The sequence below is a fragment of the Schistocerca americana genome, chromosome X (assembly GCF_021461395.2).
Source record: "Schistocerca americana isolate TAMUIC-IGC-003095 chromosome X, iqSchAmer2.1, whole genome shotgun sequence".
In the NCBI taxonomy this organism is placed as follows: Eukaryota; Metazoa; Arthropoda; class Insecta; order Orthoptera; family Acrididae; genus Schistocerca; species Schistocerca americana.
In genome coordinates, this window is record NC_060130.1 from 160819642 (window position 1) to 160880589 (window position 60948).

At 44.6% G+C, this 60948-nt stretch overlaps 1 pseudogene; it reads right to left on the bottom strand.

Annotated features, from left to right (window-relative positions):
* Positions 1-45648: 45648 nt before the first annotated feature.
* Positions 45649-45766, bottom strand: LOC124557299 (annotated as a pseudogene).
* Positions 45767-60948: the final 15182 nt, after the last annotated feature.

A 60948-nucleotide genomic window follows, 5' to 3' on the forward strand; every position in this document is an offset into this window, starting at 1 on the left:
CCTCATTTCGATCTCTATTTGGCCGACTGGTCGAAGTGTTCAGTATCCAGATTTTGAGGCATTCTGATGTGACAGCGGGCCGATATTGAACTGCATGGAAACGAGTGGGCAGGCGTACTTGTCGTCAAGGTTCTGGTCGATTCACTTCCGACAACGACAAGGAGAAGCGCCGTATCGTGTACCGAGCACATCGTAACCCCTTCACCTCTGCACCTGCCATCCGAGAACAAGTAATGATGGACTCACTGCAATATTCTGTCTCATCCCAAACCATTCGTCAGGGACCAGCAGCAGACGATCTAGAGAATTATCATCCCATTCGCAGGCAGACGTTAACAGCACAACACGAACGACTTCATCCGAGGTGGTTTTGTGACCAGGAATCATCGGCTACTGATAATGACGTTTCATTGTGTTTAGCGTTGAACTGCGGTTCTGCACTACCCAGATAACCACCATATACATCTACAGGATTACTCTCCTATTCACAATAAAGTGCCTGGCAGAGTGTTCAATGAACCACCTCAAGCTGTCTCTCCACCACTCCATTCTCGAACGGCGCGCGGGAAAAACGAGCACTTAAATTTTTCTGCGCGAGCCCTTATTTCTCGTATTTTATCGTGATCATTTCTCCCTATGTAGGTGGTTGCCAACAGAATTTTTCGCAATCGGAGGAGAAAACTGGTGATTGAAATTTCTTGAGAAGATCCCATCGCAACGAAAAGCCTTTGTTTTAATGATTGCACTCCAATTCGCGTATCATGTCTGTGGCACTATCTCGGCTATTTGGCGATAATACAAAACGAGCCGCCCTTCTTTGTACTTTTTCGATGTCATCCATGAGTCCCACCTGATGCAGATCCCACACCACCCAGCGATACTACAGAATAGGGCGGACAAGTGTGGTGTAAGCAGTCTCTTTAGTAGACCTGAGTATCGGAAAAAAGAGATGTTCTGGGCCAGTCTGCATTGTTGGCATATGCATCCAGCATGGCGGCGATGACGTCATCAACGATGGCGTCGTGTCGACTTGGCAACAGCGCATGATGTCATCCAAGATGGTGGCGATGACGTCAGTCAAGATGGCGAATTTTGGCGGTAAGTTTGAATTTTGGCGGGAAGAAGGTCAATTGGACTACCTCCACTAACCTAACCCCTTCCCCTCCCCCAGAAAAATGGTGGGAAGTTCAAATTCCAACAGGGTAATGCATCACACCCCGCTTATATCCACTAAGCAAAGAAAATCACGAGAAGATAGCTCACTTGGTCTCCCTCCACTAACCTCAGTCACCCGACTGCCACTTCCTCCAAGATGGTGGGGGGAAATGGTGGGAAAACAACTCTGGTCAAAATTTTTTATTGTGCAGGCAGTGTCTCCACCACAAGATCTAGACTCCAACTGACCTATTGCACAATACTGCCATCAGAGGGTGCAATCATCCCTCTTGTGGCGTAATCCAAGATGGCGGTGGGGGGGGGGGGGGGAATGGCGGGAAAACGACTCTGGACACAAGTCTTTATATTGCAGCCAGTCTCTCCACCACAAAACCTAGAGTCCAACTGACCTAGTACACAGTACTGCCACCAGATGGTGCTGTCATCCCTCATGTGAAATAACCCAAGATGGTGGTCTCTAGAGGGAAAATGGCGCGAAAATGACTCAGCCTGTTCTGGGCTGCTGGGGAGAGTAAGGAAGGAGTGAATTCTCTTTATTTTGGAACAATTTATTTAGGGATGGAGTATATTTATCACATGGATACAAAACACACGCTCTGATATGCTTGGGGCCATCTCACACAGTCCACAGACCTGTAAACTACTTCTAAATAACGCTCTCGGGACAAGCAAACAACTCCTAAATTAACGAAATAATTTCAGTAGACACTTGCAGACTCCTCCTAAATAATGCACACATTCAGCACTTGTAAACTGTCCAAATAACGCATAGCACAGCCTACAGACCTCTTCGCAAATAATGCAATCAGTGCATGCAAGCACCCTCACCCACCCCTGTCCAGTAGAACGCACAGGAGGTTGCAGCAGCCCCCGCGAAGTGACATGTCCGGAAGAACAGATACCTTCTTTATATAGATAAGGCTTACCAGCCAATGATCTTGTTCAGTGCGGATGCATTCACATTGCTCAAACTCTTATGAGAATCGGGAGATTGACTGCCGCGAGTAATGAGTATAGTGGGCAGGTGCACTACAAATGTAGTGTGTGGACAGTAAGTTGGAAATATGGGTCTCACGGGGAGCGTGCCAGAGATAAGTCCCTGCAGTTGCATTATCCTCTGTGTCCTCGATGGCTCAGTCGGATAGAGCGTCTGCCATGCAAGCAGGAGATTCTGGGTTCCGGTCAAGGCACAAATTTTGAACTGTTACGTTGATATCTATCAACGCCTGTAAGTATCTAATGGTCCGGATTTTATTATGCAAGCTTAGCACTTACACTATCATTCTTCCTCGACGTACTGCTGCTGATTCTCGTAGCTGTGGGCTGCACCGCTGGCTGCAAGTACGCTGTTGTGGTGTGCTAAAGCTGGCACTCCAAACGCGCTGTGTAGTGTTAACTGTGCCGGCCGCTGTCTGCTGCCGCCGCACCTTTTGTCTGTGGCTATCTCACGCTCCTCTGCACAGCGCGCCACCTCGTAGCATGCAGAATCTTGAAGAGATGATTCTTAACGTAAGCCCATGGACCATGAACATAACGTTAACTTTTATTCTCATATCACTTGAGCGCTTCCTATTCCTCAATTACCGATACTACTTTTATTGTAACGGAAAATTTGATTTTGCGGCATCAGATATTATGTTCAACTCCACACTCCGTGGTCAGGCCACGAGTGGCCTACCGGTACCATCCGACCGCCGTGTCATCCTCAGAGGAGATGCGGATAGGAAGGGCGTGGGAGCAGCACACCGCTCTCCCAGTCGTTATGATGGTATTCTTGACCGAAGCCGCTACTATTCGGTCGAGTAGCTCCTCAATTGGCATCACGAGGCTGAGTGCACCTCGAAAAATGGCAACAGCGCATGGCGGTCTGCCGACCACGCCCGACAGAGCTTAACTGCGGTGATCTCACGGGAAACGGTGTATCCACTGCGACAAAGCCGCAGCCTATTATGTTCAACTACAGTTCAAAAATAGTTTGTGACGTTCGCCTGCTTTATTTCCTCATTGATGGTCCTCAGTGTCGATTATTTACGTTCACTGTTCACAACCTCCCCAATAACACACAGTTATATGGCCAGTGCACTATTGTTTTTCGATAAGCCTCATTAATAGTTTGCAGGCAAACCTCCACATACTGTAACAATAATTTACTGTTGAACATCTACGAGCAGTAACAACATAACCACACAGTTCACAGTCTTTCAAATAAATTTAACGGACACTGCCATTGCTTTAACACATGGCCTATTTTTGTTACATTTATTTCATGGTTAAGTTGATGCATTGTTGTTGTTCTAAGCAACACAGATTTCTTGTCTGAAACTCGGCCGTGGATTGACTATCTCGGCACCAAAAATTGGACCCTTATATATCCTAACAACAATAGGCACTGAAACTACACATTGTTTAACGTTTAGTTTACAGGAATTACAATTAAAACTTAACTCATTAAATTAACTGAATACATCGAAAAATTACGTCTTTTCAACAGTTTCTTCTACTACAATAGTTATGCCGAATTAGTTGTTTAAATGATGAAATTAACAGATATCGTTAAGCAAACAATACTTACGAAAAAACAGTTAATTACTTTGGAATTAATTAAGGGCTGGCTGGCATTGCTAACATGTTTTCGAATAGAGCTAAATAGATCCTTTAAGAATACTATTTGTTGTTCCTCCAAATGTTTACTATTAGTACAGAATTTATATTTGTTTATAAGTCAACAATAGAAGGTAAGTTACGAAACGATCACTGATTTCACCTTCTAACAAAAGTATTAACTAGCAATAGTCAAAATATATTAGGAAATTGGTGACATACAGAAAACTAAGCACAAAATTAGATCTCTTGCTATATTTTTTAAAACTGAGGGCCAACCTTTCTCTTTATGAAAATGCAGATTATACTCATGCATGTTAATGGTAATCAGTTAAAATTGAAAAAACGAATTTAAGGAGGAAGACGGCAAAACGAGAGGAGAAGTAAAAATATCCCAGCTTGCTTCGTCACAAGTTCAAACACAGTTCAAAGCCTACTTTCACAGTTCTCATGCAGTTCTCTGGTTATTCACAGTTCACACATACCACAGTCCTTACACAGCTCGCTGGTCGGTTACAGTTCACCTTTCTCGCTAATGAAATCTAGCCTCATAATTCCAAAGCACTTCGACTTCAACGATTATCCCCGCAAGGGTTGCCATGTACGGCAAGTTGAAAAAGAGAGAGAGGGTTGTGTTGTTTGGGGGAAGAAATGGTTCAAATGGCTCTGAGCACTATGGGACTTAACATCGATGGCCATCAGTCCCCTAGAACTTAGAACTACTTAAACCTAACTAACCTATGGACAGCACACAACACCCAGTCATCACGAGGATGGGAAAATCCCTGACCCCGCCGGGAATCGAACCCGCGAACCCGGGCGTGGGAAGCGAGAACGCTACCGCACGACCACGAGCTGCGGACGTTTGGGGGAAGAGATCAGACAGCGAGGTCATCGGTCTCATTGGATTAGGGAAGGACGGGGAAGGAAGTCGGCCGTGCCCTTTCAAAGGAACCATCCCGGCGTTTGCCTGGAGCGAATTAGGGAAACGAGTCGACCTCTGTGACCGAGCGGTTCTAGGCGCTTCAGTCCGGAACCGCGCTGCTTCTACGATGGCAGGTTCGAATCCTGCCTCGGGCATGAATGTGTGTGATGTCCTTAGGTTAGTTAGGTTTAAATAGTTATAAGTCTAGGGGACTGATGACCTCAGATGTTAAGTCCCATAGTGCTTAGAGCCATTTGAACCATTTTTAGGGAAATCACGGAAAACCTAAATCAGGATCGCCGGAGGCGGGATTGAACCATCGTCCTCCCGAATGTGAGTCCGGTGTGCTAACCACTGCGCCACCACGCTCGGTAGAGAGAGAGAGTGAGAGGATGATATACGGGGTGAGTCACCTAACGTTATCGCTGGATATATTTCGTAAACCACATCAAATACTGACGAACCGATTCCACAGACCGTACGTGAGGAGAGGGGCTAGTGTAATTGCTTAATACAAACCATACAAAAATGCACGGAAGTATGATTTTTAACACAAACCTACGTTTTTTTTAATGGAACCACGTTAGTTTTGTTAGCACATCTGAACATATAAACAAATACGTAATCATTGCCGTTTGTTGCATCCGGAGATATTGTAACTTAAAGTTGACGCTTGAAATCTCCGACGTTCAGTTTCGTGTTGTAACAAACAGGGGCCACGGTCGGCGAGCAGCATCTGCAGGGACATGTTTACGATGACGACCGTGTTCGAGTGTGGCTGTAGTGCACTGGTGTGGTTTGGTCTAGCTGTCGCAGTGTCCGCATGTAGCGCTTCCTGCTATTGTTATTCTGCATTCGTCTCCGCACGCAGACCAACTGTAGTACACCGTGTTACCAGACGTCTGTGATAGTGTAGTGTTGTAGGAACTGTGACCATGGTGGATTCGAACTCTGAAAAGGTGGAGATGATACTCATCTATGGCGAGTGTCGTCGAAATGCAGCTGAAGCCAGCAGGGTGTATGCAGAACGGTACCCGGACAGAGAGCATCCAACGTGCCGCACATTGCAAAACATCTACCGCCAACTGTATGCAACAGTTATGGTCGTAGCACGCAAACGGGTCCGTAACAGGCCCGTCACAGGAGAAGCGGGTGCAGTTCGTGTGTTAGCTGCTGTTGCCATGAACCCACACATGAGTACACGGGACATTGCGAGAGCCGGTGGACTGAGTCAAAGTAGTGTCATGCGCATACTGCATCGTCACCGCTTTCACCCGTTTCATGTGTCGCTACATCAGCAATTACATGGTGATGACTTTAATCATCGAGTGCAATTCTGTCAATGGGCATTAACAGAGAATGCGTTGCAGTTCTACCTGTTTACCGATGAAGCGGGTTTCACAAACCACGGGGCAGTGAATCTACGGAACATGCATTACTGGTCCGTGGACAATCCTCGCTGGCTCAGACAGGTAGAGCGACAGCGACCGTGGACTGTATATGTATGGTGCGGAATCATTGGCGACCACCTCATTGGCCCTCACTTCATTGCAGGGGCCCAAACAGCTGCAACATACATCGCGTTTCTACAGAATGATCTGCCAACGTTGCTCGAAAATGTCCCACTGGAAACGCGTCGACGTATGTAGTATCAGCATGATGGTGCACCTGCGCATTCCGCAATTAACACTAGGCTGACCCTTGACAGGATGTTCGACGGGCGTTTCATAGGACGTGGAGGATGCATAAATAGGCCAGCCCGTTCTCCTGATCTTACACCTCTGGACTTCTTTCTGTGGGGTACGTTGAAGGAGAATGTGTACCGTGATGTGCCTACAACCCCGGAGGGTATGAAACAACGTATTGTGGCAGCCTGCGGCGACATTACACCAGATGTACTGCGGCGTGTACGACATTCATTACGCCAGAGATTGCAATTGTGTGCAGCAAATGATGGCCACCACATTGAACATCTAATGGCCTGACATGTCGGGACACACTCTATTCCACTCCATAATTGAAAACGGAAACCACGTGTGTACGTGTACCTCACCCCTCATGGTAATGTACATGTGCGTCAGTGAAAAAGACCAATAAAAAGGTGTTAGCATGTGGACGTAATGTGCTGTTCCAGTCTCTTCTGTACCTAAGGTACATCACCGTTCCCTTTGGATCCCTACGTAATTCAGTGCTCTCCGATACACACGATCGAACAGCGGAGGAGTGGTACTCAAGCGTCAACTTTAGGTTACAATATCTCCGGACGTAATTAACATTTTACAATGCAACAAACGGCACTGATTACGTATTTGTTTATATGTTCAGATGTGCTAACAAAACTAACAGGGTTCCATTTAAAAAAACGTAGGTTTGTGTTAAAAAGCATACTTCCGTGCATTTTTTTAATGGTTTGTATTAACCAATTACACTAGCCCCTCTCCTCACGTTCGCTCTGAGGAATCGACTCGTTAGTATTTGATGTGGTTTACGAAATATATCCAGCGGTAATGTTAGGTGACTCACCCTGTATATGTGTATAATGCCCTTCCCTCTAAAATCTCTCTCCTTCAAACCGCATCTGTGTTACCACAGGTGACGTGTCACTGTCTCATTTGTACTAAGACTGCAGTACATTCGAGGTGCCCATTTGCTTCCACCGCCCTGAGTGGAGTGCATAAGATCTAATTAATGTTCCACCAACTTGGATTCTTCTGTAGTTGTTGTCTCCTGCGTAGAAAACAGCACGTAGGTCGTGAATCCGTTATCTTGAAGCTGTAATAAACTCTTAGCGAGGAACAAATATTTTACCAATAATTAAATTTCTTATTAGTTTGTTTATTTGGGATGCTACTCGCTTTTTATTAGTAAAACACGAGAAGCTGCACAGTTGCATTCCACTTTAGAGTCACAAATAATTTCCATTCTTCAACAAATTAATGAACTGCGTATTTCCCTAATTACTATCACACTTGTCTCAATAATATGCCCAAATAACCAAAGTTTGCTAATAAAGTCTTGACACCGTCTGTCCTCCCAGACTGCCAGTCCAGCTCCCACATTTATAAACCATAAATTGCTAATAAAGTCTTAACCGATACTGATTGCGGCAGACAACATGTCTCTCCTCCGACACTGCCGAACCAGCTATGATCTTACAGCCGAACCACTCCGCCCGCCATCCAAGTTAGGCACGATCCGTAGATCGCCGAAGTGCTTCGTTTGTCTTTTCGTTTAGCAGTTGTTTATTATTCTGCTGGTTGTTAACACTTGTGAAACAACGGAATGATAGTACGCTAATGAGAGATGTTTTAATATGAAATGCAAGTAAATAAGTTGTTTAATTTTGCTAATGTTAATAACAGAAGTTTATCATTTTGGGTCGGAACTTCCGAAAGCAGCAGCCAATCGCGGAGAAGGGTCACAATTTAGGCGGTGTTTATCATGATACCCGTACCCAACAAATCATCTGTCATCGGTACCTCACACCAAAATACGTCAGCTTTCTACTTCTGCCTGCTGAACTGCTCTAAGAAAAGCTTCTTGTAGCCGAGTACGATAGCTGTAAGGCCAGAAATATTACAATATGTTCTCATTTTACTCGAAATATGAGACAATCGTCTCACAATCAACGTCCAAAAGCTATTTTTGAACCATCTGTATAATACTTTTACATACAGACTGCAGATGACGTTACTGCTACGTACTTTGTGCGGTAGTGCTCGCTGATACACTGATATGTGCATATCCAAGCATGTAGTACATTTCATGTTAGTAGTCAGTTTGTTAACTGCCTTCATGGTGTTGCAATTTTAATGGCAATCATTGTCTTTTTGGTATTAATTAGATCTAAAAAATGAGTATGTGAAACATTTAAAAGGATCTAAAGCTGTCTAGTGTGGTGGCCTAAACTAATGAGACAATGATTTCGGCTAAGGCTGGCTGAATTTCTGGGCACTATTACGATCTCGAGATGCTAACTACGTTAAAACACACAAACAATTAAAAAGCATGACTCAACATGGTCAAATAAACAGTAACAGTTCACTTCAACATAGAATCATCTAATAAAACGACTGAACTAAACGTCCTGCATATTGCTCACACTGGCTACTGCTCATTAATCAATGACTCGAGCACTCTGCGTGCATGCACCACATACTAACAACGACCATGGATACTCACTATAAATTATAAAAAATGTATGCACAAAATTAATTGTTCTGCACTCTTCGTCCGTAGGTCGCGTATCAACAATGACCAAATCTAAAACGAATTGGAAAAATGAAGAAGATGTATATGTATACGCATACGCTGACGACATAGCCGTAGGTTCAACAGATATACAGAAGCTGCAGAAAATCATTGAGAAAATAGACAAATGATGCAGTGAAGACAAACTGCACATAAACATAAAAAAGACAGAAATAGTGATTTTCAGAAAAGGAAGCAAAACATCCAAGAATGCGGAAATCAACATCAGAGGACAAAAAATAAAAATCCCATCAGACTTTAAATACCTAGGGGTGACATGGCAACCAACAGCCAAATGCTTCACAAAACATACAACAGAACGTGCAGTCCAAGCAATAATAGCAATACAGTACATCAAAAACATCCGCCTACTCAGTCTAGAAACAGCCATGAAATTATTCAATTCAAAAATCTTGCCAATCCTGGCCTATGGGATGGAGGTTATATGGGACCACTTGACAGAAGAAAATCTAGAAACACTAGAAAAGGTGAAATCGACTTATCTAAAAAGAGCACTAGGTCTCTCAAAGACAACAAAATCTAGGCTAGTGTACCTGCTAGCGAGAGAGACATTCCTAATTGAAGACATCAAACTTCGATATATGATGCCACACACCAGGGCTTCCGGAAAGCAACTGAAGATCGTGGAGGACAAACGAGAAAAAGTATGGCCGGAGTTCTATGGTACCGAAGCAATGACGAGCCGCTCATGGACAGCACCAAACTTCGAGCTGCCACATGTCGTAACTAGACTTTCTAATCACGGCTTTCATCATTTAATTTTCAAAAACAAAACTTATCACGACCCAACCACAACATGTGTATGTGAACTGTGTAACGAAGCCTGTGAACGATATCACATAGAACTGTGCAGTAAAAGAGTGAAATCGATAAATGAATATGCAAAAATGTAAAATGTAAACGTAAATGTAAAATATTAAGCAAAGTAACTGTATATGGCTATTTGGCTGCAATTTTATTAAATAAAATAAAAAAACGAATACATTAAAAAATTATACAGCGTGACTCTTACTAACGTTTAAAAACCCCTGAAGCGACGTAGATGACGCCGTATAAGTAATTTAGTATAAGACACATGAAGTCGTAAATGTCGAGGTAAACCCCAAAAGTTGAAGTCAAACGTTGACGTCACCAGATGATGTACCTCGCCGCACGCACAGCAGTGGAGCCTGTCGTCTTTCGCACCTGATCATCCCAAGCTAAGCTAAGTGTTTTGGTCAGTGTGGCTCCAGGCCTACGTGCTTGTCTTTGGCGCATGGGGTTCGGGGTTCAAGTCTTACGTCTGGCAGGCAGTATTTTTTGCATTGCGTTAGACAATTATGTGTTTACATCGAGGCTGCGAGGTGCCGGGGTTAAGAAGTGTTTTGCGGACACTTTAATTCTAAAGAATCTGCATATGGCTTGATCACGCACTCACCCCCCCCCCTTTCTATCACGATAATTAACGCACCATGATAAATACATGCGGAAACAATTAGCGAAGTGATCCTGTAAATTATAATTACAGAGAGTTGCACACAGGCGATAATTAAATTAGATTATGAAGGAATTAGTTTCCTTAGTATTCACTAATCAATATGTGAGGAAATGGCAGCTATTAATTACTACTGAATGACAAACACTTTAAGTATAACAAAGTGAGGTATTGAGCTAAGAACATGGAAAAGTATACTATACATTACAATGAATCCTCCTAGTAAGGGCACAGCGATTGGAATATCGAACAAAGAGGTGGCTGCGTACTTGAAGGGGCTCCTACTCTCAAATAACTTGAACAGTGATCTAATCAACCACCCGAGTCCGCACATTAAAAGCTAGATCGTGACCCTCTAACAGTATGGCGATCGGTAGTGAGAACTCTAATTAGAACAGAATAGAAAATTTGGGTGGTATTGGTGACACCGAGAATATGTGCTGCTGAGGGCTTCAGTGCAAGAACTTGTACAAAGTTCCTATAATGGCAGAGTAGTCAAGATACTTTACCACAAACGTCTGCAACTGTAAGAAGTCGGAAAACAGCAAACAGGTGGTGCAGTCGCTGAGATCTGGGACATCGACACTTCTAATATGTCATCTTTGGTATTAATAACAGATTCAGCTGTAGTTAGGTCTTTATTATTGGATCACTACCGGTTCCGTGGCACTAAAAGCCTAATCTTCAGGTGACCATATGACTAAAACATACGTTCATCTGAAGATGTGGTTTTTAATACCACGAAACCGGTAGTGATCCGATAATAATGGACTAAATACAGGTGAAGCGGTTATTAATACCCAAGATGATTACTCATAACTGTCGCTGCCTACCTACATGGTTGTCTGCACTTCTAATATGCTCCGACGGTGAGGAAAAACCCGACACGAATTACTTCTGTCCGGGTGACAAAAACAGTGCACTTACTAGCTCGTGACAAAGTGTCTCCAGGAGGAGACACAGAGAGGAACGCCTAACACGAAACTGAACGATACCGAGGCTAGATCCAGAATGACCTCACTAACGAGCACCACGCCCACACATTCCAAGTCGAGCCCTCCGTGACCCTCACCACTCTCGAAAGTTCCCAGTAGACAGCGCCCGCAGGAGCATGCTGTAATTGTAAGATTCAAGGTGCAACTGGAAATTCCACTAAACTGGCGAGTAACATATACCCGTCCAATGGAGGCTTCTCCCACCAATTTCAGGACGAGGCTCTCTGACGTCATAGAGCGTCATCGCGAGCTGCCCAATCGATTTCCTACATCTGTGCTGGGACGGGAAAATATCCCGCCCACCGCTACACACGTAAGACCAAAAACTCATCGATCTGCCGGGCGTCCAAGAGTCGCACCCAGAGGGTCGTTTAGCGTCCGCTTCTGGGGAGATCGAAATACATTACTCGTTGTTAGCGTCGGCTAGAGTGTCGTACAACGATTACACCTGCGACAGGCCGTCACCTTCCCAGTCGTTTCACAGTGTGTACAATAGCGTGGACTGTTACTCTGGTGGCCGGCCGCGGTGGTCTCGCGGTTAAGGCGCTCAGTCCGGAACCGCGCGACTGCTACGGTCGCAGGTTCGAATCCTGCCTCGGGCATGGATGTGTGTGATGTCCTTAGGTTAGTTAGGTTTAAGTAGTTATAAGTTCTAGGGGACTGATGACCACAGAAGTTAAGTCCCATAGTGCTCAGAGCCATTTTGTTACTCTGGTCACACCCGCAGGGAGACGGGCCGGTTGCTATTGTCCGCGTACACTCAAGCCGGGTACATACACGCAACAAAAGTGTCGCCACGGCTAGTGGCATACTGCAGTTACACTGCAGTGGCATGTATGAACTCCCAGTTTTTAACCGCGCAACTTAAGAGACACGATTTTTGTCACGCCACAAAAAGTTCAGCTTGGTCGCGCTTTGTTGCGCCACGTTCCTACTACCACTGCTCCCTGGTGGCAGTATTTCGAAACACGAGCATTCTGTCGCAGTTACCGTGGTGTAATTGCTGCTGTATTCCATTCGATTTCAGTGTTTTTGTTTTCCTTTTTTTTAATTTTATTTCTGAAAAACGTGAAACCAATGGTGGGTAAGTACCCTTTCGAGCTTCTAGAACTACAACAATGGCAAGCCATGTTTGATTTTCTGCAGCTGTGTATGTGTGTGTGTGGGTGGGTGGGTGGGTGGGTGTGTGCAATATTTACAAACCAATGGTATGTGTCTTCCTCCAACATCCGTCTGATTTTTGCCCATAGTCGGCTCGTTCCATTAAGACGGCAGAATTGCCCTTGGCAGCTGGTAGAACGATGGTGAGAGCATCATTCCGGAGAGCACGGAGGCCACTGCGTTCAGCTCTAGTCATGTTTGAAGCTGGTGGTTTGGATTTTAAAAGAATTCGGCTCGTTTCTCTACGAATTTCCTCAGCCACATCACTTGGAAACTTACGAACCGCTTGTTCAACACCACTCAATATGTAAGCGAAGGGGATGCTTCGTGGCGAAGGTGCAGAGTTAAGTCCCTTCTTAAGTGCTGAGATGGCACCTGCGTCGATGTTTCTTGCTGTCATGTTGATCATAGCACGTTCCGTAACTTTATGTTCTGCTCCATGGTGTTGCAGCGAAAGCCTACTGAATTTCCATTTCTGCTTCACCGTTGCTCTCTGTCTCCATTATGTTTGTTGTGCAAGTGTTGCTGTACCGCACTTGAACCATACTATCAGCTCTTACCAACGAAAAACAGGACTCGTCGGATAAGGCCACAGTTTTCTTGTCGTCTAGGGTCTAACCGATACCACGAGCCCAGGAGAGGCACTGCAGGTGATGTCTGGGAAAGGCACCCGCGTCGGTCATCTGCTGCGATATCCCGTTAACGCCAAATTTGGTCCCGGGGAGAAACGAGCCTGTCTTTGCACATCAGTTCTGAGAGAGTGACTTCGGTTCGCTGATGTAAAGGGGATGATCTGGTATGGTGGGGGATATGAATTGCATGTTTACTAGATCGAGACAGCACTCGGTGATATATTCCCTGGCTGGAGATCGGGTTGACGCTCCAATATTATTGCTAGTATCGTATGTATTTGATGACCTGTAGACAACTTTGCGATGTTTAGTTGTCTGTGCAAAATGGTTATCAGTGTAAAACAGTTTATTACCACTGAGTGTAGCGTCTGTAGAAAGAAAGAACAGGTTGGGGGTGTATAGATTGAGGGACCTGTCGGAGCAATTTAGCAATCTTTGCAAATTAACGACAGAAAGCCCCAGAAAGAAAATGCTTGATTGATTGTGGTGGAATATAGGAGCGGTGAGAGCAGGAAGACTATTACGTTATGTCCGGGTAGGAAGACTGGATTCAGCGATATATTGGTAAACAGGTTCTGTTAGGGCAGGGATTTTGGCGCATACAAGCTGAGACAACAAGAAAGCGAGCGTTACCTATTTCTGGGGTGCTATATAATTTAGTAGAGTTAGACTTGGTTACTATTTTAGATAGCAATGTGACTTGAGTATAAGGTTGATAACGTTGCTAGATGCGTTTGCGATGGTATGTAGCTACGCGCGGTGAAGCGTGTGTCAAACGTGACGTAAGGTCCATTAGAATCGCTAAGGAGAAAGCAGGTTCTGCTATTGTGGAACGGAATTCTGCAGCGTCTTCGCCGGACCGAACGTAGAGTGAGGATAGCGAGGAATGCCGAATGCGCTCGGCTCTGCTTGGAGTGCGCGCTCTGTAAATAAACCCTCGGTCATTAACGGCGCCTACATACAACTTTGGCCTGTGTTCGGCTGCAGGTCGCGGTTGCACTCCCACCCGATCACGTCAGCACGTGTGTGTAGGTGAACACGTATTTGGATAGGAATTTCTCAGGTGTTACGTATGAATGGGGGTGCCGCCACCTCATGCTTGCGGGACCCTGGCGTGGGGCCTGTGCATGGATTGACAGCTGACAGCTGCACCACGTGGTTGGGCTGTGGACAGGGTGTGGTGGAGGGTGCTTGCGTGAGTTGATTGCATTATTTTGCGAGCGGCTCTGTAGGCCATGCTATGAGTTATTTGAACAGTTTACGAGTACTGAGCATGTCTACACACCAGTGTGAAGAATTATTTAGGAGCAGTTTGCTATTGTGTAATGAAATTACGAGTTGGTTGCGTATCCGTGGGCTGTGCAACATGGCCCCAGGCACATCAGGGTGGATCTTTTGTATCAGTGTGATAGATATACTCTATCGTTAAATAAGTTGTTTCAAAATAAATGGAGTGTAGTCAATCCTTACTCTCCCCAGCAACCCAGAGTAGGCTGAGTGGTTTTGCCTCCATTTTCCCTAACGATCTTGGCTCACATCAGGAAACAGGCGACAGCGTCCTCTGCTGGTGGTACTGAGTACTAGACCTCATGGAGAACACACTGTTTGCCGCCATCATGAATAACTGTACTTGCATCATCAGTTGATGTCACGGTGGCATCCTCTGGCAGCGACGAAATGTACTACACCAGTTGGGGTCTGGAGTTCATGGTGAACCCACTAGGTGGCGCCATCTTAGATTACGGTACTTGCGTCATCACCTGACGTCACTGCAGTGTCCTCTAGTGGCATCGATATGAACTAAGTCAGTTGGGCTATGGACTCAGTGGCGAATACCCTTGGTGGTGGTGCTGCCTCTAATTGTTTAAATAAAGACTGATGTATGATTTCGACAGTTGACGATTAGCAAGCAGAGTCTTTTAGATGGGTTATTATTTTGACAATTTAGGAGTTGTTTGGCTGTCTGGACGTAAATGTATTGCATTATTTATGAGTGGTTCACATGTCTGTAGGTTGTGAAATGAGTTATTTTTGATGGTTTACAATTAGCAAGAGTGTGTGTAGAGCCTTATATATGGGTTTGTAGGAGTAGTTTGGAGGTATGTATGCTGTGGGGCATGCCACAGCTTGTGTTCTGTGATACATATACTCCATCCCTATATGAATTGCTCCCAAATAAAGTACACTCCTTCCTCTCATCATCAGCCTAGTGTGGGCTGAGTCCTTTTACCAGCAACCCCTAGGAAGAGGTTGCGCCCTGGAGGCTTAGGTTAGTGGTGGTGAGCTTCGTTTGCAACAGTTTTCTTAGGTTGGTAGTGAAAGCCCAAGTGACCTTTCTTTACTGCCAGAATTCAAATTCGGCGGCGGTTTCTAGGAAGAGGTGGTGGTCTGGACCTCAAAAAGTAGTTGAAACTAGGTAGTTGAAAGTATAGTGAACACCTTTTCCTACCTATATGAAGTCGAATCACGTGACTAATGCAGTAGCCATGAATTCGAATCACGTGACTAATGCAGTAGCCATGAAGTCGAATCACGTGACTAATGCAATAGCCAATAGGAGTGCAGCATTCTAGGGGTGGGGATGGTAGGTCATGAATGAACACCGCACTGATAGTGGGAAAGTGTAGAGCTCCTCATTTGATCATTGTATACTGAAATTTAAATTCAGTTATTGAATATGATTAAAATTGAAATGGAATTAATTACTTAGGTAATTGATAGGTTAGATGTACAATGTGGGTGTTACTTTAGTTAGCATATTTACAGAAGACTATGTCAGTGCATGTATGGATATGGCGGCCGAGGGTGTGTGACGTAAACGGTCGGACGCCCACGGGCCTGTGGCGCAGTGCATGTCCGGTTATAACACGCACGCTCGAGAGAGAGCAGACGATCTTGTGTCATCACGCGACTTCACAGTAGCGCCCTCTGGTGGGCATGATATGAACTAAGTCAGTTGGGCTATGGATCTCGAGGTGAACACAGTGTATGCCGTCATATTGAATACCCGTACCTGTATCATGATCTGACGTCAGGAAAGCGCCCTCTGGTGGCACCGATATGAACTAAGCCAGTTGGGCTCTGGAGCTCGCGGTGAACACACTGAGTACAGCCATCTTGAATGACAGTACTTGTGTCATCAGCTGACATCAGGAGAGCGCCCTCTGGTGGCACCGATATGAACTAAGCCAGTTGGTATCAAGACCCAGGAGAGATAACTGGGGTGTGATGCATTATCATGTTGGAATTTGAAATTCGCGCTATTTTTCTGGGCTAGGGGGGCGTGGCAATTTCCTGCCAAAATTCAAACTTCTCACCAAAATCCGCCATCTTGATTTACGTCATCGCCGCCATCTTGGATTACGGTACTTTGCGCTAGAATTGCCTTGTTCCAATACTAGCATACGTTAGACAAACATGCAGACTGTGCTGTTGTATCTGACCACAACCTGCATCTATGCAATGTCCTCAACACGTTGGAACTGTCAGCTGTTATCAGAACAGTGTTTTGTGTAGTTGTGAATGCATTATATCGAAGGTAAGTGAATTAACAAGTGGGAAAATTGTTGGAGCTCGTATGGTGGGTGCTTCCATGACCAACGTAGCCAAAGTGTTCGGTGTTTCGAGATGCAACGTGTCGAAGATTTATACTGTATACAAGGAAAGAGGTAGAACGTCATCCGCTAAGTCACAACGCAGAAGAAAGTATGCGTTGAGTCATAGAGAAAGACAGTCATTCAAATGGACAATGGTGAAGAGTAAAAGGATGAAAGTACAAAAGTCACTTTCGAACTGAATGTCGCACTCGCCAACCCTGTCAGCACCGAAACAACACGAAGGGAAGTCCCTCCATACGCAGGGAATTGCAGGGCTAGCTGGAATTTCAGAACTACTCATCAGTGATGCAAATGCTCGTAATAGAAAAACATGATGCCGAGGCTATAAAAACTGAACTATGTAGCAATGGAAGGAAGTCATTTCGTCGGACAAGTCTTGTTTCCCATTGTTTCTAACTTCGGGCAGAGTGTATGTTCCGAAAGTGTAATAAGAGTGGTCGTGCGGTAGCGTTCTCGCTTCCCGCGCCCGGGTTCCCGGGTTCGATTCCCGGCGGGGTCAGGGATTTTCTCTGCCTCGTGATGACTGGGTGTTGTGTGATGTCCTTAGGTTAGTTAGGTTTAAGTAGTTCTAAGTTCTAGGGGACTGATGACCATAGATGTTAAGTCCCATAGTGCTCAGAACCATTTTTTTGTAATAAGAGTGGGGTTCACTTATGAATTTGGGCAGCTATAATATGGGTATTCCATGGATTCCACGGTTACTCTGCAATATCGCGTTACTGCCGAAGCTTATATTACCATTTTGGATAATCAGGTCCATCCCATGATACAACGTTTGTTCCCCAGAGGTTATGCTGTGTTCCAAGACGACAAAAGTCCCTGTTAACACAGCTCGCCCAGTCCAGTGTGAGGCACAATAATAAACTGTCACATCTCCCCTGCCCACCATAGTCACCAGACCTCAATATTACTGACACTACACTATGTGATCAAAAGTATCCGGACACCCCCAAAAACATACTTCTTTCATATTAGGTGCATTGCGCTGCCACATACTGTCAGGTACTCCATATCAGCAACCTCAGTAGTCATTAGACATCGTGAGCGAGCAGAATCGGGCGCTCCGAGGAACTCACGAACTTCGAATGTGGTCAGGTGATTGGGTGCCATTTGTGTCATACGTCTATACTGGACATTTCCACACTCCTAAACATCCCTAGGTCCACTGTTGCCTATGTGATAGTGAAGTGGAAACGTGAAGGGACACGTAAAGCACAAAAGCGTACAGACCGACCTGGTCTGTTGACTGACAGAGACCGCCGACTGTTAAAGAGGGTCGTAATGTGTAATAGGCAGACGTCTATCCAGACCATCACACAGGAATTCCAAGCTGCAACAGGGTCCACTGCAAATACTATGACTGTTAGGCGAGAGGTGAGAAAACTTGGATTTCATGGTCGAGCGGCAGCTCAAAAGCCACACATCACGCCGGTAAATTGCCAAACGACTCCTCGATTGGTGTAAGGAGCGTACACACTGGAAGACTGAACAGGGGAAACACGTTGTGTAGAGTGACGAATCACGGTACACAATGTGGCAATCCGATGGCAGGGTGTGGATATGGCGAATGCCCGGTGAACACAGCGTGTGTACAGGCCATTACATCCCTGTAATGGACTGGCCTGCACAGGATCCTGACCTGAATCCTATAGAACACCTTTGGGACGTTTTGGAACGCCGAATTTGTGCCAGGCCTCACCGACCGACATCGATACCTCTCCTCAGAGCAGAACTCCGCGAAGAAGGGGCTGCCATTCCCCAAGAAACCTTCCAGCACCTAATTGAACGTATTGCTGCGAGAGTGGAAACTGTCATCAAAGCTAAGGGTGGGCCAACACCATATTGAATTGCAGCATTACCGATTGAACACGCCACGAACTTGTAAGTCATTTTCAGCGAGGTGTCCGGATACTTTTGATCACATAGTGTATGTGGTCTACTTTGGAGAGAAGGTTGCTTGATCACTATCCATCTCCATCATCTTTATGTTATTGTGCCACTGTTTTGCGGGAATAATAGCACAAAATTACGTCGAAAACCATACAGAACCTGTATTTATCCATTGCGAGACGACTGGAAGCTTTTTCGAACGCCAACGCTTTACCTAAACCGTATTAGGCACGATAATATGTTGGGTTGGTGGTGTTGCCATATTTTCGTCCACTGCATTTATGCAGATGTAAAAAAAGTGTTAGCAGAAAATTCTGAAGCAGCATACAAAGCCACTAAGTGCAAACATATTTCGATTAATTACGATGTCGAATATTTTAATGAATATTGGATGATTTGTAAGATTTCTATCTTACTGCATTATGACTGCAACATCTAAATCGTCACAGGAGGTACAAGTCACATTTACGGTACGACAAATTGGAGAAATTTGGAACTAGTTGACGTCACCTAACGGCCGTTGACATGTTTGCTTCCGAAAATAACGGAACCAAAATGTAGGTTTCCTGCTAAGCAATGCAGCTGATATACTGTGAACACGTTGCATAACTCACAGGAAAGCTCTTGACACAATATTTCAGTCTAAGCTGACATCAGGCCGGAAATGCCCAGTGAAAGTAGTTATCAGCTAAAAACTTACCTCTGGAAGGAACGATATTTAAATATCTTTCGAGACAATGGGACTAGAGTATATGCTAAAGCTGCACAATGTTTCTGATTGCAGCCCACTCGTAGTAGTATATCGTCCTTTTCAACAGAAGTGAAGGAAATTTTAATTTATCTTCATCCTTCTGTAGCCAACAGTACCGTCAGCGAATATCCTCACAGAACCTACAGCGTTATCCACTAGATCACCTTTCCTCAACCTTTTTGAATATGCTACCCCTTAATCGGGCAGGTAGGTTAGAAAATTTAAAAAGGGAAATGGATAGGTTAAAGTTAGATATAATGGGAATTAGTGAAGTCCGGTGGCAGGAGGAACAAGACTTTTGGTCGGGTGAATACAGGGTTACAAATACAAAATCAAATAGGGGTAATGCAGGAGTAGTTTTAAAAATGAATAAAAAAAATAGGAGTGCGGGTAAGCTACTACAAACAGCATAGTGAACGCATTATTGTGGCCAAGATAGACACGAAGCTCATGCCTACTACAGTAGTACAAGTCTGTATGCCAACTAGCTCTGCAGATGATGAAAAAATTGATGAAATGTATGATGAGATAAAAGAAATTATTCAGGTAGTGAAGGGAGATGAAAATTTAATAGTCGTGGGAGACTGGAATTCGAGAGTAGGAAAAGGGAGAGAAGGAAACATAGTAGGTGAATATGAATTGGGGGAAAGAAATGAAAGAGGAAGCCGTCTGGTAGAATTTTGCACAGAGTATAACTTAATCATAGCTAACACATGGTTCAAGAATCATGATAGAAGGTTGTATACATGGAAGAATCCTGGAGATACTAGAAGATATCAGATGGATTATATAATGGTAAGACAGAGATTTAGGAACCAGGTTTTAAATTGTAAGACATTTCCAGGGGCAGATGTGGACTCTGACCACAATCTATTGGTTATGAACTGTAGATTAAAACTGAAGAAACTGCAAAAAGGTGGGAATTTAAGGAGATGGGACCTGGATAAACTGAAAGAAACAGAGGTTGTACGGAGTTTCAAGGATTGACAGGCAAAACGGAATACAAACGTCTCAAAAATGAGATCGACAGGAAGTGCAAAATGGCTAAGCAGGGATGGCTAGCGGACAGATGTAAGGATGTAGAGGCTTATCTCACTAGGAGTAAGATAGATACTGCCTACAGGATAATTGAAGAAACCCTTGGAGAAAAGACAGCCACTTGTATGAATATCAAGAGCTCAGACGGAATCCCAGTTCTAAGCAAAGAAGGGAAAGCAGAAAGGTGGAAGGAGTATATAGAGGGTCTATACAAGGGCGATGTACTTGAGGACAATATTATGGAAATGGAAGAGGAGGTAGATGAAGATGAAATGGGAGATACGATACTGCATGAAGAGTTTGACAGAGCACTGAAAGACATGAGCCGAAACAAGGCCCCGGGAGTAGACAACATTCCATTGGAACTACTGACGGTCTTGGGAGAGCCAGTCCTGACAAAACTCTACCATCTGGTGAGCAAGATGTATGAGACAGGCGAAATACCCTCAGACTTCAAGAAGAATATAATAATTCCAATCCCAAAGAAAGCAGCTGTTGACAGATGTGAAAATTACCGAACTATCAGTTTAATAAGTCACAGCTGCAAAACACTAACGCGAATTCTTTACAGACGAATGGAAAAACTGGTAGAAGCCGATCTCGGGGAAGATCAGTTTGGATTCCGAAGATTGTTGGAACACGTGAGGCAATACTGACCTTACGACTTATCTTAGAAGAAAGATTAAGGAAAGGCAAACCTACATTCCTAGCATTTGTAGACTTAGAGAAAGCTTTTGACAGTGTTGACTGGAATATTGTCTTTCAGATTCCGAAGGTGGCAGGGGTAAGATACAGGGAGCGAAAGGCTATTTACAATTCGTTCAGAAACCAGATGGCAGTTATAAGAGTCGACGGGCACGAAAGGGAAGCAGTGGTTGGAAAGGGAGTGAGACAGGGTTGTAGCCTCTCCCCGACGTTATTCAATCTGTATATTGAGCAAGCAGTGAAGGAAACAAAAGAAAAATTCGGAGTAGATATTAAAATCCACGGAGAAGAAATAAAAACTTTGAGGTTCGCGGATGACATTGTAATTCTGTCAGAGACAGCAAAGGACTTGGAAGAGCAGTTGAATGGAATGGACAGTGTCTTGAAAGGAGGATATAAGATGAACATCAACAAAAGCAAAACGAGGATAATGGAATGTAATCGAATTAAGTCGGGTGATGCTGAGCGAATTAGATTAGGAACTGAGACACTTAAAGAAGTAAAGGAGTTTTGCTATTTGGGGAGCAAAATAACTGACGATGGCCGAAGTAGAGAGGATATAAAATGTAGACTGACAATGGCAAGGGAAGCGTTTCTGAAGAAGAGAAATTTGTTAACATCGAGTGTATATTTAAGTGTCAGGAAGTCATTTCTGAAAGTATTTGTATGGAGTGTAGCCATGTATGGAAGTGAAACATGGACGATAAATAGTTTGGACAAGAAGAGAATTTCGAAATGTAACGCTACAGAAGAATGCTGAAGATTAGATGGGTAGATCACAGAACTAATGAGGAGGTATTGAATAGAATTGGGGAGAAGAGGAGTTTGTGGCACAACTTGACTAGAAGAAGGGATCGGTTGGTAGGACATGTTCTGAGGCATCAGGGGATCACAAATTTAGCATTGGAGGGCAGCATGGAGGGTAAAAATGGTAGATGGAGACCAAGAGATGAATACACTAAGCAAATTCAGAAGGATGTAGATTGCAGTAGGTACTGGGAGATGAAGAAGCTAGCACAGGATAGAGTAGCATGGACAGCTGCATCAAACCAGTCTCAGAACTGAAGACCACAACAACAACCCCTTTCCCAGTAAAAAAACTTCTGGCAACCAGCCAGAGCCGTAATAAAACTATGCCAGTGATTCCAAAGGTAACGTATTTCATGTTCTTTCTATTTATACTAAACAGATCGAGAGATCAAGTGCACTGTGCAAGATAGGCACAGCGCTCTTCGTGCATATATATATATATATATATATATATATATATATATATATATATATATATATATATATATCGTGATTATTGTCTCTTTACGTCTGCTCCGAGCGAGCATAAAATGGAGAAGTTTCTCAAATGACCTGCGCAGCCCTTCGCTTTTCGTACGAGTGGCAGTGGCGGTAGGGAATCAAAATCGAAAAAACAGGCTTTTTAATTACAGTTATTTAAAGTATTGTTTTACTGCCGTGAATAATAAACCTCGATGTGTAATCTGCGACGAAGTATTGTCACGTGACAGTATGAAACTATCAAACTTGATGCGTCACCTCTCAATCAAACATTCCAAGGAATGTGATAAAGTTTTGGATTTCTTCAAAAGGAACTGAAACCCGTAATCAGCAACAAACTGCTATCATTCAGGTAAAGAAATATTATGTTTTTGTTTATTTATTTATTTTTTGCTTTAACAATTTTTTATCTGATTTTCGGTATCCAGTGTTAGAGAGAAACGTTATTAGCCAGCTACAGAGTCGCTTATCGAGTCGCACACCGAATCGCTAAAGCAGGGAAGCCGCAAACAGATGCCGAGAATCTTATGTTGCCAGCAGCCCTGAATCTGGCTGAAATTATATTAGATAAGTACGAGGCAAACAAACTAAAAAGCATACAACTTCTTGATAACACCACTGAACGAGGATTAACGATATGGCCGGTGACATTCGAGAACAATTAGTCGAAACATTAAAGAAGAGCCCAGATTTTACTTTGCTGTTTGATGAATCTACTGAAGTTTCAAATTGTGCACAATTTATGGTATTTGTGCACTTTGAAGCAGATGAAAGTATCATAGAAGACATTTTATTCTGCAAAGCACTTCCTGCGAACACTATGGCCAGTGTTTGTACATGTTTTTAGAAAGCACTCGTCACTGCGAGATTGATGAGACAAAACGTGTCGCTGTTTGTAGTGATGGTGCTAAAGCTGTGACTGGCGATAATAGTGGGCTCGTTGCGAAATTAAAATCAATAATGCCAAATCTTTCATGGTCACATTGTTTTCTTCATGGACGAGCTGTGGCAGCGACGGTTCACCTTCTGATTTAAGTGGTGTGCTTAAAAAATGATGAAACTTGTGTATTCTGTTAAAGGTAAAGCGTTGCAAACTCGGCTGTTTCGAATCATTTGTGAAGACATGGGTTTGCTCCATCAAAATTTCCTTTATCACACAGAAGTCAGGAGGCCTTCCACAGGAAAGGTATTGACACGATCTCTGGAACTAAAGGCTGAAATGTTAATGTTCTCACAAGATACTAAATTTGTACATGCGATTTATTTTTGTGCCCCTGTTTGGTTATTAAAATTAGCGTTTCAAGGTAGAGAAGAAAACACTATAATGGCTAGGAATACGCTCAAAGGAATCCTCGCAGAATTTCGTTTGCGATCAACATCATTACAAAAAAAAAAAAAAATGTTTGAGTCTTTCCCTTGCGTTCAAAACTTTCTGGAAGAAATTGCAATGGACCAGTCGGTGGTTGTAATTTCTCAGATTCCTTACGTGATACAGAGCCTGCCCGATATGGAAGAGAAATTATTAAGTTACTTTCCAGAACTCATCTGTAGTCGTGTGAAGTTAGCACCCCTTTTACGAGAAATATACATTTTTTTCACAGTTCTTCATAGATGTGCCATAGTTCTAGAGTTCTCTGTACAAAATTTGAATAGTTCTGTAGAATTTAACGTAGAAAACAACAATACTCGAAAAAGCAATTTCAGTAAAATTGCTAAACCTTTGCACGAGCTACTAACAAGAGGGGTTCCCTATGAACGGGGTGGAGCGCAAGAAGAAGCGTTTGCAGCAGTTGAAGGAGAAAGTGCTCAGTCCTCCCATCTTACCATATCCGGATATCGACAAGGACTTTTTTGTCATGACAGATGCGGTGACTCTTTGGACGTTTATATTAGCTAGGGGCCGATGGGAAAAGACTCGCCAGTCGCATACATATCGAGGACACTAAACAAAACAGAGAAATTACAGTACAGTAGAGCGTGAGTTGCTGGCAATAGTATTGGCTGTCAAATATTTTCGGCCGTACTTATTCAAACGAAAATTCAAGATAATCATAGACCTTAAACCACTGATGTGGTTGGGCTGTATATCTGATCCGTTGTTGTTGTTAAAATTCCGCCTAAAGCTAGAGGAGTACGACTACCAGATACTGTGCGAAGAAGGTAAACAGAATGGAGTAGCCGATGCGCTTTCCCGTATCCGCAGCGTGTTAGACGGGGACGCACAAAAGAAACAGAGTGCTGAGGAGCCAGCAAGGAACAATGACAAGTGTAAAGATAAGCCGGCCGAGGCCACGTGCGCGGAGACGCAGCCGAGTCAGCTGGAGCAGCGATAACGGCTCCGACATCGAGCACTGAGGAACAAGCCAGTGACGTAGGAGAAGACGGCCCGGTAACAAGCGTGGAGAATGTGATGAGTACCGAAGAAAAGCCGGCAGCGCTAAAGCAAATGCACATATCCCCTATCGGCGGACATTAGGGGATGGGGAGGACATATGAACGGGTAAAACAATATTGTACTTTGCCCGGGGTAAAGGCAGACAGAGAGAATTTCATAAAGAAGAGCGACAGTTGACAGAAAAAACAGAATAACACAGATAAAGACGAAGCAGTCAATGAAATTAACACCAACCCCAGAGTTTACTTTTGAAAGAGGCGATATTGACATCGTACACTACTGGCCATTAAAATTGCTACAACAAGAAGAAATGCAGATGATAAACGGGTATTCATTGGACAAATATATTATACGATAACTGACATGTCATTACATTTTCACGCAATTTGGGTGCATAGACGCTGGTAAATCAGTACCCAGAAGAACCACCTCTGGCCGTAATAACGGCCTTGACACGCCTGGGCATTGAGTCAAACAGAGCTTGGATGGCGTGTACAGGTACAGCTGCCCATGCAGCTTCAACACGATACCACAGTTCATCAAGAGTAGCGACTGGCGTATTGTGATGAGCCAGTTGCTCGGCCACCATTGACCAGACGTTTTCAATTGGTTAGAGATCTGGAGAATGTGCTGGCCGGGGCAGCAGTCGAACATTGTCTATATATAGACAGGCCCGTACAGGACCTGCAACATGCGGTCGTGCATTATCCTGCTGTAATGCAGGGTTTCGCAGGGATCGAATGAAGGGTAGAGCCACGGGTCGTAACACATCTGAAATGTAACGTCCACTGTTCAAAGTGCCGTCAATGAGAACAAGAGGTTGAAAGGGTACAGTGCCACCCGACATTGAAAATAGGTACAACATACTTCATTATTTTTGTCAGAACAACACATTTTTTTTTTGTAAAATTACTCAATTTCAATTAATACAGCGAAGCCGGATACCAGTGTGGGAAAGAATGACAATTTATTTATTTAATTGATCACATGTGCACTCCCACAAAATAAATCCCTACATCCAGTTTGGTGAGATCTGTGAAATGAATGAAGGTATGTTCGTCCGCTAACCGCAGATACCGAATGTGAATATATGATCATCTTTGAGACGATCCTTTGGCCACCTTTGGTGGGCCCAAAGAGATGAAATTTACCTGAGCTTTGAGCGCCTGAAATGTGGCTGACCAATACGGTAGCATGGTCTTCCCCCACCTCGACAGAGGAGCGAGATGACCTGAAGAACGGCCATGTTTCAGCACTCTGCCGCTGGATCTTGTGCTGTTAAGACCTGTCTTAGTTGTGCTAAGTAAAGACAAAAGAGTGGAGACATGGTATGCATGTGGAATATTTAAGAGTAGTTTGGAATAATAATTTCTCTATTTCAGGAACTTTTGTGGGGAGAATTAAATGTCAGGCAGGTAATATTAATGGGATCGTAGTAATCTTCGGAAGTGACCAACGGTCACAATGAAACCACGTGTAGCAATAAGTTGAAATACTTCTGTGTGCTTAAGTTAAGTTGAATTACTAGCGTGTGTACAATAAGTTGAAATATTTAAGAAATAGCGTGTGTACCACAAGTTGAAATATTTAAGAAATGGCGTGTGCAGGACTTGAAATTAGAGACGAGTACTTCCACGTGGTGAGTACTGTGTGAGTCTCAAACTGTATATGAGACAAAAGATAAAGAGAAGTACTCGTCCATGGTATCAGTTGAGGACTCGCTTGTGTGATGAATACGTTCTTAATATTACTTTGCGTGATATGATTCCGTGTGACGCTAGATTCAAACTCTGAGAGAGAACCAAGGTGAGTCGGCTGTCTATCCAGCAACGCCACATGGCTTGCATTGCACAGGAAGACGTGCATATATCTCCAGAGTTCATAGTAGGAAAGTAGAATTACGAAGTGGGGCAGTGTCGTGTGAAACTGGGATAAATATTAATTGAAGTGGGAAAGCTGAAAGTGATAATGTTGTGACTATTCCCTGTGTAGTATTTCATATTGTAGTGTGGTGTATGTCATGTAATTTTGGGTATGTGTAGTTTGCATGGGAGAGTAGCAAGGTAGTTTCAAAAGATTAGTGGGTTATGCTTGTTCCTTCGGTACCGCTCGGGCTGGAGGAAAGTTTCGTGATGATGATTGTGAGAGTCGAAGTGTGAGAAATAATAAATGATCCACCATCCTATCCAGAAAGTGCATTGTAGCATTAAATAATTACGAGACCATAAGATAGAGATTCACCAATGTAAAGCCATGCCCACTGGGCGGAATTTCTCATGCGTTATTGTTGTAGGTTATAGAATTTGTGTGTTTAGGTTATAGAAGTTATCGGAATAAATAAGATAGCGAAAAGAAAAAGATTGGTGGCCTTTTCCTTCGAATTGTATGTTGTCATGATATCCAGAATTTATAATGTGTGCGCCACCCATATTCAGTGCGATGGGCACGTGTTGATAAAAGCCGTTAAATAAAAGACAAAAAGAAAATGTGGTATTGCCAGTGCGTAGTGAACAGTCAGAGTTCTGTAAATTACTGATAGTCAGATGTGCGTTTCCGTTGCATATTATTCATACAGGAGGATAGTTTGGTAACTTAATTCAGAGTACGAGAGTTCATATTACTCGATAAATAAGAATGAATCCACTCGCTTGGCAGACCACTCATCTTGCAGGCCTGACTGCATGATGCCATAGTATGAGCAAGGCATGTGGGTGCCTCTCTAGGTGACCGAGACGTGTAACCAATAGCTTCCCATACCATCACGCTGGGTGATACGCTAGTATGGCGATGACGAATAGACGCTTCCAATGTGCGTTCACCGCGATGTCTCCAAACACCGATGCGACCATCATGATGCTGTAAACAGAACCTGGATTCATCCGAAAAAATGACGTTTTGCCATTCGTGCACCCGGGTTCGTCGTTGAGTACACCATCGCGGGCGCTTCTGTCTATGATGCAACGTCAAGGGTAACCGCAGCCATGGTCGCCGAGCTGATAGTCCATGCTGCTGCTAACGTCGTCGAACTGTTCGTACAGATGGTTGTTGTCTTGCAAACGTCCCCATCTGTTGACTCAGGGATCGAGACGTGGCTGCACGCTTCGTTACAGCCATGCGGATAAGATGCCTATCATATCGACTGGTAGTCGAGGCCGTTGGGATCCAGCACGGCATTCCATATCACCATCCTGAAACCACCGATTCCATATTCTGCTAACAGTCATTGGATCTCGTCCAGCCGGCCGAAGTGGCCGTGCGGTTAAAGGCGCTGCAGTCTGGAACCGCAAGACCGCTACGGTCGCAGGTTCGAATCCTGCCTCGGGCATGAATGTTTGTGATGTCCTTAGGTTAGTTGGGTTTAACTAGTTCTAAGTTCTAGGGGACTAATGACCTCAGCAGTTGAGTCCCATAGTGCTCAGAGCCATTTGAACCATTTTTGATCTCGTCCAACGCGGGCAGCAATATCGCGATACAATAAACCGCAATCACGATAGGCTACAATCCGACCTTTATCAAAGTCGGAAAGGTGATCGTACGCATTTCTCCTCCTTACACGAGGCATCACATCAACGTTTCAACAGGCAACGCCGGCCAACTGCTGTTTGTGTGTGAGAAATCGGTATGAAACTTTCCTCATGTCAGCACGTTGTAGGTGTCGCCACCGGCGCCAACCTTGTGTGAATGCTCTGAAAAGCTAATCATTTGCATATCACAGCATCTTCTTGCTGTGGGTTAAATTTCGCGTCTGTAGCACGTCATCGTCGTGGTGTAGCAATTTTAATGGCCAGTAGTGTATGAATGACTTGTTTCCTTGTACACCCATCAGCACTGGGTTCATCAGTCGCTGAAACGTAGATGGAGCCGTCTTCAGTCCCATCGTCATCTTGTTAAATTCATAATGGCCCATTGGTGTATTGAACACAGTCTTCTCCCAGTCTTTTTCGATTGTCAGTACTTGGTAGCATCCCTTGGCAAGGTCTAGTGTGGAGAAGTACCTCGCCTTTCCTAGGCTGTCTAGTATCTCTTCTATTCTGGGCAATGGATATACCATATTTATTGATACATCATTTAGTTTCCTGTAGTCTGCCACTACCCATCATTTCTGTTTGCCGCTCGCATCTGACTGTTTTGGTAAAACGATGAGAGGAAAATTCCAAGCACTGGTGCTGGGCGATATTATGCTCTCAGCTAACATCCCCTCTGTTTCGGTTTGTAAGGCTCCCTTCTGTCCCTGTGGTATCCTGTAGAGCCTCTGGTTTATTATGGTTCCTGTAAGGTAGCAGTATTTTGCACCTTACTGTAATATAATAATTGTTGCAAAGACGAGTTAGATATCGGTTATTATGTTATTTATCAGGCAATCAGCCTATTGAAATTAATACAGGGAGTATCAGACGGCATAACACGCGTATTAACTTTAAGAAATTCGCATGTTGCATGAAGTCGGGGCTTTCTAAGAAACGCGGTTAAGCTAGTGCAATGACCTTTTCCCGCGCGAGGGCGAACAGAGAGACACGATTGGTGGGTTCAATTTTGAACGGAGTTTCAGTTTGTTCCAGAACATTCTAGGCGCAGTAAGGCGCAGAATGTTGTAATTGGCTGGATGAAGCCAGGAAATAATAGTGGGAGCGAACTGTGCTGGTCTAGAGCCACGGGATTGGCCAGCTCGAAAAATAGCGTGGGGCTGCTGATTTTTGCAGAGGGAAGCTTTTGGAGCTATTATCGAGGAGAAGCGTCTTAGCTCCTGTAGCGAGCGGACGTCGTGCTTTCGGCTCTGCTGTAGGAGAGTAAATTCTTTTCAGTGTTCTGTGCAGGACTTTGAATAAGTCTGCCAGCTGTAACTGAAACTAGTATTCAGTTAGGGGTACTGTCATGTTTTACTGTTAGAAACAGGCTGATTCCGCTAATTACGGTTGGGAATACTGTCTCACAGGAGCAGAGCAATGTCCTTGAGCCACACTTTATTGGCTCAAATGGTTCAAATAGCTCTGAGCACTATGCGACTTAACTGATGAGGTCATCAGTCGCCTAGAACTTAGAACGAATTAAACCTAACTAACCTAAGAACATCACACATACCCATGCCCGAGGCAGGATTCGAACCTGCGACCGTAGCGGTCGCTCGGCTCCAGACTGTAGCGCCCAGAACCGCACGGCCATTCCGGCCGGCACACACTTTATTAAAGACGTTACTGGATTCCGCCTTTGGGCTGGTGAGTCCCGTCTTAACGAGTGCGAGACGATTGGAAAGAAAGCAGAATTAGCTTTTGAATAGGAGTTTACGAACAGGAAGCCTGTTCGCGAAAATAAATTCGTTTGTTGCAATTGAGGCTCCTCGACGATGCAGACGCCATCGGCAGCTTGCTGACCTGTCCACAATGCTGCATTTGGTTACGTGATGCTCAGTTTCGGCATTTAATCCGATATTACGCACGCCTGTGATTACCAGAGCTCACTTTTTCAGCCACGCTCGTATTGAGAATTTGTTAATTGCAGTAGGTTTGTCTGCCGTATTTTATGTCGTCTGTCAAGGGGAGAGAGTAGAAAATAACAAGTACAGATTCGTTATCCGACCTTAAGAGTTAGTTTTGGAATTTAAGGGCCATTGGCATTACTAGCTTAATTTTATCACTTATAAATGTATGTCATTATTCATTTTGATGTTAAGAAGATTGTTGTTCAATAAATGTGTTCAATGCTATCCTTGTTTGTTTAGTAGTGATCAGTTCCCTGAACACTATTTAGTTATTAAATATTAATCAAAATTAGTGAAGGGGTAGTTTTAATTAAGAGGTTGGGTCTCATAACAGGCCTTCAGCCAGAGCTAACTGCCCCGATCCAGTAGGCAAAGGGAACAAGTAAACACTTCAGGTGTGGGAAACCGTACAGCCTGTTCTCTGGTGTTCATTATACTTGTGGTACACATCCCGTCCTTGACTGTTACTAGTGCTTCCGGTGTATAGACCCCTGGTCTAATTTCTTGGCTCGGCATTATAATCTCTGAGCCTAGTCGGCGTGTCGCCCAGACTTTTAGAATCTTCTCTCCCATGCTCCAATAACTATTTCGGGTTGATTCTGGTCATTCCATGGCCCATTAGTTCTCGGCCCCTGTTTGGATAATTTCTTGTCGCTTCCGGAGCGCTTAGCCTGTTGGCAGCTCCCTATTCTCGGCTCACGCGAGACGGCGGGCGATAGTAACTTCTGTGTTTAATCTGTTACGTGACTCACATGCTTGCCCTTAACCCAGGCTCGCGGAGCGTCGTTATCTGTGAGCAGCTGAGCTGCTATCGTTTCGGGTTCTGTGTGTCTCCTGTGACTCGCCTTTCCTTTGCGAGACGCCGGCGTACTTTCATTAGTTTTTCGTTAGGACTGAAGACTTTGGTTGTTCCCCCCCCACCCGGTTTCTGTTAGTTTGCTCTATACTTTGACCTATAGTCACATCTTCCCTGGCTTCCCTTAATGTGATTCGTTCTCTACGTATCGCGGAATGCATAATTTTGTATGACCTTGTTCTTTTTCAGAATTCTCGCCCCAGCAGTCTGTCAAATGGTAAATCAAGCCGAGCATCTACTGCTTGGAACTGAGAGATCCATTCGACCCCTGTCTTGGTCTGCAGCCGTATGGATACCTGCCCTTCTGTTCGGAATTCTTCGTTTGTTATACTTTTTATAGTTACTGCCTTCCTTGTGTCTCATTGTACGTGCTTTTCCAAGACACTCGCCTTTGTGAGATTCACATGAACATCGCTATCAGTTAATACACTACTGGCCATTAAAATTGCTACACCACGAAGATGACGTGCTACAGACGCGAAATTTGTCTGACAGGAAGAAGATTCTGTGATACGCATATGATTAGCTTTTCAGAGCATTCACACGAGGTTGGCGCCGGTGGCGACACCTACAACGTGCTGACATGAGGAAAGTTTCATACCGATTTCTCATACACAAACAGCAGTTGACCGGAGTTGCCTGGTGAAACGTTGATGTGATGCCTCGTGTAAGGAGGAGAAATGCGTACCATCACGTTTCCGACTTTGATAAAGGTCGGATAAGAGCCTATCGCGATTGCGTTTTATCGTATCGCGACATTGCTGCTCGCGTTGGTCGAGATCTAACAACTGTTAACAGAATATGCAATCGGTAGGTTCAGGAGGGTAATACGGAACGCCGTGCTGGATCCCAACGGCCTCGTATCACTAGCAGTCGAAATGACAGGCATCTTATGCGCATGGCTGTAGCGGATCGTGCAGCCACGTCTCGACCCTTGAGTCAACATATGGGGACGTTTGCAAGACAACAACCATCTGCACGAACAGTTCGACTACGTTTCAGCAGCATGGACTATCAGCTCGGAGACCATGGCAGCGGTTACCCTTGACGCTGCATCACAGTCAGGAGCGTCTGCGATAGTGTACTCAACGACGAACCTGGCTGCACGAATGGCAAAACGACATTTTTTCGGATGAATCCAGGTTCTGTTTACAGCATCATGATGGTCGCATCCGTGTTTGGCGACATCGCGGTGAACGTACATTGGAAGCGTGTATTCATCATCGCCATACTAGCGTATCATCCGGCGTGATGGCATGGGGTGCCATTGGTTACACGTCTCGGTCGCCACTTGTTCACACTGACGGCATGTTGAACAGTGGATGTTACATTTCAGATGTGTTACGACCCGTGGCTCTACCCTTCATTCGTTCCCTGCGAAACCCTACATTACAGCAGGATAATGGACGACCGCATGTTGCAGGTCCTGTACGGGGCTTTCTGGATACAGAAAATGTTCGCCGCGCGGGATTAGCCGAGCGGTCGCAGGCGCTGCAGTCATGGACTGTGCGGCTGATTCCTGCGGAGGCTCGAGTCCTCCCTCGGGCATGAGTGTGTGTGTTTGTCGTTACGATAACTTAGGTTAAGTAATGTGTAAGCTTAGGGTCTGATGACGTTACAAGTTAGGTCCCATAAGATTTCACACATATTTGAACATTTTTGAACAGGAAATGTTCGACTGCTGCCCTGGCCAGCACATTCTTCAGATCTCTCACCAATTGAAAACGTCTGGTCAATGGTGGCCGAGCAACTGGCTCGTCACAATACGCCAGTCACTACTCATGATGAGCTGTGGTATCGTGTTGAAGCTGCATGGGCAGCTGTACCTGTACACGCCATCCAAGCTCTGTTTGACTCAATGCCCAGGCGTATCAATGACGTTATTACGCCCAGAGGTGGTTGTTCTGGGTACAGATTTCTCAGGATCTATGCACCTAAACTGCGTGAAAATGTAATCACATGTCAATTCTAGTATAATATATTTGTCCAATGAATACCCGTTTATCATCTGCATTTCTTCTTGGTGTAGCAATTTTAATGACTAGTAGTGTAGCTTGGTTCTGTTCCATTCACACCTTTACTTTGCAAACACACAATGTTCTTTCCAGTGCAGTCAGCGGTTCGTACTATCCCTGACGCAGCATGATGAGACAGCTGCATTAGGCCTGTTTCGCGTTTCCCGACTCGTGGCCCGCATCTCGTGGTCGTGCGGTAGCGTTCTCGCTTCCCACGCCCGGGTTCCCGGGTTCGATTCCCGGCGGGGTCAGGGATTTTCTCTGCCTCGTGATGGCTGGGTGTTGTGTGATGTCCTTAGGTTAGTTAGGTTTAAGTAGTTCTCAGTTCTAGGGGACTGATGACCATAGATGTTAAGTCCCATAGTGCTCAGAGCCCCCGACTCGTTCCTCCTCCGTATATTTGCCCACTTACTCTCCTGGCATTCCCGGGCGAAATGTCCGAACCGGTCACATGTGAGGCACGTCACAGACTTTGCCTTCAGACACGGTGCAGAGTGCTTGTTAGATCACAATGTGAACATTGTACCGGCGGAGGAGAATGGGATCGTGACCCGTTACCCTTGAATTCTTTAACATCTATCTCTTTAATTGGCAGCCTATCATAGTGGCTTTGTGGGGCGCTTCTTTTACTGTGTCTGCCTTACGAACAGTATACCTCTGTCTACAGTCTTGTGCTACGTGCACTGTCAAGCCGCAACTGAAACATTTAGCAGCTACTTTTCGTTCTAGCTGGGACATGTCCACCAACCGGTGCTTCTCCCTGTCAGACAGAATTTCGCATTCTTCTGACGCCATTTATCAATGACCTCCGACAGAGTCAACTTTTCCCTTTTACCGTCTCTATCTTGTCATCATACAATCCTTGAACAAAGACTGCCCTGCCTAGTTTCCCAATTAAGGCATTACTGCCTACCATTTCCTCGTCCTTTATTACTCCTTTTGCCGCCTCACTGAAATGGAATTGCATTGTGTCCACGCAAGAACCCAACCGAACCACACTTTCCTCTTTTAGTTGCCAACCATTAAACATTTGACATGCAAAGGAATCGATAGTACGTTTATTCTCATAATTCTCCAATAACACAGCCCCCACTTCGGACCAAGTTTATGTGTGATCTCTCACTAAGATGTTACTGCGGGCAGAGCCCATTGTCTGTCCAGGGATATATTTTAAGAATACTGTCATAGCATTATGTTCTATTAAACTACAGGCATTATCACAGTTGTCTATAAATTCGAATAACTGGTCCCTATCTTCATTAAATTTTCTTGGAAGTAATTTAGCTACTTCACTGTAACTCAGGTACACCTGCCCCCTCTTGGCTGCTGAAGCACTATCTCTCTATATCTGAATCCCGCTCCAGCTACTGCCGGGTCTGGTTGCTGACGAGTCCTCTCCATTTGGCTCGGTCCTCCCACCACTTTTCTTCCTCCACTTGCTGCCAGCTCACACCTCTCCTTTCTACAGATATTCTCACTCCCATTTTCCACCGTGTTCTTGGGCGCCCTCTAGGTCTTTTCCCATTCATCTTTAGTTCTTCCATAATTTTGGGGAGTCTCTGCCTATGCATCCTTTCAACATGCCCATACCATCTTAATCTCTTTTTTTCAATTTCTTCTCTCATACTTTGCCGGCCGGAGTCGCCGTGCGGTTCTAGGCGCTACAGTCTGGAGCCGAGCGACCGCTACGGTCGCAGGTTCGAATCCTGCCTCGGGCATGGATGTGTGTGATGTCCTTACGTTAGTTAGGTTTAATTAGCTCTAAGTTCTAGGCGGCTGATGACCTCAGAAGTTAAGTCGCATAGCGCTCAGAGCCATTTGAACCATTTTTCTCTCACACTTTCTTATTTAAGGTCCTTTCTAATCTCTACATTCATTACTCTGTCCATTCTTGTTTTTCCCTTAACTGCTCTGAGAAATTTCATTTCCCCTGCTTGCAGTCTGCTCCAGTCCCTTTCTGTCATTGTCCATGTTTCTCCACCATAGGTGACAATAGGGAAGTAATAATTCTTATAGTGGCCGTGCGGTTCTAGGCGCTACAGTCTGGAACCGAACGACCGCTACGCTCGCAGGTTCGAATCCTGCCTCGGGCATCGATGTGTGTGCTGTCCTTAGGTTAGTTTGGTTTAATTAGTTCTAAGTTCTAGGCGACTGATGACCTCAGAAGTTAAGTCGCATAGTGCTCAGAGCCATTTGAACCAATAGTTCTTATACATAAGGAGTTCTGCTTTTTCCGAAACTTCCGTATTCCAAATCAGGAGTTTTATTGTTTAGTACAAATTGCCTCCTTTCTGTAACCTCCTATTCATTTCGTTAGTTATTCTTCCATCCCTAGATATTTCACTCCCTAAATAAGTGAAACTTTCTACCACTTTGAGGGTTTCTCCATTCGACGTAATATTTTCGTTCATCCATTTCTCTCTTCCAAATACCATTACTTCACTATTATCTTTATTTATTTTTTGTCCATACCTTTTCATTATTTCCTTCCACGCATCAAGCTGTAACTGTGCACCTACCTCTTTATCACCCCATATTACAATATCATCTGCAAAAATCATCTTTTTGTCTTTTTCTTTTACTATATCTCAAACTGTCCTGTTCATTCCCTCCATCACATCCTTCTGACCTATGCTGCAAAGACGCTCGGTGACATCCCCATCGATACCACAATGGAGTGGTGTTGAAGCACTATTGAGAGCATTTTCGTCTGTCACTTCCCTGCCACGTGTACTACTGGGATTACCGTTGTCTTCCATTGTCTCTAACCTTGTCGACTGTGGTTGGCGTGGTGGACTCAGGGCTCGCAATGCTGGTGCGATGTGTGCCCTCTGCTGTGGTGATCCGGCTGCTCACGGTCGTGTGGCAGTGCCGGGTGAAGCGATGCTCCGGCGACAGCGCGGAGTGGCCGCCTCTCAGAGCTGTGCTGGCATGCTGCAGCGCCCCTGTGGCTCAGCAATGGCGCGCTGCTGTGCTCTGCTGACCTGTGCTGCAAGGACACTCGGTGACATAACTATCGATACCACAATGGAGTGTTGCTGAAGCACTATCAAGAGCATTTTCGTCTGTCACTTCCCTGCCAGGAGTACTACTGGGATTACCGCTGTCTTCCATTGTCTCTAACCTTGTCGACTGTGGTTGGCGTGGTGGACTCAGGGCTCGCAATGCCGGTGCGATGTGTGCCCTCTGCTGTGGTGATCCGGCTGCTCACGGTCGTGTGGCAGTGCCGGGTGAAGCGATGCTCCGGCGACAGCGCGGAGTGGCCGCCTCTCAGAGCTGTGCTGGCATGCTGCAGCGCCCCTGTCTTTCAGCGATGGCGCGTTGCGGTGCTCCTTCTGACCTGTGCTGCAAAGACGCTCGCTGACATCCCTATCGATACGACAATGGAGTATTGCGGCACCCCCTCTCTACCTATTCCTCCACTCTGAATTGCCACTATTATCCCCACACCTGGCACCAAACCTTTCATATCCCCTGCCATGTCCTGAGAGGAGATAAGACTGACACTCACTGCGCGAGACAGAGGAACTTACCTCAGTCGGCAGTTCTGGTGAGGCACTGCCCGTGAGCTGTCTACTGTAGCCCCGACCTTGTAGACTATTGACTAGTGTAGAGTGTAGAAATCGGTAGGAATCTGGTCAATTAGAGGATGTGTAATCTACTCGTAAACAAGTAGTTACTTTCCCTGGTAGTTCCCCTTGGCACATTCCCTAAATATACAGGGTGGTCCTTTGATCGTGATCGGGGCAAATATCTCACGAAGTAAGCGCCCAACGAAAAAACTACAAAGAACGAAACTTGTCTAGCTTGAAGGGAAACCAGATGGCGCTATGGTGGGCCCGCTAGTTGGCGCTGCCATAGATCAAACGGATATCAACTGCGTTTTTTAAATAGGAACCCCCATTTTTATTACACATTCATGTAGTACGTAAAGAAATATGAATGTTTTAGTTGAATCACTTTTTTCGCTTTATGATAGATGGCGCTCTAATAGTCACAAACATGTGGCTCACAATTTTAGATGAACAGTTGGTAACAGGTAGGTTTTTTAAAATTAAAATACAGAACGTAGGTACATTTGAAAATTTTATTTCTGTTGTTCCAATGTGACACATGTACCTTTGTGAACTTAGCTGTTACAGCGTGATTACCTATAAATACCATATTAATGCAACAAATGGTTCAAATGGCTCTGAGCACTATGGGACTCAATTTCTGAGGTCATAAGTCCCCTAGAACTTAGAACTACTTAAACCTAACTAACCTAAGGACATCACACACATCCATTCCCGAGGCAGGATTCGAACCTGCGACCGTAGCGGTCGTGCGGTTCCAGACTGTAGCTTAATGCAACAACTGCTCAAAAATGATGTCCGTCAACCTTAATGCATTTGGTGATAGGTGTAACGACATTCCTCTCAACAGCCAGTAGTTCGTAGAATACAGGACATATGTACTTTCAAATATTTATCCGTCAAAAAGTTATGGATTTCACAGCATACATCTATTGTCAGCTTAGACAGACTCGAAACTGAAATACGGTGCACAAACGACAAGCTCTTGTAAGATTCGGCAGTCGCCAGAAATCGCAATGTAACTGTTGACCTGGGAAGCAACAAAATATGACAGTTTTCAGCTAATATAGTTGAACAAATAATCATATGAAAAATATACACACAAAATTAAAGTCTTGCCTTCTGCTTGGCAAAATTGCTTCCCTCATAACGGTGTCTCTCAGGCAAATATTAGGCTCAATGTAGGGTAACAGCTTGTCGAAACAAGCTGCATCCATTCTCAAAACATTTTTAAACTATAGTGGATCCTCCAGCCTCATCTGCTTCATCAATAAGGTATAGTGGCCCTTTTACTGCTCCCTTCTTTGAAGCCAGGGCTGAACCCAGCAGCTCTTATTTTTGCGGCGTCTTTCTTTCGATTTTTCTTCATAATGAAAGCTGCAGCTATAGTAATAACAGCCAAAGCGATATTTTCTTCCATCCTACAGAGCTTTGTCTTCTGGAAGTATTTAAACGGATTTTATAATGACCGCGTTTACACATGTGAGCGGCTTATAGTTTTATATAAACTGCATGAAAACGATTGAACGCAGCATCATGGTAAAACTCTAAAGTCGAAATAAATGTACTTCCCTTAGAAAAAGATGCGAAATACCTGATAATCTATAAAGTGAACCAAAGACGTCGATTCAAGTGCTGGAAGTTGTCAACAAACGCAGCAAACACGTAGAGCAGACAGGTAAACACACTTGTGTCGTATGAACGCTTTTTTGTGGTTGGACGGCCCATAGCATGGAGCGCTACAGTAGAGACGACTTTCTTGAGAGAGTCGCACGTCTAGTGTAAAACGGGCTTTAGGGAAAACTACCAGAACGTTCCCACCCCATTTCACCTATCCCTCCGACCAGGGAGCACTTTCTCGCTGCTGGAATTTCAACTTTTTCACCGTCGATGACAAACATGCCCATTTCTGTAACAACTTCCTCTCCAAAACATCAGCTGCACTCAAATCAATTTTGAGTCAAATCTTTATTTTGGAGGAATTTCTCTCATTTATTTTAAAAACTGTACTCTCTGTTTTTTGGAGGTCTAAAACTTTCTCTGTAATCGTATCTGCACACTGGAACTAACAGGCGTGCTTTTTTCTTCTACTCAGTCAAATACGAGTAACTAGAAGTCCTAACCAGAGACTGCAACTCGTCAGAGTTTCTCACACAACACCCTAAGAAAACTCACAAAATATGCGCACAAAATATTTCGTCCTACAAAGCAGAAACACGTCACGTTGAGTCTGAAGCGACAGTGCTGCTCGTATTTCGCGGACACGTCACCTGGCCTATGCTACCTGTGCTAACGTGCGGGGAGTCAGCACACTTTCTCTTCCACTCGCTATGGACTACTAAAAAGTGAAGCAGACGTATGATACTCTCAGTGGCGAATCACAAACGTAAACAGTGCACACTAACGCCGTGCGGCTGGTTCACGAGGCTCTGTCAACATCCGAATGGAGAATATTGTCAAAACGTCAATACTTGACCTCACACGTTCACGAAATATTGACAATATTGACAATACTGAGAATATTTTGAGGGCCATCAATACTGCTCGTCAATATTTTTAGTGCTGGCAATACAACAGTACGTTTCCTCAGACAGTCAATACATTGATTGCTTGACAATGTTAATGAGCGTGTGAAAGCCCTTAAGTTCGCAGCAAGGAGGTAAAAATCTAACATCTTTGGTTGTCAGTTTGTAATTTGTTTGGATTTGTGTGCCGAAGAGCGTGTGAGTGTTCCTTTGAAAAGTGCTTGTTGTATTATTGGTTAGCTGATATATAAGGGTTGGAACTTAAATAGTGGCAACTATTTATTCTCAACCGATAGAAAAGAGTGACATATTTGCATCTGTTACTGTCCTTCAAAGTAGTCACCAGCGTTTTGTAGAACACGCTGCCAGCGACGTGGAAGGCGTAGTATACCGTTAGCGAGCCTGTTCTGTTGATGGTGCGGTCTACTGCCTGTCGAATCTCTGGAACAGTTCTGAAGCGAATGCCACGGAGTGGTTCCTTCATCTTCGGAATCGAATCAAAATCACAAGGACTTAATTCCGGGAATATGATGGATGGTACAGTACGTCCCAGTCCCATCGACCGAACAGAGCAGCCACAGCTTGCGCTGTATGCGCCCGCGCATTGTCGTGCAAAATGATGGGTGGGTTGCGCAGAAAGTGTCGCCGCTTCTTTCGCGAAGCTGGTCGCAGGTGATGCTTCAGAGCCCCAGTATGGTGAAAGTTATGGTGATTCTCGTGTACGACTCTGATGGTGTTATCCTAACGCATTACGTTCCTCCACGGCAGACCGTCAGTGCACAGTATTACTGTTCGTTTTTGGAGCATCACTTGCGACCAGCTTTGAGAAAGAAGCGGCGACACTTTCTGCGCAACCCACCCATCATTTTGCGCGGGCGCATACAGCGCAAGCTGTGGCTGCTCTGTTCGCTCGATGAGACTGGGACGTACTGTACCATCCACCATACTCCCCGGACTTAAGTCCTTGTGATTTTGATTTGATTTCGAAGATGAAGGAACCACTCCCCGGTATTCGCTTCAGAACTGTTCCAGAGATTCGACAGGCAGTAGACCGCTCCATTCGTACCATCGACAGATTAGGCTCTGCTAACGGTATACTACGCCTTCCACATTGCTGGCAACGGGTTCTACAAAACGCTGGTGACTACTCTGAAGGACAGTAAAAGGTGCAAACATGTAACTCTTTTGTATCGGTTGTGAGTAAATAAGTGCCACTGTTCAAGTTCCAACCCTCGAAGAAGACTCAATTTTTTGTTTGTAAATATTACAAACGATTATCCGGCGATAATAAATGAACGGCAGACTCCGACTGCGACAAAGTTGAAGGCTGAGAGATTACAAGAAATTTACCGTCGTTAAATGGCAATGTTCGGAAAAGGAATTAATGATGCGCAACTACTTAAAGAAGAGAATGTATGAAGTAATGCATTAAGTCGAAGACTGATTATGAAAATAGTGGGAACTTCAGGCTTCAAAAATTTGTAACTAAAAGTCTAAGAAGCCGACCTTGCTTAGGGTATTGGACGGGTCACAGGTGGCGAATAGTGAAGGTTCCACCAGATATGATGGACAGCTGCGAATACAGAATAAGCAGTCCCGGACCAAAGCAAAATAAAATAAAATCTACTCTGCGTCTGTCTTGTAGCAAGCGGCAAAGTGGTCAGTGTCTGTTCCCCTGTGAAATTTATATTCTGGAACTAACCCTTCCAGTCTTAACACTCTGAGTTTACTCAAGTCTACTCAACCCCACCTGATTCCAGGTACAATCATCATGCAGTATTTTGGTAATCACAATATTGCCCCCAGGTGGTCAACGGACCGCCAGTATTACAGGCGCAACTGGTATTTCGGATTCTGGGGCGGCCAGGTTAAAATGCAATGTTATTCAACAGAGGAAGTCGGAGTCCTCTGGCCAACTTAAAACAAAAACAAATACATTTTTTGCAACACTTAATATACATACACTTTTGTAACCAGGTATACTTCCTAAATAGGGAGGTACATTAAAAGAACAGAAAATTCAAATTTTGGCACTTCAAGGAACACTGTGGTGTTATTTTGGATTTAGGCTATAATTCCGTGCGTCTGGTCAACAACCTTAGAGCTACTTTAATAGGCAGAGATACTTGCATGAAATATATAAGTTATTCACATCCAAGTGCAGGATTTAATAGTCATAGATCAGTGGGTTAAATGTTCCTTTTATTCCACAACTATTCGCCTTAGCATATCTATAGACGTAATGGCAAAGTCCACAACGGAATCTCCCACAAAAAATAACACATCGACACCAGTTAATCTTCTCAGCACAAAATTTTTGCTACAGAACATTGTATCAGATGTTAATCCAATCGCATTGTTCGATGCACCCAAATCTAGGAAGTTAGATTCTCGCCACACTCGATGCATATCTTCACATTTTTCGTCAGCTATGGCATCGCCTTGGGAAACCGAAAATATGGTCGATAGCGTGATTTCGAAGAGTTTCTTCCGCCAATCCAGATATTCATACGTGAAAATACTTCCGTATATAATGAGTTGGAAGCTTGAACCACCGGAATGTGCAGCACGGGAGAAATGATCAACCTCCTGACACAAAGCCTCACCCAGTTTATGAAGTGGTGCCTGCTAGAATCTGCTCGAATCTGAGAACTGTATCAAATATTTTTTGTTGATCTTCGTCGAAAAATGAAGGTATCATTCTGCGCTGACGGGCAGAACACTACTCCGATCATTGCACAAATCCATATTGTAAAGTATCATTTGTGCTAGAATGGCCGTCATGAAAATAGACACCTCAAGGTCACACTCGTTCCCTGCAGTCCGCAGGCGCTAAGCGCTATGATTCGCCCGCCTCATTGCTGTGTTGCGGCAGGTACTCTGTTAACAGGTAGTAAGTCAGCGTCATCAAATGCTGTGTTTCTGTGTGATGCCGGGTGTACTTCTGTGGTTGCAGTCTTCCATAAAACAGTGCATTGTCATATTCGGTAAGGAGGGAGATGCAGGAGGAAGGGCCTACATGTAGTGCTACAAAGTTGTCGTACCGAGGTTAATGAAGATTTTTTAATGATCTGACCAACAGTGAAGAAACCAGGAATAATATAAGTCTTGCACAAGTTCATAAAATGGTAGCAAAATCTTGTCGTATTCCGGGATCGACTGTATTCCGTATTAGCAGTGCTATAACATCGGTAGCCTCTCTACATGTGAGCGCGTGTTTTGATTCACCAAATAACGGATATATATGAAAATTCATCGATATTGACAAACGTTAGTGCGTAGAAATATACTTCGACACTACGGCTAGAAAAATACAGAATGATCTCCATGAAAAAATTAATTAATCTGGTTCAGAGATCTCCGCTCACTCGGATTTTGATTCCGAAAGTATAATGACGGATGAAAAATATTAATGGAACGCAGACACATTGCAGCAGCAAGAACGAAGTTTTGTGTGAAATACACTCACTGTTTGATGAGGACAATAGTCCTGTAGTATACTTCGATAAAACTTGGGTTTCATAAAACCACACGCAAGAATATATTTTGTTCCACTTCAACGGGCATGTAGGCCTGGAAGCACCTACAGTTAATTTTGTATAGCGTATATCGGCGATTTGGGTGAACTGCAAATGAAAAACTTCTAGAGGTGGGGAATATTCTCCGTCGTTTTGTGACGAGGTGTCACGGAACTAAAATCCTGGAGGCGGCATACAAGTACTCGTGCACTCATACGCACTCAGTCTCTTGTCAATAAAATGCAATAACGATGTCTGAGATGTTACCAAAATTAATGTCATAGTTTTCTTAACAACTTTCTCTCTGAGAGTTTCTACAAAGTGCAACGGAATGCAAATTTTTCAGCAACGACAGTTTTTGTTACACAAGCGGAAGAGTTTCACACCTCTTACGGTATTTAATTTTTCATCTCGGAATACTTATATGTTTTCAAGATAAAATAGATATCATATGCATCTTCAACATCTCAGAATGTTCGTTAATTATTTTCGGTCCAAATATGTCAAAGGTTCTGCTTTTTTCCACAAGCTGAAGTAAAAAAAAAATATTTTTCCTCAATACTTCTTGTAATGCTAGTTATTATTTTTTTTCGTAGCAGCTGGCAAGGATTTTTGTTTGGAAAGTACTCCACCATATTCTACACTAAAAATGGAGATGTCTAATATTTTTTGCAGAATTTTTACTAACATCTGAAATTATCATTAACTGGCAATGCTGGAGGGAGGTCATATAACCCGAGGTTCCTATTTTCATGACGGCCACTACAGCTTGTTCGCCTTTGTAGTAGCTCCAGGCAATATCCTGTTCACAGAGGGAAGGGGTTTTTTCCTCAACCGGGAGCTGATGAGCTTTCGCTAATCCTTCTATATGGGTAGGCCGGAATCTACAATGCAGGCTTGGCGACAGCTTTCCTCATGGCAGCGAATGCAGTTGAGTGGCTCTGAGCATTATGGGACATAACTTCTGAGGTCATCAGTCCCCTAGAACTTAGAACTACTTAAACCTAACTAACCTAAGGACATCACACACATCCATGCCCGAGGCAGGATTCGAACCTGCGACCGTAGCGGTCGCGCGGTTCCAGACTGTAGCGCCTAGAAACGCTCGGCCACCCCGGCCGGCCACTGAACTATGCTCTTGTCTAGTTGTTAGGATACATGTTAACAGCAATTGCTGATAAGCAGCTGAAGTTGATTTATTGAGCTGTTAATGCCCTGCCAGGAGTCATCAGATAAAAGAAGTGCTGTAATCAATCGCAGGGAAATGGCCAATAACGATGCATACTTTTCGCTCTATTTTTCTGATTGGCTGAAAGTCTATACTTGAAACATTTTCGTGAAATGGTGAGGAGCTCGTACAATCATGGCTTTCGGCCGGCAGAGAAATCGTGTGCCCTCTGGGACGGAGGTGTTGTTTCACGTTACGTATTTTCTCGTGTCGCACAATCCTTTGTGATCAACCAAGTGACTGAATGCAATGCAGAAGACAGAAAATCCCAAGCGCGCGGGCGTCGATCTCCACTAAGACACCGTTTTTGTTTCTCTCGGGGAGTGCTGCGTAATAGTGAGTACTGAGTTGGTAAAAAGAGAGATTTTAGTGCCTTCCGTGGAGCCAATAGCTGTTTGGGGGGTTTTAGGTTTTAGTTAACTCGATACACCCGGCTGGGATTATTTCTCGTCAACAAATTTCACTGTTTTACGTGCAAATCTGAGTGTGATTTGTTTGAGGGACCGTTCCCCTGTTGACAGTGAATTGTGCTCCCATCTTGTTGTTAGGATACATATCAACAGCAATTGCTAATAGCTAATTGCAGGTGATTTATTGAACTGTTAGCGGTGAATATTTTCAATCTAGCTGTCGGATCTAGGAATCTTACTGAAAATAGTTGGGTAGCAACAGCGCTTATAACTGAGGTGATGTATTCTGGAACAGAATCTCATCATAGCAGCAGTAAGATCCTCAGCAAATCACAGTTTTGGTTTCAGAAGAGTTACTCTACTGAGAATACAATTTACATGTTCACTCACCAAATTTTACAAGTATTAAACAACAAAATAGCGCGAGCTGGTATTTTCTGCAATCTCTCTAAGGCATTTGACTGTGTGAAACACACTATTATTCTAGATAAATTGAAGTTAAATGGGACTGACGGTACAGCCAACCAATGCATAACGTTATATCAATCACAAGTTGTACTCAGTAATTCAACCAACCAATATAGTCCGGGAACGTAATTCTGACTGGGGAGAAATAAAATATGGGATTGCCCAATGTTCAAATGTAGGCCTACGTTTGTTCTTCATATATGCAAACGACGTTCCGTCCGATATACAACAAGCAGAAATATTTCTTTTTGCGGATGACACTAGAGCTGTAATCAATCCAAGCATACATAAAGAAACAGAAGAAATGGTACACATTGTTTTTAAAAGTATCATTGGCTCGTTTTCTGCGAATGGTTTCATCCTCAGTTTTAAAAAGACACAACATATTCCTTTCTGCACATCTAGGGGTACTATACCAACGGTAAGTGTAACACATGTTGAGTAACTAATAAAGCACTCCGTCATCAGGCCACAAGTGGCCCATCGGGACCATCCGACCGCCGTGTCATCCTCAGCTGACGATGCGGATAGGAGGGGCGTGTGGTCAGCACACCGCTCTCCCGGTCGTTACGATGGTTTTCTTTGACCGGAGCCGCTACTATTCGGTCGAGTAGCTCCTCAATTAGCATCACGAAGCTGAGTGCACCCCGAAAAATGGCAACAGCACATGGCGGCCCGGATGGTCACCCATCCAAGTGCCGGCCACGCCTGACAGGGCTTAACTTCGGTGATCTGACGGGAACCGATGTATCCACTGCGGCAAGGCCGTTGCCGAGACGGGGTAAAAACTTCACAACTCTTACGTATCCATATTGACGACAATCTAAACTGGAAAAAGCACACTTTGAAATTGTCAAAACAAGTTAGTTCAGCCACATTTGCACGTATAACCATTGAAAAAATTGGGAAGAAGGAAATCAGTAAGTTGATATATCTAGCATATTTTCATTCAATAATGTCACAAACAATACCTCATCCTTAAGAAATAAAGTCTTGATTGTTCAAAAACTTGACGTAAGAATATAATGTCCTGCTCACACACGATCGTCTTGAATACATCCGTTTAAGGAGTTGGGCATTCTAACAACTGCCTCATGAAGATTGTTGTAAGTAATCCACTACAGTTCAAAAGGAACAATGATGTACGTCATTACAATACCAGAAGGAAAAATGACATTCGTTCCTCGACGTTAAGCTTGTTTTTATCAGAAAAGGAGTGCACAATGCTGCAACTAATATTTTTGATCAGTTACTCAGTGATACACAATGTCTGACAGACAACAAAGTAAAATTTGAAAACAAACTGAAAAAATTTCGTCTTCATGGCTCCTATTCCGCAGAAGAATTTTTATTCTTATAGTGTGTAAAAGATGGTGGGTAGAAATTACTAGCTCAAATCTGTATACTTAAAAAATATTCTTATAAATGTTCATCATGTAGGCAAATTTACAAATTAAGTTGCGTTGTGAATATAAAATGACTCGTTCCACATCATTACGATTTATCGTGCAAAATCATCCATTCAACATGAAACTAATTAACCTATTACAGACTGTGGAGTTGATGAAGAATAGCCCTGTCTCGCCAGTCAAAGGGAAGTTAATCTGATTGGATAATTTGACATAGTAGACAATTAATTCGGGTCCTTCAAAAACTTTTCTGATTTAATTCACGGAGCAATACGCCGCGTCATCAATCCCGCTCGCGTAACGTAGCGAAGAGTGCGTGGACTGTGACTTCGTGCGACGCCACGGAAGCTTCTATGACAGAAGAAACAGAACGTTTCAATATTTGCGAAGTCTTCAGCTGTCAAACGCGTGTCGTACTGGGATAGTGTACATTCAGAGTGTACAGCAAATAGTTTCATGAAATTCCGAAAGGTGGTGGCGCTGTAAGTACCCTTCAAAATGGCCTCCATAATGGAGGTGCGTTCCAAGCAGAGCCTTGTTCAGTTTCTTTTGGCAGAAAACCAGAGCATCGCAGATATTCATAGACGCTTGCAATATATCTACGGAGACGTGGCACTGGACAAAAGGACGGTGAATCGTTGGGCGAGGCGTCTGTCATCATTGTATCAAGCTCGCGCAATCCTGTCCAATCTCCCGCATGCCGTCTGACAGCACACAGTTCTTACTCTTGCAATGTTGGAACGTGCGGATACTCTCACTAGAGATGATCGAGGGATCGCAATCAAACAATTCACAACAGGACGTCCCTGTTGGTAGTGCTGACTCATTCATACACCAGTTGCGGTATTCAAAGACGTGTCTTCACCGCGTAACAGGATACAGTAAAGAGCAACGAAGGACATTCTGTGTGGTACTGCCTGCGCGTTAGAAGGCTGATGGTGACAATTTTTGCCGAACATCGTCACGGGCGATGAAGCATGGGTTCATCACTTCGAACCGGAAACAAAGCGGCAGTCCATGGAGTGACACTACGCCATTTCTCCTCTGAAGAAAAAGTTCAAAGACGAATCCTCAGCCAATAAAATCATGGCGACGGTCTTCTGGGACTCTGAAGGGGCTATTCTGCTTGATATCCTACCTCGTGCTGGAATTATCAACTCTTGAATCATATTGTGCTACCCTCAGGAAATTGAAGAAACGACTTCGTGTGTTCATCGCCACAAAAATGCTAATGAACTTCTTCTTCTCCATGACAACGCAATGCCAGGAAGTACTGCGTGTATGATGAGGAGGTTACTGACGCAGTACGACGTTGGCTCCGACGGCGATAAGTAGAATGGTATCATGTTGGCATACGGGCCTTCGCAGTAAGGTGGCGTAAAGACGTCGCATTGAACGGAGATTATGTTGAAAAATAACGTTCTGCAGCCAAAAGAGTGGGGAATAATATGGTGTATTGGAATCTTGAATAAAACTAACCTGATTTCAGAAAAAAAAACATGTGTTGCATTACTTGTTGAACGCCCCTCCGCAAGTTACATCAGAGAGCAGCCAATCTCATGCGAGCCTCGTCGTCATGTGACTTCTACCGATTTTGGTTTATATCATACGAGCGGAGTACTTAATTTACCGCGGCAAGCTTTCTGGATACCTACATTGCCTGTCACAGAAACGAGAAGACATTATAAGTTTACTCGGGTACGGACGGCACACATTCCTTGTCTAGAAAATACTTTTTCTGTATCGCTGGACATATCGACACGTTACTTACACTACTGGCCATTAAAATTGCTTCACCAAGAAGAAATCCAGATGATAAACGGGTATTCATTGGACAAATGTATTATACTAGAATTGACATGTGATAACATTTTCACGCAATTTGGGTGCATAGATCCTAAGCAATCAGTACCCAGAACAACCACCTCTGCCCGTAATAACGGCCTTGATACGCCTGGGCATTGAGTCAAACACAGCATGGATGGCATGTACAGGTACAGCTGCCCATGCAGCTTCAACACGATACTACAGTTCACCAAGAGTAGTGACTGGCGTATTGCGACGAGCCAGTTGCTCGACCACCATTGACCAGACGTTTTCAGTTGGTGAGACATCTGGAGAATGCGCTGGCCAGGGCAGCAGCCGAACATTTTCTGTATCCAGAAAGACCCGTACAGAACCTGCAACATGCGGTCGTGCATTATCCTGCTGAAATGTAGGGTTTCGCAGGGATCGAATGAAGGGTAGAGCCACGGATCGTAATACATCTGAAATGTAACGTCCACTGTTCAAAGTGCCGTCAATGCGAACAAGAGGTGCCCGAGCCGTGTAACCAATGGCACCCCATACCATCACGCCGGGTAATACGCCAGTATGACGATGACGAATACACGCTTCCAATGTGCGTTCACCGCTATGTCACCAAACACGGATGCGACCATCATGATGCTGTAAACAGAACCTCGATTCATCCGAAAAAATGACGTTTTGCCATTCGTGCACCCAGGTTCGTCTTTGAGTACACTATCGCAGGCGCTCATGTCTGCGATGCAGCGTCAAGGGTAACTGCAGCCATGGTCTCCGAGCTGATAGTCCATTCTGTTGCAAACGTCGTCGAACTGTTCGTGCAGATGGTTGTTGTCTTGCAAACGTCCCCATCTGTTGACTCAGGGATCGAGACGTGGCTGCACGATCCGTTACAGCCATGCGGATAAGATGCCTGTCATCTCGATTGCTAGTGATACGAGGCCGTTGGGATCCAGTACGGTGTTCCGTATTACCCTCCTGAACCCACCGTTTCCATATTCTGCTAACAGTCATTGGATCTCGACCAACGCGAGCAGCAATGTCGCGATACGATAAACCGCAATCGCGATAATCTACAATCCGACCTTTATCAAAGTCGGAAACGTGATGGTACACCTCCTTACACGAGGCATCACATCAACGTTTCACCAGGCAACGCCGGTCAACTGCTGTAGCTCATCTTCGTGGTGTAGCAATTTTAATGGCCAGTAGTGTAAATGAAGTAAGAAAATCTAATTCACTGCTCGTGGCAATATTTGACGGCCATCAGTTGCTTGTAATTTCTAACTTTCGACAGTAATATTTTCATTTACCTGTTGTTGAAGAAAGGTCTAATAAGAAACGCGAATATAAAATACAAAGAAGTAAATAAATGCGAAACGTATAAGTTAGAACGTAGTGTTCGCTTCTTACCTTGTATACCACTTAGGCTGCAATACCCTCTATCTGTATTTTGAGATTTTAACTGCACTTAGTACTTTATGTAAGCACGTTAAGCAGGAGGCAATAAGTAAATCACAACTGAAGGCCTCAATGAGAAATATGTTTGTCGTTTCGGAAAGTATACTCGTTTAGAAAAGTCATCTAGTAGGACGGGTAGAGATAATGGACTACCGCAGTGGTCACCGTTATTATCTATGCCAATGCAATATACAAATTATCCAGTTAATAAATACTTAAAAGCAAATATATGAAAAGGGAGTCTCTTATTCTTGATTAATAAGTTAACTTCGTTAAAATATAGGTATGAAGCTTGTTATCCGTGAGGTGTCTTTTTGCTTAGGATAGTTGAAATTCTCTTTTACGTTAAAATTTTCCACAAATACTAGATTTCAGCGCAAAATCGGTATCAAATGTCAGAACCCGTTTAAAAAAATCCTTCTAACGATACCTCCTCATTCATCCCTGTACGATTAGTAAGTGATGAGAATGGATGTTGACTTGAGAAATAACATACATGAATGATCATTCCTATGTATAAAACATTTTGGTGTTACATTCTATAAAGCTCTCACTGTGAACCATAAATCGTATAATCGCATAGACGTAGAATGATGTTATTACTAATCCCCACGTTGCTTAAACAGACACCTCCAGCACGATTATGATATGAGGTACGGATCGTTTCGGGACTAAAAATATTCCTGTTCGTGAAATGCGTCCCCCCCCCCCACCCCCACCCCTAAATTTGATCCTACGTAACATCAAATATGGAAAGTTTTAACATTCCACTTCACCTTTTCTTAATTTCTAAGAATCAAGAGAGCACGTTCGTGTTGTAGCCCTCGCACCGCAGATTCATGAGACACACTCGATCCCCCTACGTGATGTTATTGCGCCCCTGTTGGCCAAGGAACTGTTAAATGGCGGACCCAGATCAACTGTCTGCAGCAGTTAAAAAGTCACACGTCTGACAAAACTGGCCATTTCCCTGTAGTAATGCATTTGCGCTCGATAAACTTCCAAGATCCCACCACTAAACTGGGACGATACAGTGCTGATAATCATAGTTAAAACTTCACGAAATTTTTGGCAACTTCGGCAAAGAAAATTTTCGGCATAGCAGTTTAAAGAAGTGAAGTTCAGAAAGTCATACCAAAATCAAACAGTCCAATATCCCTGCAAAAAAATACGTTTTATTCACCCTTTAATAAACGTTGTCAAACCCTTTCCTCGACCAGCACATCGTCCAGCTACCCAATAGCTTTCTGATACAACGCAAAACTGTCGCCGAGTAAATCATCGTCACAAATGCCTATCTGCTTTTATTATGGCACAACTCTTACGGTAAAAATCACTTACGCCTGCGCTAAAATGATAAAACTTCAACTATGGACACCTGATAGAAACGTTTAATTGGTGTAGAACCGCGTAATGTTAATAAAAATAGCTGCCACCGATGGTTAGGTCTCGGTTAAAGTAGTCTTCCCGGTGGCTCTACACCCAGAACACCTTTAGGGTATCTGAGTGTGGCTGCGAAAGCCTGTTCACTCACATCAGTCTATGAAATTCAGAAATTCCGATAACAGCCAGCGTCCAGGTGCCGCTGGACCTGCCTTCTATTCTCCACGAGACTGCGCGACCAACTCCCAGATTTCGCTAGTTCCAAGTGACTCCCCTCAATTTGCTGAACATTAAGGCTTCTTACAAGGGGAGGCCACAGCGTTCGGATCACGGATTTACTTTAAATTGTGTACACTTTTAGTAGTCCATTAGGACAACATAATGTGCAAGTACACTACTCACCATTAAAATTGCTACACCACGATGATGACGTGCTACAACGCGAAATTTAACCGACAGGAAGAAGACGCTGTGATATGCAAATGATTAGCTTTTCTGAGCATTCACACAAGGTTGGCGCCGGTGGCGACACCTACAACGTGCTGACATGAGGAAAGTTTCCAACCGATTTCTCATACACAAACAGCAGTTGACCGGCGTTGCCTAGTGAAACGTTGTTGTGATGCCTCGTGTAAGGAGGATAAATGCGTACCAACACGTTTCCGACCTTGATAAAGGTCGGATTGTAGCCTATCTCAATTGCGGTTTATCGTATCGCAACATTGCTGCTCGCGATGGTCGAGATCCAATGACTGTTAGCAGAATATGGAATCGGTGGGTTCAGGAGGGTAATACGGAACGCCGTCCTGGATCCCAACGGCCTCGTATCGCTAGAAATCGGGATGACAGGCATCTTATCCGCATGGCTGTAACGGACCGTGCAGCCACGTCTCGATCCCTGAGTCAACAGATGGGGACGTTTGCAAGACAACAACCATCTGCGCGAATAGTTCGACGACGTTTCCAGCAGAATGGAGTATCAGCTCGGAGACCATGGCTGCAGTTTCCCTTCACGCTGCATCGCAGACATGAGCGCCTGCGATAGTTTACTCAAAGACGAACCTGGGTGCACGAATGGCAAAACGTCATTCTTTCGGATGAATCTAGGTTCTGTTTACAGCATCATGATGGTCGCATCCGTGTTTGGCGACATCGCGGTGAACGCACATTGGAAGTGTGTATTCGTCATCGCCATACTGGCGTATCACCCAGCGTGTTGGTATGGGGTGCCATTGGTTACACGTCTCGGTCACCTCTTGTTCGCATTGGCGGCACTTTGAACAGTGGACGTTACATTTCAGATGTGTTACGACCTGTGGCTTTACCCTTCATTCGATCCCTGAGAAACCCATTTCAACAGGATAATGCACGACCGCATGTTGCAGATCCTGTACGGGCCTTTATGGATACAGAAAATGTTCGACTGCTGCCCTGGCCAGCACATTCTCCAGATCTCTCACCAACTGAAAACGACTGGTCAATGGTGGCCGAGCAACTGGCTCTTCACAATACGCCAGTCACTACTCTTGGTGAACTGTGGTATCGTGTTGAAGCTGCATGGGCAGCTGTACCTGTACACACCATCCAAGCTCTGTTTGAGTCAATGCCCAGGCGTATCAAGGCCGTTATTACGGGCAGAGGTGGTTGGTCTGGGTACTGATTTCTCAGGATCTGTGCACCCAAATTGCGTGAAAATGTTATCACATGTCAGTTCTAGTATAATATATTTGTCCAATGAATACCCGTTTATCATCTGCATTTCTTCTTGGTGTAGCAATTTAAATGGACAGTAGTGTAGTAAGGCGTACTACATTCGAGAAAATCGCAAGAGAAGATTTACGCGTCGAACGTATACCGATGCTTTGCGACCGTGAACACGAGATGGCTTTGGTCAAGTGTTTAGCTTTTGCCTTCCGTAACCGATGAATAACTGGATCGAGTCACACTTATCTTTATGTTTTCTTTTCTTAAATGTGCGTTTTTTCAACACTGGTCATATGGTTTGATATGTATATTCGAAAGTAACAGAATAAAAAACACATGCATTTGCACGAAATTTTATTGAATTTCCAATGGTATTCGACTAATTTTTATTATTACAGCCAATATTTTATTTAATATTATCGAGAAGTAATGGACCAAACGCATAAAGTTTTCCTGGAAATGTGCACCTGTCGTGATCTACGGAATCCCTTCTGCCTGCAATCGGGTAAGATACCCAGAAGCGCGTTGCACCGGGATGCTTCGATCTGCAGACGCAGAGACCGGCCTGATTCCGTAGTTAACTTGCGTGGGGGTGAGACCTTGCTAAAGGAACAAGAACGAATAGTGTAAGTGCGAATTTTTAAAAAATCATAAAAATTACATTTTTACTGCAAAAAAGAAGATGACGCCCTATTTCTAGGCTACTGCGGAAGATGAATGGCATGAACATTCAATGCATAATGCAGCTGCAAATCGATATTTAAAAGTTGCGTTTGTGCACTGTGATACTCGCCTAGAAGAGGGCGTTGAAAGGCAACGCTGTAAATATAAATACACTCCTGGAAATTGAAATAAGAACACCGTGAATTCATTGTCCCAGGAAGGGGAAACTTTATTGACACATTCCTGGGGTCAGATACATCACATGATCACACTGACAGAACCACAGGCACATAGACACAGGCAACAGAGCATGCACAATGTCGGCACTAGTACAGTGTATATCCACCTTTCGCAGCAATGCAGGCTGCTATTCTCCCATGGAGACGATCGTAGAGATGCTGGATGTAGTCCTGTGGAACGGCTTGCCATGCCATTTCCACCTGGCGCCTCAGTTGGACCAGCGTTCGTGCTGGACGTGCAGACCGCGTGAGACGACGCTTCATCCAGTCCCAAACATGCTCAATGGGGAACAGATCCGGAGATCTTGCTGGCCAGGGTAGTTGACTTACACCTTCTAGAGCACGTTGGGTGGCACGGGATACATGCGGACGTGCATCGTCCTGTTGGAACAGCAAGTTCCCTTGCCGGTCTAGGAATGGTAGAACGATGGGTTCGATGACGGTTTGGATGTACCGTGCACTATTCAGTGTCCCTTCGACGATCACCAGTGGTGTACGGCCAGTGTAGGAGATCGCTCCCCACACCATGATGCTGGGTGTTGGCCCTGTGTGCCTCGGTCGTACGCAGGCCTGATTGTGGCGCTCACCTGCACGGCGCCAAACACGCATACGACCATCATTGGCACCAAGGCAGAAGCGACTCTCATCGCTGAAGACGACACGTCTCCATTCGTCCCTCCATTCACGCCTGTCGCGACACCACTGGAGGCGGGCTGCACGATGTTGGGGCGTGAGCGGAAGACGGCCTAACGGTGTGCGGGACCGTAGCCCAGCTTCATGGAGACGGTTGCGAATGGTCCTCGCCGATACCCCAGGAGCAACAGTGTCCCTAATTTGCTGGGAAGTGGCGGTGCGGTCCCCTACGGCACTGTGTAGGATCCTACGGTCTTGGCGTGCATCCGTGCGTCGCTGCGGTCCGGTCCCAGGTCGACGGGCACGTGCACCTTCCGCCGACCACTGGCGACAACATCGATGTACTGTGGAGACCTCACGCCCCACGTGTTGAGCAATTCGGCGATACGTCCACCCGGCCTCCCGCATGCCCACTATACGCCCTCGCTCAAAGTCCGTCAACTGCACATACGGTTCACGTCCACGCTGTCGCGGCATGCTACCAGTGTTAAAGACTGCGATGGAGCTCCGTATGCCACGGCAAACTGGCTGACACTGACGGTGGCGGTGCACAAATGCTGCGCAGCTAGCGCCATTCGACGGCCAACACCGCGGTTCCTGGTGTGTCCGCTGTGCCGTGCGTGTGATCATTGCTTGTACAGTCCTCTCGCAGTGTCCGGAGCAAGTATGGTGGGTCTGACACACCGGTGTCAATGTGTTCTTTTTTCCATTTCCAGGAGTGTATTATTGGGAATGTATGGAAAATCTAGTTTACTGACAACATTTATTTTCCCAAAAGAAAGGCAGACCTAAATTATGCTACACAAGTTATAATTGAATATCGCGAACAACTAACAGGTGGTTTAGGACCACAATGGACAAGGATCCTGGGTGGCAGACGTGAGTCAAGTACTCTGGCCCTAAAAATGTGGATAACACAATCTGAATTGATCTGACGCTGAGCAGACTTTGATTGCTCAAATCTACAGAAGTTAATGCCGGCCGAAGTGGCCGTGCGGTTAAAGGCGCTGCAGTCTGGAACAGCAAGACCGCTACGGTCGCAGGTTCGAATCCTGCTTCGGGCATGGATGTTTGTGATGTCCTTAGGTTAGTTAGGTTTAACTAGTTCTAAGTTCTAGGGGACTAATGACCTCAGCAGTTGAGTCCCATAGTGCTCAGAGCCATATGAACAGAAGTTAATGTAGGTGCAGCTGAGAGCAAGTGGCGATTGAGATCTGTAATCCCTGAGAAGGCAGGAGCAGCAGTACGTTATCCTGTTTTCTTCATGGTTCAAATGGCTCTGAGCACTATGGGACTTAACTTCTGAGGTCATCGGTCCCCTAGAACTTAGAACTACTTAAACCTAACTAACCTAAGGACAACACACACACACAACCATGCCAGAGGCAGGATTCGAACCTGCGACCGTAGCGGTCGCACGGTTCCAGACTGTAGCGCCTAGAACCGCTCGGCCACTCTGGCCGGCCTGTTTTGTTCATGCGGCGATGTAACTTGCAGCTGGCGAGATGTGTGCGGCGGAGGCGACGCGTGAGGCGGCACCTGTGAATCTATCGCGGCCACGAAATAAATGCAAAATCTCACGGTCTAGCGATCAGGGAGACAGATCGCAATTTACTCTCTACTAGAGGCCTGAAATCACGATAGATTTCAGTGTGTGACACACTCGTTCACTGGTCGTACCAAGGACCAATTTGGCTCACTTACATGACAGAGTGCACAATGATACCAAACGTCACGACTGGTAAACCAAAAACGAATAAGTGTGCCCTCAGCAAACGAATAGTCCGAGATGTTTGAAGTCACACTGTGGGTACAGTAAGAACTTCACCACAGGCTCCCCAGTCCGAACTACACGCAAGTGAAGTCAGTCTCAGGACAGGTCCCAAGTACCATCCACACTTGCCAGAGCGTCGACCAGAAGTCCTTTTCCAGACCAATGTCAAGAACCAGAGTGCCTCGCACCTCTCCAGATAAAAAAATTCCGTTTTCCCGCAAAGTGCAAGAACTACACTGCCTTCACCCTGTCTTGAGCCAATCACAGGGCTTTAGAGGTGCTAAATTTTCCCTCCTACATGACAGCACAAACTCATGTCAAACCAGCGCAAGAGTTAAGAAGCCTGCGCCTCTGGAGAAAAAGAAACCACCAATTACTGGCTTTTTTAAAATTTCGCGGAGGGAGAAGATGTTTTCCTCCGAAGTCGCGTTGCTCCCCGCGGCAACAAGCAAACAGGTACAATCTTAAAGATCTTTGTTTAAATCGCCTGTGCCTTGGAGCATGTTAGTCCTAGCTATGAGGTGTAATAAAGATCCTATCTCTAAATGTTTCTCAGATCCCATAGTTTCTTATACAACCGAGGCGGCCGATGGAAGTGAGTCATAGGCGTATTTGCAGTATCGGCGAACAGGAAAACTTGTGAATTTTTATTACGCGTGGCTCTGCACACAATGCCTGGTTTACAACTCCACTGTGTAGACGTCGACTGGTGCCAATGCAGATATAGTGGCATTGTCGTGCTGGAGACCTGTCTCAACTAGGGGCTGCTCTGTCTGCCCTGTACAGCTATGGGCCTGTCCGGTAAGATTTACTGAGGGATGGGCTCCCTGCCAATTGCTTTCAACTTCCAACATGCTGTTTCTGTGAACTAAGAACCATCAAAATACCTCATGCTTTTAGGGCCCTACCAGGCTCCATCAACATCTGCTCAGGGCGTTAACTTTCTAGAGTCTCACTCCAGGTGTGTAAGGTTGTAACAACATCTTTAATAATTTTCCATATACGAAAAATAGGTGAGAGAGTAACTTGTCCTCTCTCATTGCCCTCCACCTGGCGTTGATTTCTGCATGGATAGTGTCTCACATCAATATTGCCTAGTGTGACACGAACCAGAGGAAATCATTGAACCCGGCCGGTGTGGCCGAGCGGTTCTAAGCGCTTCAGTCTGGAACGCGCGACCGCTACGGTCACAGGTTCGAATCCTGCCTCGGGCATGGGTGTGTGTGATGTCCTTAGGCTACTTAGGTTTAAATAGTTCTAAGGTCTAGGGGACTAATGACCTCAGACGTTAAGTCCCATAGTGTTCAGAGCCATTTGAATAATTTTGAAATCACTGAAAGTAGTAGGAGAATCTCATCCTTATAACCGATATATATGTGTGAAAACGGTAACTTTGCCAATCAGGGTGGCCCATGGCTAAAACACATCCTACCTTGACCTCATTCATTCCAGGGGTCATTCACTCACATTAAACTGCAAGCCAGCAAGAGCACATGAAAAATTTGCTGTGAGTAGTATGAATTATGTTAGACCCAGGGGTCATTGCTACATCACAGACTTCTGATAAACATTTGATAGCCGGTTAAAAGACCTTGCAGCAAAGAAATATACCCATTCACACCATACCCTGAGGTCAGAGATGTCTAACGTCTCTAGTCATTTACAATGTCCTGGAGTATGAACTGTTCTCTGCTCATTGTTTTACCCCTGCTCTATCACTCATTTGGCCACATTCATCAAACACATAGATTCTCAAATTCTCAGTGAACAAGGAAAGCACATGTGTAATATGTTTGTCTTATTACCTAAGTTGTGTAACTTCTGTATTATTTTCTACGACATGAAAACAAATACAGGCACATAATCAGAGCGTTAATAAATGTGCAGAACAACAGATACATCACAATCAGGACAGTTCAATTGATACATACAAAAGCACAAAAAGATATTACATAATGATATTACAGAAAGGTATCCTATCGCTCCATTCACAAGGGTCCCTGGGGAGACAAAATTTACAATTGAAAACGTCACACAAATTGAAAACATGTCACTTATGCACTCGCACCAACTGTGACTGGTAGGGCTGAAGAACAGCAATTTGTGCCTGAGTGGAATGGCCTCTCACTCAGTGAATGGCTTGGCAGAAGTGGCGGCAGACGTCTCTGGCGTTCCCTATCGTCTCGCCGCATCTGGTGTCTGCGCAGCAACTGGCATCTTTGGGCAGCTTACAGTCCACAGCTGGACCTTTGGCGTCATCCTGGTCAGGCAGCAGTTAGCCACAGCGACTTGTGTGACAGTGTTGAATTTGACGTGCAACCCACCCCCGGCGTAGAAATCCATTCAGCGTTAGTGGGACGTAGGGCAGCCCTGCTCTTCCCGTTCACCTCTGCATCGGAACGCGCCTGCCGGCACGGGACATCGGATTAGCTCGCCTTTTGTCAGCGGGACACGTCCCTCTCGGCATCCCGCTGAGTTGGTTAGGCCCAGCACGCACGTAGACTGTGGTGCCACGCGACTTGCTTGTCCCTCCAATAGCGGTCTGGCGGGTTGTTGGCCGCTAGTGGGTGGCTGCCAGCAGGTGGTGGCGTCCCGCTGTCTGTGCTGGCTTGTGATGCCCTGCTGTCTGCACCAGTAGACATCCGGGCTGCGTGACGTAGGCGCGATAGCTGGCTGGATGGTGTGGATGGCGTGGGCTGTCCCTTCCAGCTAACTAATACAATAAAATACCTTGGACTAACCTTCGGCCAACAACTAACACAGAAAACTCACCTATTAACCATCCAACAGAAAGCTCGCAATAGACTAAAACAACTAACCAGCTGAATATGGGGACTCTGCCCCTCCACTGTCTTTCACATGTACAAATCCTTGATCTGCTCCATAATTTACTATGCAGATGTTGCATAGATCTCTGCCCCTCCAAAGTTCTACAAATCTCTCCAGATCCTCGACCACCATGCCCTCCGCCTCGCTTTCCGCATGTGTTTTCCTTCCCCCACAGGGAACCTTTACCAAATCATCAAATTCCAACCTCTCATCACTCACACCGAACACCTCTGAACAACCTACAGCGTCTGTAAACGCGGTTCCAACAGTCCTATTGTGTCCCCTCTCCTTTACAATCCTAGTGTGCTGCCGCAATTCTACCTACACATCCCACCAACCCTTCACCTGCACACCCTCCACATCCTCTCCCAAAGAAATGTCAACTGTCTCCCTTTCCCAGATCACAAACTCTGCCCCAGCATATACCCGGCCTGCCAACTCCAAATCCATCATATGATACCACCCCCAAAGGGCTTCCTCCTCCTCATCTCCCCGTACCACATCTCATCCTTTTCCCCTTCCCTGATGTCCCTGTCCCCTTTTTATCTCAAATCTACAGCTCCCAGTAAAAATTGTCCCTCTCTACTTGCCCCACATAGCCACCTCTGTCTTTTCACCACCTTTTCCAGTTCGCCATCATCATCACCACCACTCCCCTAGTTCCCTCTATACCCACCCTTCTTTTCATGTACAATGCACCGTCCAAGGCAGGTCATTTTCCAGTTATAGTGAAAGTGGTCATTGTATCTTCTGCCATGTTCATTGCTTTTCCAGTGTTTTTTCTAATGTTTAGTGTCCAAGCATTTCTCAAGTGTTTCAAATGTGCGGTCTGTCCACATTTTTATCACTGTTTGTAAACATTTCATGCCACCAGCATTATATATTTACATTTCTCCCAGTCATGTCACTTTTTTAATTATTTCAAGTTCGTAGTATGTGTGTCTCCTTGTTTCTAGCATATAAGTTAGTGTTAAGTTCTACTGGTTGAAGAGCGGATTATTTGCACCACTGCTATTCCACGTTCCCCCTCCCCCTCCCCGCCTACATTGGACGAGGGGTAATGAAATAACAATAAAGAATTAAAGTCAGACCTCATAATTTAAATTTTGTTCAAAAATGGTTCAAATGGCTCTGAGCACTATGGGACTTAACTTCTAAGGTCATCAGTCCCCTAGAACTTAGAACTACTCAAACCTAACTAACCTAAGGACATCACACACATCCATGCCCGAGGCAGAATTCGAACCTGCGACCGTAGCGGCCACGCGCTTCCAGGCTAAATTTTATTCAGTTAGGAACTTAGTGTACGATCATGATCACATTTTAATAAAATTTAGCCTGTCACATTCTCGATATGTTTCGTGAGCTACAACTTCCTGTGGCAGTTAATGGAATGGATTTGTGAAATTTTCTGCGTAAGATTTGCACAACATCAGGACATCAAATATACGTGGGTTACCGTATATATTATACATAAAGTGGAATATATAAATTATTTATCGAATGTACGTTAATTTACCATAATGTTGAACCATGTTAACTTGCTGCACTTCTGAATGCAACAAGCGTTGCGCTGTGTGCTTGCCAATATGTTTAGGGGGGGATGTTGATAGATTCACAGATCTTTTACGGAACATTATTTGTGATATATGTGAAAAGCAGAATCCTACAAGAGCGTTCGGGTTGCTTTATTGTACATTGCGGTGGCTGCAAAAGTGCCAAACGAAACGGGAATAACTCAGGCATAAGGCAGCTGCTAGTACTATGAAAACATGATACAATTGTACGGAAAACCACGCACAGAGGCATATCTAGCCTTTGCGAGCGATAACAATGCATCTACCCTCTCATGGCATTGAAGCCTATTTAGTGGCGCTATATCACAAATGGGAAGCAGTTGTGACTTAAAACAATAATTATTATTATTACCGATCACATGTTAATCAAATAGATGAAAATCTTAATGCTACCAATGTCCTTCGAACTGTATCTACCAAGCAATTACTGACGGAACTCTAAAGTGTTAAGCAATGAACAATGCTACCAAACTCGCA